General features: G+C 35.4%; 3 protein-coding genes across 3 annotated transcripts; 1 reads left to right on the top strand and 2 right to left on the bottom strand.

Moving 5' to 3' along the window:
- The first annotated feature begins 16262 nt into the window (after positions 1 to 16262).
- On the top strand, positions 16263 to 22458 carry LOC105179760 (ribulose-phosphate 3-epimerase, chloroplastic). Its single transcript, XM_011103401.3, has 10 exons — positions 16263 to 16770; positions 17522 to 17636; positions 17803 to 17943; positions 18030 to 18143; positions 19463 to 19541; positions 20274 to 20383; positions 20457 to 20513; positions 21676 to 21745; positions 21842 to 21949; positions 22163 to 22458. Exons 1-9 carry the CDS (start codon positions 16658 to 16660, stop codon positions 21889 to 21891), a joined length of 849 nt encoding a protein of 282 aa, XP_011101703.1. The 5' UTR covers positions 16263 to 16657; the 3' UTR covers positions 21892 to 21949; positions 22163 to 22458.
- Positions 22287 to 25310, bottom strand: LOC105179759 (uncharacterized). The gene has a single exon (XM_011103400.3). The coding sequence runs from the start codon at positions 25170 to 25172 to the stop codon at positions 22857 to 22859; it is 2316 nt and encodes a 771-aa protein (XP_011101702.3). The 5' UTR covers positions 25173 to 25310; the 3' UTR covers positions 22287 to 22856.
- A 29647-nt stretch (positions 25311 to 54957) lies between these two features.
- LOC148788645 (uncharacterized) lies at positions 54958 to 56563 on the bottom strand. The gene is made up of 3 exons (XM_088878074.1): positions 55899 to 56563; positions 55443 to 55548; positions 54958 to 55353 (listed from the first exon to the last, which is right to left on the bottom strand). The coding sequence occupies exons 1-3, from the start codon at positions 56561 to 56563 to the stop codon at positions 54958 to 54960; spliced, it is 1167 nt and encodes a 388-aa protein (XP_088734200.1).
- Positions 56564 to 61690: the final 5127 nt, after the last annotated feature.

Below are 61690 nucleotides of genomic sequence, written 5' to 3'. Positions count from 1 at the left end.
TACTATTTTTTCTTCCAAATTTAATGTTTTTAATTTATCTCATGGATAATATATCTCAGTCATTGAAAATGAATATATAGTTTTAAAATGCTCAATGTCAGTTAAAATAATGTGACAATTTCTAAATTTTAAATAAAAAATACAAAATGTTTCTCCCTATTAACTATCAATTTGAAGCAAAGATAATTATACTGTGTTCCCTAAAATTTAGTATAATTATATAAAAAAATTTTATGATTTAAAAAATTACGTCTATTGTTCTTATAATTTATTTTTGACTACCAAATAGATCCCTGTTAGTTAAAATTCCCAGGAACTATGGCAAAAAAATTAGAATGGAAATCATATTTACATCCAATTGACTTATTACTAACTTATTATATGTCAAATGTTTCTGACGAAACTACCCTTATACATCTCCACGCTCTAATGTAGTGAGGAGGTGTGACATTCAATAAGTTAGTAATGAGTCTATTATGAGTAAATATCGATTTTAATTTGATTTTTTTTGTTAGTATTAGGAAATTCATTGAATTTTGATCAATAAATGGATCTATTTATTAAACAAACGAACATAAAAAATACTAAATATAATTTTTAGATTATAAAAAATTTACATATAATTACACTAAACTTGAATAAAGAATGATGTAATTATCGTTTGAAAGATAATGGTGCAGACGGGATGAACATTGTCAGGAAATTTTTAGCAGGGTCAGGAGCATCTCACCCATAAATTGTGTGACAGTTTTGGGGTTGTAATTCGATTGGGAAGTCCTGGGGAAATAATAATGCAATAAAGAGTTGTTATTGTATAGTCAGGATATCTACCTAAATCAATAGTATTTTAGATTGAAGTAATTAATAAATAATAATAAAAATATTTTTTTTTGCTTTTTCTTTTTACTTTAAAAAATTGAAACTTAAATTGTACTTACAAGTACTGTACTCCTACAGCAGACAAAAAATTTTGATATCAATTTTTCAAGTAATATTGAAATAAAAGTGAGCCCATATCCATATCAACCCATTGATATTGGCCTATGTCCGTTGACATTTTCTTTATTTTCGAAATAGAAAGGTATCTGCAGAAGGGTCCGAAGGTCTCAAGAACAAGTGTTCAATTAGGTTATATGAAATGTGGTTGAATCTATAAGAGAGACACGTTAGAGCAGGTCGAAAGGGATTCCGGCAATAGCTCTCGATGGTCAAGTCAGTAAGAATTCCAAAAATTGTATGGTGAGTATATGAGTTAGATAGAGTATCCGAACCTGATTATGGAGGTAGAGAGCCATATTTATATATAAGGGTGGGTTTATAGGATGTAATATGATAAATTGGATAGTATTTTGATCTGATAGGTTGCCATGGATCTAATCATAGCAGCCGATAAAGACAAGACGTGGTCCAGGGGACCAACATTGTGCGAACGAAGTAGTGCAAGCGGCTCTGGCAGTGCTTTTCTAACACTCTGTCTTTTGTCTTCCGAGGTCTCCGATGATCTTCAGATACTTTCACTTCGTAGGTCCTCCAAGCTCCTATTTCTTGTTACGTACACCTTTAGTAATGTTCCTTGCTTTGACCTATGTAGGTCTCATCTTAAGTGACGAAGGTCTTAATAAGGGATGTAGGAAATATCCCCACATCAAAAGTTCCCCTACTTACCAAGTGTCTTTGTACTAAGGTTGGGTAAGTGGAATTTCGAGACCTTCCAACTTTCTTCTTTTCACAGTCGCGTCTCTGCATAATTCATCATCTTGAGTTCTAATGGTGGAATTCAAAAAATTTTTGTACGTCATCTATTGCGTACCTGGGTCTGCCAACCAGTCATTTGTCAACAAGTGCCACTGCGAAGGGCTACTTTTTGCAGGTCGCATCCAATAGGAATCATTGTAGGTTTTTTATTTCCGCGCCCCTTTTTTTCGTTTAAATGTTGACTCTTCCTTGTTAAGAAACCCTTTGTTTCCAAACTCTCTTGTTCGTGAGAATTCTGAGGTTTGCAACTCTCTAAAGCTAATCATTTGTCCTTTCTTCTAATAAGGTTGGTATCCCTTCGCTCTTCTCTCTGAATTTTTGGCTTGTCCGTCCATTATGTCGCAATATAGTTTTCCAAGCGAGAGAATGATCAATAGTGCTCTGTAGGTTTATTCGCCTGACCCTTTTAGAGATCATGTATGAATTTCCTGCCAAGCTGTCATAAACTTTGAAAATGGGGACCTGTTCCTTAATGAGTCCGGGGTTTTGACTATCCTTTCCTCACCTTGTCGTCTTTTTTGACTGACATAGAGGTTGATGTTCTGCATTTTGAGTTTCATGTACCTGATGGTTATATACCATTATCCATCCCATGCCCGATGATCGTATACACCTTTCTTTGCCTATTTGAAGCCGGCCTTCGTTTACCCCAACATTCATTGATTGAGGGGATTCTTGAGTTTTCACATTTATGTATAATCCAACTTACTTTGAGCTGTTTCAGAACCATCTCCGCCTTCGTAATTTTGGTGGCTCACTTAGGTATTGATCCTTTGGTTGATAAACTTTGCACTCTTCACCAAGTGAACCTCAATATAGGCGAGAAGGGTTTTGAAGGACTGAAGCTAGATATAAGAGATTTTTTACAGACTGAAAATGTCGAGGTGAGTGCCAGTCAAGCCCTGATCCTTCCCATCCAACTGCTGCAAATATTAAACCTACTTCTGAAGATGCTGGTGTTGTTGAGGAGCTTGCTTGAAATATTGATGTTGTTTGATATTGGATGGATGTGCCCTTTGAATATTTAACTTGTAATCTGGATATTTTGGGATGATGTTGGGTGCACGTTTGGCCATATAGTGCCAATGATGTTGAACTCTATTTTGGTATTATGATATTTTTCATGGTTGACCTTTTTGACATACCTCTGCATGTAGTGAATGAATGGAAATTCAATATGAGTTATATTTAATAAGTAAAGTTACCTGGTTCCTTTACTAGCTCCATGTTTTGTACGTCCTTGACTCAAAGTAGAATCTCGTTATGACTTAGGTGATTGCTTGATTCAGTTTTCTCATGCTTCGAAATTTAAAAGTCCTTGTTGGACATATAATATGGTGGTTTATAAATGGAGGTGTCTATTCAGACCTAAGCCCTTTTCAACTTAGTAGTGGAGGTCCTCTTCGGACATAAGCCTTCCTAGACTTAAAGATGAAGGTCTCTATTCAACTTACGCTTCCAAACTTAGTAACAAAATATCCATTAAGACCTAAGCCGTTTTTTACTTAGAATAAAAAGTGTCTATACAGACCTAAGCCCTTTCGGACTTAGAATAAGGTTCTCCTAGGATATTAGCCTTTTAAAGCTACAAGATAGAAAGCCTGGCAGTATAATCATAGTCTGTTTATTTATAGGAGAATTTCAAGTCAGACAACTAAACATAAAACTTCCTGAGGTTTTGTACATTGTCCATGGTCGTGGAAGATCTTTCCCTAACATTTCTTAAAGGTAGTATGCTCCATTTTTGGTTATTTTAAAGACTATGAAAGGACTTTCCCAATTTGATTCCAGTTTTTCGATATATTTTGGGGGCTTCGCATTTTTTCAAGACCAAGCCCCCTACTTGGAAGGCTCTTAGCTTCACCTTCTCGTTATGCATTTTCTTCGCTTGCCTTTTATAATTTTGTATCGTGGCATAGGCCAGCTCTATTTTTTCTATTAGCAGTATCAAGTCCATCTCACGTTGCTTGGCATTCTTCGCTTAATCATACATTTTCACTTGCGCGGATTCTGCCCTAATTGGAATTACTTCTTTTGAACCATATACTAGGGAGAAAGGGGTTTCACCTATGCCCATAACACACCAGGTAACACTTCTGCCGTAGTTCCCTTTGAGACCTTCTAGGTGTGTTTTTAGGTGCTGTAGTATGATTCTGTTCACTACCTCCACTTGCCTGTTTGCCTGCGGATTTGACATCAAGGTGAAGTTCTATTGTATTTTCATCTCCCAGCACCAATTCTGTATCTTTTTCTCTTGGAATTGGGTATCATTGTCTGATATCAGTATCCTTGGAATCCCAAATCTGCATACTATGTTTTTTCATAAGTATTTCATTACCTCATTTTCATTTATCTTTGCCATAACTTTTGCCTCTACCCACTTAGTAAAATGCTCCATTGCAACAATAGTAAATTTTCTTTGTCGTGGGGCCCCGAGTCTATCAATCCCTCACTGATCGAAAGGATATGCGACATGAATGATTACCATGTTTGTCGGGGGTATGTGAGGTATGCTAGAACGGTATTAGCAACTTTTGCATTTCATCGAGAATTCCAGTGCATCTTAGATAATGTAGGCCAGAAATATCCTTGTCTTAAAACTTTTTGGGCTATCAGTCTTCCTTCGAATGGGTTCCATAACTCCCTTTGTGTATTTTCCTGAGTATATACTCGGCTTCATCTCTATCAATGCATTTCAACAATACCCCTTGTGGTGTTCTTTTGTACAGCTCCCTTTCATACAGTGTGAATCTAGTCGACTGTATTCTCATTCGATGGTTTTGGGCTTCATTTGTGGATTTTTCTCCTTGGAGAAATCTTATGATGATGCTTTCTATTCGTCGGTAGAACCTTGAACATTTAGTAGTAGGAGACCTTCATCCTTTTGGGTTAGGTCTCTATCATCGGGGAGGTTCCTATTTTTGGGATATTTTGACACCAACAAGGTGATTTTCCTGAATTTCATCCCAGAAGCTGTGCTTGCAAATTTTGTCAGGGCATTTGCCCTTTCATTCTCCTCTTTTGGAATTAGATGCAATTCAAATATTTCAAAAGTTTGTTGGAGGTTACGTACCTTTTGAAGGTATCATACTTGCTTCTGTAGCTTCATAAGTCTTCCCAAACTGTTGCGCACCCAGTTGAGAATCCATGTAGATGATTACCTCCTTAGCCCCTAGTTGCAATGCCAACTTCATCCATGCTATTAGTGCCTTATACTCGCCTCGTTATTTGTTACATCAAAACTTAGCTTTACTGTTACCTCGAACTCAATGCCTTCAGGATCTTTGAAGACTATCCCTGCTCCCCTTTGAGTTGAGTTTGAGGATCCATGTACTTGAAGTAGCCATTTGCCCTGATCTTTCCCTCCTTCCAAGCTGTTCATTTCGACTAGAAAATCTGCTAACACCTAAGCCTTTATAGCAGTTCATGGTTGGAACTTGATGTGAAATTTGCCTAGCTTAATTGTCCATTTGACTAATCTCCCTAATGCATATGGTTTTGTAAACACTTACTTCAAGGCCTGGTTAGTCAACACTATTATAGGATGGGACTGGAAATAAGGTCTCCACTTCATGGCAGTGACTATCAGTGCAAGTGCACATTTTTCAATCAATAAATAATTTTTATCTGCTCCTTGGAGCATGCGACTCACATAGTAAACTGGTCACTGATCACGATTCAGGAGTTTTATTAAAACAGAGCTTACAACATGTTCAATCACTGCCAGATACAAGTATAATGACTCTCACAGGTTTTGGTAGTAGGGGAGGGGAAGATAGATATTCTTTCAGGTCACTAAAAGCCTTATCACACTCCGGGGTCCAGTCAAAGTTTTTCACATTGCTCAAAATCTTAAAGAATGGTAAACCTTTGTCTGCAACTTTCAAAATGAACCTGCTGAGGGATGCCATTCTACCAGCTAGCTTCTGGATATCTTTCATAGATTTAGGGGTTGGCATATCTAGGATTGCTTCAATCTTCTCTTGTTTGGCCTTTATTCCTCTCTCAGTGACCATGCATCCCAAAAATTTTTCTCCCTGACCTCGAAGGTACACTTTAATGGATTCAATTTTATTCCATATTTCCTCATAATTACAAAAGATTCCTCCAAATGCTTCAAGTGTTGTGTTTGTTCCATGCTTTTGACTAACATGTCATCAACATATGCCTCCATGGTTCTTTCAAGCAATTCTTTGAACATCCAATTTACCAACATTTGATAAATTGCTCCAGCATTCTTCAGATCGAAGGGCATAACCATGTAGCAGTATATGCCATTTTCTGTAATGAATGAAGTCTTCGCCCGATCTTCTTCTGCCAAAGTATCTGATGATATCCCTGAAAAGCATCCATCATGTTTAAGATGCATAGCCGGCAGTTGAATCCACTAGCTGATCGCTGCGAGGCGAGGAATGGGGATATCTTTGGCAAGCTTTGTTAAGGTCTATGAATCAATGCACATCCTCCATTTCCCCCAGGTTTAGGGATGATCACCACATTTGCTAATCATTCGATCTACTAAACCTATTGAATATATCTTGCAGTCAACAACTTGTTTACTTCATTCTCAATAATCAGGTTCCTTTCTAGCCTAAAGTTCATTCTTTTCTGCCTTACTAGCTTTGAGTTTGGATCCACATTCAATTGATGCTCAATGACTTCTGGGATGATACCTTGAAAGTCAGAAGTTGACCAAGCAAACATATCTATATTCTTTATCAAAAACTCAATCGACCATATCCTCAAGAAGTTGGCTTCCTATCAGAGTTGTTCTTCATCACCTAGGACCAGATCAATTATCTTGTGCCCGATAGGTTCAATCATTTCCAAATTTTTCTTCTTGCTTTCTGGTTCAATGTCAATGTTCGAGACCTTCCTTTTCTCTTTTGTTTCAGAACTTTTTGGTAGGCCAGAGCTTCCTTTAGTTGGTGTGATATAACACTTTCTTGCTTGTTCCTGGTCTCCCTTCACCATTCCAATTCCATTGCTTGTCGGAAATTTAATCTTTAGGTGGTACACTGATACTTCTGCCTGAAAGTAAATTAAAGAAGGTCTTCTCAATATAATATTATAGGAGAAATGTATGTCAGCAACTAAATACGTAACCATTATGGTCTTTCGGCATAGATCTATCCCGATGGATGTTGGCAAACTTATGGTTCCTGCAGGGACTATGTTCCCTCCTCCAAACCCCACAACCGGGTATTAAAAGGCTTTAAATCCGTCATTAGTAAGCCCATTCCATTTACCATACTTGTTAAAATGATATCAGCCGAGCTGCTACTATCCACCAATACATTCTGCACAATGAAGTTTGCTACACCAATAGTGATGTGTTGGAATAGGTGAGGAAAAGCCAATTAGATTGGCGGTTTTGAGAACCATTCAAGCAATCTTTATCTAAGCAATATTGTCTCAACAAATATGGTAAGATTTGTCTTTGGCACATATATTTGTTGTGCTTACCAAATTACGTTAAGCACGTCAAAGATGCCCACAGACCACATAATAATCCATATAGTTGGACTACGCATTGGATGACAGCTATAAAATTAATTTTTGAATATTGGTCCGAAATGTTCCAAGTCGAGCACCTCAAGACTGGGATCGAGAGTCCTACTGAGACTTGCACTGAGTATTGCATTTATTGGATGAGTGCCGCATTTCAGTGGCAACAGATGTTGGACGTCTATGCAATTTTAGTGGATTAGTTGACAAGGTGGTCAATTAACCGAACTGACTCGTGAGGATCGTCATATGGAAGTCTTAAAGATTTGTTCGGTATGACTTGAGTTCCCGACTCCAATAGTACAGGAGTAGTCCTCAAACTTGAGGAATCATGGCAGTCACGTGCATACGATGACTGTATCTTGGATCTGTATGAGAGATTTTTGTGTCACAAGCATGATCATCATAAGTCTTGTCTAGTGCAGTTGGAGTATGTAGCGAGGACAGTAAGTTCCAAGAAGAGGATCTGTCCCCTATCAGTATGTGACCTATGCACTTGGAGATGCATTCCCATTCTATGAATCTATGGCCATAGTCGTTGATCGAATAAGAAAAGAGGTTCCTATGTCGAGAAACTTGGAGTAACGCGATCTCAAGTATTAAACATAGATGCCTAGTCCAAAATGGGAACCGACACCTAATTTTATGCCCTAGACTAAGGCCGGGAGACGGTAGACAAAAGAAAATTCATTGGGCTTGTATTTTTTTAAGGGTAAAAATCGGTCAAGACGATTATTTTGAACCTATGAAAAATTCCATGGAAGGGAAATAAATGACTAGCAAATTGGGGGTCTTTTTTTTTGGAATAAAAAAAAATATACCTTGTAGATAATAGAATGTATTTAGGAATATATCAAACAAGGTATATATATGTAAAATATAATTATTTAAGAAATAATTATTGCCATTATAGCACAACACAAAAAAAAAAAAAAATCCCCTCTCTTCCAAGCTTCTCGGCCGCCCTCTCTCTTCCTTGCACAAGGTGAAATTTTTTTTCAGTTTCTCTTGTAGCAAAGAGGAAAGTAGAGATCCCGACTCTGGTGTGGTGTGGACGAATTAGAGGGCTGCTATGTTAGAGCCTCAAGTGAAGGACATTTCTAGCGACCGTGAAAAATGAAGGTATCGTTTTTCACCCTTATGCTTTTCGATTTCTATGGATTTTACATTAGCCCCATGTTTATTTTTTATTTTAGTACATTGAACGCCCAAAAACTACGCTAGCGCGTCCCCGGGCTGTACCACGCGATCCTTCACGCTGACCACAGAACCATTATGCGGGAAGAGTATGTCCGCAAGGTCTCGACCGTCAAAGGTTATGCCAATGACATCTGCAGCAATTAATAACATGGAGGCTTTGAACATCCTTCTTGACTTTGGTATGACCTCGCATACCTTCTCTAGCTCACGGAGTTGGTTAGCATCACTAAGGTCATCTCTTCTTCTGGGACTTTTATGTTACATTCTTGACTTTAAGACATACTCCTTTTTCTCCGAGGTCTGCGTTCTTCATGCTTTTTGCCTTCTTGCTTGGTGCGATGAACCCCTTCAAATAGCCTTGCCTATTAGCCTCTTGATTTCATTTTTCAACTGAAAAACAATCCTCAGTATCATCACCCTTGTCTTTGTGGAATTTGCAGTATAGCTTGCAATTCTTCTTAGCAGGGTTTAGCCTAGTTTTTGGAGGTCACTACAGAAGCTTCTTCTCAATGTTCAGCAAGGTCTCTGCTCTTGTTATTTTGAGCGGAGTATGCTCATGAAACTTTTTGTATCTTGGGGTTTGATCTTTTTCAGAATTTATCTTTCTTTTATCCCTCCCTTTCTTGCCTTTCGTATGATCATCATCATTTCATGCCTATACCTTCCATTCATTTTTCTTTAGGGTATTCATTTCTTCCTCTAAACTATATTTTCAGCAATCGCGAGAAGCATCTCATCATCAGCAGGAGGGTCAAGCTAGTTCAGATGCAAGGGCTCCTTTTTTCAACCCATTAATTAATATTGAGGTCATCATGTCACCCTTAGGTCTGGCACCTCCAGGACCTCCGTGTTAAATCTGTTGATGAAAGCCCTCAAGGTCTCATCATCTTTCTTCCCGAACAAAATATCTACATAACTTCCCATGTCTACGAAGATACGTCCTACTTCTTAGTTGGCCAACAATGTCGTGATGACCAAAGCGTCATTATGAGAGCTCTTGGGACCTGAATGTTTCGCCCTTCCAAACTTGATGAGAGGGGCATCCTCCATTGCTCGACATCCCATATTTCCTTTATAGTTGCGTCGTGTGCCTTTCTGACCTAGGCCTTTCTAGCGTGATGGGAGTCATCTCCATTTGGACCTCCTACATTCATATTTGACTCCTTTACGAGGAGGATCATTAGTTTCAATTTTTTTCTAAAAGGTATTCCTGTGTTCTTCGTTTGGTAAGGAATCAGGGCTAAAAATCTTTACCTCCTTATCTTTATCTATTTCTTGTTTACGGTACGGTTTTGTTCCATGGGCCTTTTCCCAACAGATGTACTCCTGCAGATACCAATTTTAGATGAGCCTCTCGATCTCATTTTTCAGGTGCCGACACTCTTAAGTGATATGGCCATAATTATTATGGAAACGACATAATTTTTTGGATTTAAAATGTTGGGGCTGCTCTCTCCATGATCTGGGGCGAGTTAGCAAGTCTTTTCCTTCAACCACCATGAGAGCTTGGGTGATGGGTACTGTCAAGGGGGTGCAGACTGCATTGACCCTTTGGAAGGGTGTCTTCTTATCCCAAAAATCAATCCGAAGATTCTTTAAGGGACTTCCTCCCTAACTTCTTTCCTCTTTTCCCTATGACTCTCCTTCTTGGCAACATGGGTGTCCTCCATATTAATATATTTGAATGCACAGGATAGGAGGGCATCAAATTTGGAAACAGGTTTTTTAGCCGGGGATTGAAGAAGTCTCCATCCAAGAGCCCTTGCGGGAAAGCGCTGGCCTTCACCTCTTAAGTAGCGGAGGATACCTCCAAGGCCGCAGTGTTGAATCTTTGCAGATACTCCTTCAATGGCTCATTTGTTTGGTATATGGTAAAAAGACTGAGCTCCGTCTTTCGGAACTTTCGTTTTCTAGCAAATTGGTGCAGGAAAAGAGATCAAAATTCTTAGAAACTTCTTATTGCTCCGGCGGGCAATTGGTTGAACCATTACTGTGCGGCCTTGACGAAGGTGACGAATAAAACGTGACACTTGATTTCGTCCGTGTACCTGTGCAAAAGAGCCGCATTTTCAAAACGTGAGATATGTTCATGAGGGTCAGTTATACCATCATATTCAGCAATAGTGGGGGTATGTAAATTCGCAGGGAGTTCGTCTGCTATCACCGTGTCCATCAAGGGAACACCCCGCTGCTCGTCTTCTAGCGCTCTTGCTATTTGGTGTTGTACATCCTGGAGGCCCTTTTGGAGCCGCTGGAGGGAGCCTTTGAATCCCAATTAGTGGGTCTTGGTTACAAGGATGTCATCTTCCGGTAGGCCTCATTCTACTCCTTCAGGGGTGCCTACTTCCACTTTGGGGGCTGAGCGGGCAGGGACCAACGCGGTCATTTGCTCTCGAATTGTTGTTATGACCACCTGTTGAATTACACCCGACAAGGCTGGGGAAAGCCTCTCCTGAAGTGGTGTCTAAGGAAGTGCTTCGTCTTGGAGGATCAACCATACGGGTCCACTACTTTGGGAGGTGGTATCGGCGCAGACAAAGCTGGGGCAGATCTATTGGAATAGGTGACTAAAAGCAAATTAGATTGGCGGTTTTGAGAACCACTTAAGCAATCTTTATTTAAATAATATTGTCCTAATGAATATGGTAAATATTTGTCTTTGGTACACGTGTCTGTTGTGCTTACTAAATTACGTTAAGCACTGCCTTGACGTCACAATAGATGCCCTAGACCATTTAATAACCCATGTAGTTGGGCTACGCCATTGGATTACGGCTATGAAAGCAACTTTTGAGGGTTGATTTGAAACGTTCAAAGTCGAGGATTTTGAGACTAGACATCGAGAGTCCTATTGAGACTTTCATATTGCATTCGTTGGATGAGTGTCGCATTTCATTGGCAACAAATATTGGACGTCTATGTACAATTTTAGTGGGTTAATTGACAAGATGGTCAACTAACTAAACTGACTTGTGGGGATCATCATATGGAAGTTTTGGAGGGTTGGTCGGTATGACTCGAATCCTCGGCTCTGATAGTGTGGGATTAGTACTCAAACTAGAGGACTCACGGTAGTCACGTGCATACGATGATTGTATCTTGGATCTGTCCGAGAAGTGATTGTATCGCAGACATGATCATCATAAGCCTTATCCAGTGCAGTCGGAATATGTAGCAAGGACGGTGAGCTCCAAGAAGAGGATCCATCCCTTATCAATATGTGATAGAGGTATCTCCTATGCACTTGGGGATACGTTTATGCTTTATGAATCTGTGGCCACAATAGTTGATCTAATAGGAAAAAGTGGTTCATATGTTGAGAAACTTGGCGTAACGCGATCTTTAAGCTTTAAGGATAGACGCCTAGTCCAAGATGGGAACCGAAACCTAATTTCATGCCCTAGACTAAGGCCAGAATACAGTAAATGGAAGGACTGTTCCCGTATGAACTCGAGAGCCTAAATGTTCACACGAAAACTCACCTAGTCACTAATGCCATGGACTGTTGCTAGACGGCTACCCATGGTGACGAGCTTTCTTGATTTAGGGTTAATTAAGAATTATTAACTAAATTAAATTTAATGAATAATAGTGTTAGACACTAGCCCAAGTTTAACTGAAAGGTGAACCTAATGAGTCACACATAAATCACCGTAAAAGAACAAGGAATTAATTTAGAATTAATTCCATAAGTAATTGGATTACTTATAAAGAGAGATCCATTGGATGAAAAAAGACCCAAGAATAAATTAATTTGTATTAGTTTATATTGGACTTGTCCTTATTATTTAATAAGTTTGATCTTATTAATTAATAAAGACAATTTGGGCGTATGTATTTAATTACATTAAATACAAATTAAGCTCAATTAAATAGATTTTTATTAAAATTGAATTTAAATAAAAATTCATTGGGCTTGTATTTTTATTTGATAAAAATCGGCCATCATGAATTATTTTAAACCCATGAATTCCATGGAAGGAAATAAATAACTAGCAAATTGCAGTTTTGGAAAGTGCAATTCTAGCCATTATTGGGGATCTCTTTATTTGGAATAAAGAAAAATATACCTTGTAGATAATAGAATGTATTTGAGAACATTCTTAATTATCAATACAAGATATATATATATATATATAAGATACATAATTATTTTGGAAATAATTATCATTATACACAACAAAAAAAATCCCCCCTCTCCAAGGAGCTCTCGGCCGCCCGATCTCTTTGGACACTTGGTGTATTTTTCTTCTCTTGTTCTCTTCTACAAAGAGGACATTGAGATCCCGACTCTGGTGTGGTGTGGAAGAATTAGAGGGTTACTGTGTTGGAGCCTCAAGTGAAGAGCATTTCAACCGAATGTTTTAAAAATAAAGATATCGTTTTTCACCCAATCGGGGCTAGGGAAAGTCCTGCAACAACCTGCAAAGGCTGATTGTTGCTTGGTGTCTCCATGGTCTTTTGCTTGTTAGCGGGGTTGCTGGGGGTTTCCATGGTAACTCACGCCTTTAACTCAAATTTTCCACAAACGACGCTAATTGATGCGTTGATTTTAGTACAGGTTCAATGTTCTTGAATCTTGACGATAGATCTAGGCTAATTGAGCAAAAGAATTTGAGAAATAGGACCTACAAAATATGTTAGCACTCCGACGCTCAAGTTAGTTCTGAATTTAGGAATAAATAAGTGTAGAAATAAATCATAACGAGAAATTGAGATAAAAGTAAGAATTTTGTAGGCAAAATATAGTAAAAGAACGAGTCGAGAGTTATAGCAAAATAGCAAGAGACTTTTCAGATTATTGAAGGACCTCCATGTTGAGGGATGTTGCCTGCATTTATAGAGAAGGAGTCCCTCTTCGCAGAAACTCTATAGCAACATATGTTTTCAAGAAAAAAGATGAAAATCTATGGTTAAGGCATGATCATATCTCTTACTTGACTTGAGCAGCACGTCTTTGGTTGGATGAGGATTCCTACTCTGCAAGGAGTGTCTCTAAGCCAAAGAGTGCAGCTTCTTGAGGTCGCCTCCTTTCTCCCAGGCTGGGTTTGGAAGGTAGGTTTGAGGTTCCAACAGGCCTTGTACCAAGCCTCTCTCTTGGGCTGAGCCTGGTAAGTTTTCATCAGGCTGTCCTCATCATGGGCTGATGGGCCTAGTTTGGATTTTATATCTCTTCGTGGGCCAAATGCATTTGGGTCATACACATCAATTATTATTATTATATTCAGATTAATTCATGAGAATCACCAAATTTTGGCATAAGTTTATAAGTAATAAAATAAATTGTATAGTACGTATCTTGATATAAATATATATATATATATACTATCTATAAAAGAATGAATTATAATAGTTTGTTCCCCATTTTGAAAAAACACTCATACCCTTATTTAAGTAATCTATTTTAATAATGAATCAAAATTAGTTATAAAAGAATAAAATTCTATAAAGAAAAGACTATTTAATAGTCCTAATACCTCTAAACTACTTAGACAATAATAAATATATCCGATTAAAAAAATAGATAAATTATATTTTTCACACAATTAATTTGTTAGAAAAAATCTTTAAATACAATTTACAAAATAATTTGCTTGACTGTAAATAGCATCTGAATAATATATAAAGTGCCGATCTAAACATCAAAAAATAAAATAAAAAAAGTTAAAAAACAAGTATCATAAAACTTTAAATAAAAGTTATCAATTTTTTTAAATTAGAAGTGCTTCTGAAAAATTTAACATGTGTAATTTATAACTAATTAATTTTATTTTTATATTAATATAAAATAATTATGTTCAGATTGCATTTTCACGTACTTTTGTTTTTCTCCCCATAATATACTTGAGGTAAAATAATATCAATAACTGCAACTTATGATTATCATTAAATATATAAAAGTAAGAATCTTGTTAAATGTTTATTTCTATTGTGAAAAGACATTAGTACTTAAGTACTCTTTTCAATAATAAATAAGAATTAATTATATAAAGAGTAATAATATAGTTGAATGCTGATTATATAAAGAGTAATTATATAATTATTAAGAGGCGAATGCTGATTTTCCAAGGGAGAAAAAATGTTTTAGTTGAAATGGGGTCATTTTAATACATCACATATATTATTTACTCCAACAGTTAGTTCACATACAATATTCTTTCACTATATCAAGCCACAAACATATGCCTTAACCAAAAATATTTTTGCACATTACTACTTTTTCTCCAAAAAAGAATTAATTGAATAATTTTACAAAATAAAGAACTAATGTGAAAAAAATAAACTTAAACTAACCATCTTATCCAAAATTATAATATGGTTAGAGAGGCAAATTTGAAATAAAAACTAAAGTTGCTAATATCGATAAATGAACTTAAAAAATTAAAGTAATTTCAAACGAAAATTTATAAATTATAATATTTAACTCTATCAAAGAAGAAAAATATTTGGCTTTTCTATTTTATCTTAATTACTTAGAGGGTGAATAATATAACTAACTAAAAAATAAATAGGCAAATAATATTTTAACACGCTTAATTTGACATAAGCTCTCAAATATTTATTAAAAAAATGGGTTACTACGGAACAATAAAATTTTTAAAACGAATAGAATACGATTAACATATAAACACTAAACCAAATTAAAAAATTAAAAATATAATATAGAATAAATATAAAAATTCCTCAATTTTGTTAATCTAAAATTGCACTTGAAAAATTTAAATCAAGTGACTTCCTGATTAATTGATTTTATTTTAATATTAACATTAATATTAGAAAATTATTTTTAGATTTTACTTTCTTTCATTAATGTAATGGACATAAAACAATGACATGAACAATTTTATCAAATTAAAATTTCTGTAATGAATTGAAAAATAAGGGACTTTGACTATTAATTCTATTTCAATATTGAATTTTTGTGTATTATATTTTATTTTCTCATTAATTTGGTCAAATAGAAAATCATTAAACATAATAGTTAGTAAATGCACAACGCAAAATTTCAATTTTAGGGATTACATTTTTTATTTAATAGTATTAATTAAACTTAGAGGTGAATTACATATAAGAGAACTTTCCACATCGATTAAAATAATTATTTTTAATTCTTTTATAAATATAATTGTATATAGTAATGTTCTCATGATATAAATATCAATAAAAATTTATGAACTTAATATTTTTTGTCGTTAAAAAGTAATATGCTTACCTCTAAATATATGTTTCTATATGTGAAACACGCGATACGATCTAGTACTCACAAATAGATATAAAAAATTATAAATTAATTGTTAGTACTTATTAAATTGAAAAAGTATAATAGATTACAACTGAATATTAAAATTTTTCATAAAATTTATGTGTAATATTAAATAATTATTTAAAAAATATATTAAAATTTACATGGTTGATTAAGCTTGTTTTGTTCCAGATATTAAATATATACTACCATAATTTATTATTATTTAAAAATAAAATATATGATATTGATTAATGATTATAATATATGATTTATTTTAAATATAAAATTAATATAATATTGAATTTGAAGTTGAATATGTAAAAATTTAAAAAGAATAGAAAAACACTCGCTAGCCCAATGAACATAATATTTTAATAACTGGAGTTGCAAGTTGAGTTTGAAATGAAGCCGAGTATCAAATTGTTTGCCATCACTACTTATAAATATTATAAATACAAGTACCCTTCGAGAAAAGCGACGATTATATAATTAAAGGTGATTTCAAATGGCGTGACGCATCTACCTATACTGTTTGAGCACTGTTCACTGCCCATTCGGAGGCCCACAATCGAAGAACAGAGTACGACCCAGCAGTGTGTGAGATGCACACATTCCATCGCAAATAACGATGAACGAGAAGAGGAGATGTTAAGCTGAGGCTGTCCAACCATTGAAGATAACTGATAACCCCACCCACCATAACCCTTCTGCAAGAAATTATTCCGACACGTGTCAGCCGTATATGCGGTCTCATGGTCTCCTCCTCCATACCCACCAACATCTTTTCCTTTTTCTTGCTTTATTGTTTGTCCAGGACAAGACTCTGAAGAAAGAGGGAAAAATCTACTGTTTTTTCTCTCTTCTTTTCAAGAATTCAGGTTGAGTGCCGGTAAAAGAAGAGAATTTATAAGAAAAACAGGATCTTGTAGGCAATATTATTACTAAAAAATGGCTTCTGTGGCTGCTTCTTTGGGTTCATCAACTTTAGTTCAGTCGATTGGTGGGGGGCTTAAGGGCCAGAAGCCTTCTCTTTCAACTCCCAATTCACTCACTTCTACCAGGTATGCAATCTTTCATGTAATTCTGGTGGGCAAGATTGAGCGTTTTTCTGTTTCAAAAATCTTGGAATTGTGATACAGAAGGGGGTTTTTCAGATGTTGTTTGGATAAAATGAGAGGATCACACAGTAAATGTGATTACGGGTTTGCATGAACTTGGGTTGCTTTCTAGTACATGGAGTGCTTATTATTTTGTAAATTTGCATAGGTGGAACAATTTGGCTTTTGGGAATTCAGACTCTTGGTTAATTGTTCCTCTTTATGTACTGCAGGTGATATGGAAGTTTAGTAAGCATCAAGTGCTTCCGTGTAGTAACTGAAACTGGTTGGCTGGGTTTTAGCATCACATGTTTGTGAATATGCTACCTTCAGTGATCATGGGAAAAAATTGTAATATAATATTTGGTTGGAATAGAGCAGTGGTTTCAAATTTTTGTTACGTAAACCAGATTCCTCTCCGGATGATAAGAATGATAGTGCACGTTTTTTTAAGATTGTTAGATTTTCATCAGAACAAAAAGTGATACCGTATTCAACTGCGTCGTTTCAAGAGAACTTTGCAGTTCTTTGTCACTAAAATAATATTAGGTGTTGAAAATGCTTGTTTGCTATTAGCAGTTGTGTCTTTTCGATCTGAAATTCCTGTTTCTCTGAGCCTTAAGGCAGTAAAGATGGTCTTATTCTATGGCTATTGGCATGAAAGGTTAGCTAGCTTTTCGAATTGTCTTCAGGTTTTTCTTATGTGTGAATGCAGGAGAAAATCCCGCTTTGTGGTGAAGGCAACTTCTCGGGTTGATAAGTTCTCAAAAAGCGATATCATTGTCTCTCCATCTATTCTTTCTGCCAATTTTGCCAAGTTAGGGGAGCAGGTAGGTTTTCCTTTTATGACCTTTACTTTTGTAACCTCTGCCTTTTTGCACAATCTTAAGCATCATAGTTATCTCTTGATGTAATAGTATGTTTACAACTATTGCATCCAGAGGTAATAGGATTTCTAGGTTGGTGCCTAATTTACCTTTTTTGTTATATGAATAGGTCAAAGCAGTGGAGTTGGCAGGTTGCGATTGGATTCATGTTGATGTGATGGATGGCCGGTTTGTTCCAAATATCACAATTGGGCCCCTTGTAGTAGATGCACTCCGCCCTGTAACAGATCTGCCATTGGATGTGCATTTGGTACTTTAGTATTTCAGATTTTGTATATTTAGTTCAGGAATAATTTGTGTCAGAATGCCTCTTTTTAACATTGTTAAATCATGCAGATGATTGTGGAACCTGAGCAGCGAGTCCCTGATTTCATAAAGGCTGGAGCTGACATAGTTAGTGTTCACTGTGAACAATCTTCAACCATCCATTTGCATCGAACAGTGAATCAAGTAAGATTATGAACTGTTGATTCCATAATATTATGCAACTTTGTTAAGGTTTTCTTTACCTTGTTCAAATACAGCAGGCGTTCTTGAGATTTTCTAGTGTTCCCGTTCATTGTCAGAATAGAGATATATGATTGTTTCCATCCATTACTTAATTCTTCCTCTTCCTGTTCAAATCTAGTTGGCTAAAGGATTATAACATACACCAACACTTGAAGTTTGTGAACTTTGTGTTGAAACTCAGAAGCAAACTTGTTTCCACTCTCGAGTGGGGCAGGTGGTACTGAGCTGGATTAGTTATGGCTGTCACAACCAAATTTAGTAGATAGTTGGAGCTCCCATCACATAGTGAAGTTAGTTGTCTGAACTATTGTATTATTAACCTGAATTAGCATATTCTGGATTTGATGAATGAAAGTTGACAAATTTCTATACTTCGTTTCCTCAATTCTGCCAGTTCCTAGAAGAAAATCATTTGGACTTGGAAATGTCTTTCCATTTTGATGATACAGATGAAAGTAAAAGGCACCACTTACTTTTAGTGGACACTATGATCCCATTTTCTTTTTCCTATCTGATAGTTTTTTATGTGCAGTAGTCTTTTTATTTAGTACACAACAAATAGTTTAGGTACAATACATCGACTCTACAGATCTTTGGGTTATGTTTGTGGGCTTCAAATCTGCAATATAATCTTGAAATAGCAACTTCTGACGCTTATGTTGTACAATGACCTTTTCCACTATAAAAAGTCGTACCAAACTTGATTAATTACTTCAAATCTCGTACGTACTTCTTTTAATAGTGGAAGTGTACATGAAATTCCATGTGAGGTAGTTCTTGTCTGGAATTGCTGTTGATTATGTTGAGGATGTCAGAAGCTTCTGCCATCTTACTCACACTCTTCAATTAGTCTTTTCAATGCCAATGTTTTCCTATTACTAAATCCGTTCTGCTGTCTGTATTGTTTTATATGCATAAGGGAAACTTATACGGGCTTGCTTCTTAGGCTGGATAAACAATATAATGATGTTTCATGTAAGTTATTGATCCATCCCTTTCCACAGAGTAATTATGGTAAATTACTGTAATAGTAAATCTAATGCCAATTGTTCTGATGGTTAATAAGATAAAATCACTTCTCGTTTGTATCTGCAATACAGAGTAACTGAGACAAAGTGGTGTGGTTGGCTTTAGTATTATATTTTCCAGGAGTAACTGGTTTAGATATTTATGGCCTGTGGAAATTTTGGGCTCTCCCTGTTATTTGTTACATTTGCAGACTGGTTATTGACATTCACACTCTTGGTGGTTTTCTCTAGATTAAGAGTCTGGGTGCTAAAGCTGGAGTTGTCTTGAACCCTGCAACACCATTGAGTACCATAGAGTATGTTCTTGATGGTAAGATTAACTATTTCCTTGAATCAAGATTCTGTGGACAAGTGTCGACGAGCTATGGCTTCAACAGAGACAAGCGTGCACACACACACACATGCATATATATATTTATCTATTCATTGGTTGATGTATGCTCTTCATAGTTGACAAGGAGTGAGCTGAGGCATGGTATCTTTTATGCATACCATATACAAAAGCTATAAGCAGCATGGATAATCCAAGCGAAAGTGTAACATTGAATTAATGATTGACAAGTAGAAATTCTAATCCCACTACACATACAAACATCTTAAGCATTTTTCTCTTTTTTCAGCTGGAAAATACATGATGATTATATTCAAATATGTGACTATGGATGAATTGACTCTAGGAGTACAGACTGTTACTTTTAACATTTCGTTTTTCTTCTCTACTTTGTTACTTATTTTGAAGAGATCTGAATTCCTTTATGGCCCTTGCTATTTTCTTCTGTGGCATGTCACAAGACCTAGATTCTTGTGTGGCCCGTAGGTTACAATTTGCATGCATATATATTACTTACGGGAAAAAAGAGAAGACAAAATATTTTCATCTCCATGGAGAACTTTTTAAGTAGATGCTACATATGTCCATCCGTTTTTCTACATACTTGTGCAACTTAGTTCTTATGTATCTGATAAAGATGGAATATCAATGAACATTTATTTAATCCAGTGAATTAACATTTTCTGGTGCTTTCCTTTGTTTGATTAACAGTGGTTGATCTGGTGCTAATTATGTCTGTAAACCCTGGATTTGGTGGGCAAAGTTTCATAGAGAGCCAAGTAAAGAAAATCTCTGACTTGAGAAGAATGTGTGCTGAGAAGGTAGTGTATATATTTCTGTTTGCTCCCTTGCTTGCTATGCTTGAACAATTCTCATTCTTATGTTGCTTTACAGGGAGTGAATCCATGGATTGAGGTAGATGGTGGGGTTGGTCCTAAGAATGCTTATAAGGTCGGAATCCCTCCTATCTCTTCATACAGAATGAAATTTCCCCACCCTCTCTCTGTCTCTCTCCATTATATGCTGTTGTATTGAATTAGAGCTTACTTATAACTAACATAGAATCTACAAAAAGATTATCTGTTTCTACCAATACTGTGTTGTAATGATTAAGAAAGACGACAGAGATAAAGGAAGGAGCAGATTTTGAAGATAGACAGGAGACAACAAATCTGTAATGAGGGTGTCCCTTCCTCTCAATTACTTTATTTTGACTCCTGTACCGGTCAATTGAAAGTAGGAAGCTCACTTACCCTGGCAGGCTCCAGCCACAACTTTCTTTCTCTTTTTTTCTTTTTCTTCTCCTTTTGTTTTCCTAGCTCTAAATGCTAGGCCTTAATTCTAAGGTAGCTTTTTGGTCATGACCATCACAATAGAATTTGCACCAACTCAACTTTCATGAGCTTTCCTCCCTTCACTGGTAAAGTCTCAAATAATAAACCTCATCCTCCAAGAACAGTCTGGATTGACAGTGGAATTGGATCTCAAAACCATGACCATTGAAAGAAGTTTAGACCCACTATCATGGGCCTGCTCTAAATTACTAGTCTTGTATACTTCCTGTGGCTGCAGTCTTTCTCCTGATTATCTTATATCTCTTCATGATCCTCTGAATTGGGATTTTGACGGACTGATGATGAGAGTAAAGAAACCAATCAAACTTGTTTGAGATTCGATGTATCTTTGTGTTAGTTTACTTGGTGGTGACTGCAAGTTGGTAACTTGAGTCCTCAAGCTAAGGAGTTCAGTTTGCAGTGGTTTTGGTGAATTTCCTGGTCGATTCTAATGGCATATTCTATAGCAATAGTGGCGCCGCATTTGTGGTGTTGTGATACAGAAGAATATGTTCTGTAGTTTCCATGTTCTGGTGGTACTCCAGCTTAGAGTCTTTTTGAGCGTGCAAGTGGCAACTGGAAACGGTCAAAGTATAGAAGATGTAAAAGAGAAGAAATTTCTGCTGTTCATTTATCAACCAGAGTTCCAGTACATCAGTTTTTACTTTTTCTTATTTGTTTTTAATTTTTTTTACAAACTTTATCATACTTCCTATATGTTTCTGTAAGACAGACAAGTTTGCTTTGAAGGGCTCGTCTTATTTTAGATCATCGTTCAGGTAATTGAAGCTGGGGCCAATGCATTAGTTGCTGGTTCTGCTGTATTTGGAGCTCCTGATTATAGTGAAGGCAAGGATAAAACTTCATTCTCAGTTCAATGGAATTATTTTGTACTTGGTGATGTATCTTAACTATTTTCTAGCGCATTCTATTTTGTGTTTGCAGCCATCAAAGGAATCAAAACCAGCAAAAGGCCTATCGCTGTTGCAGTATAAACTTTCACCCAATTATCTTATTTGGGTTCCCTTTGGGTTCAATAATCTGTATTTCAAGGTATTCTCCTTACCTATTATGAATATAACATTAAAGTGTTTCTTATCTTATCGCACTTCTACTTTGAACAAGTGTAGGCTTATCTATTGAAAGAAATTGTTTGCTGGACTATAAAAATATGAAGCACATTGAAGTGCTAGGCAAGTGCAACTGGTTGGTCATTTGCCTACTGCTTTTCTTCATTGTTACAATATTTCCTTTTTGCTGCTGCAGATAACATGCAGAACCATGTGGAGAGATTCGATGTTGTTGATATACCATTACAGAATTGATTGTCTGGTTAAATAAGTATTATTAGAAGACTGGTTTTACAACTGTTGTAAGAGTAATGTCTGTAGCATAATCCTCAAGTGGATTTTTTGTGTAATAAAGATCCTCATATTATTTCCACTTCTAGAAGACATCTATTCAGGTACATGTTTTAACAATTCTTTTTTCTGTTCAAATGTATTTATACCCATTGATCAAGAATTAGCCCCAGTGTGTTTATATATATACCTTCTTTTGTCCGGTTTTGGCACTTTATATGTATGGAAAACTATCACTGCGGTGCATGAATATGAACTGAAACCAGCATTCTCATATGTTCAGTATGTTTCTGGTGAGAATTTTTCAGTCAATGCAAATCCAATTCTCAGTTTTGATTGTATAGAAGTTGCATACAAGTTACAACAGAAGTTTGCAGCTTCTCTAAGTTGTAATTAGATGAGGCAGAATCTCCATTCCCAAATGCCAAAATGTCTGTCATAAAATACCTATCGTACGCAGTATAATAGAGTTAATCTGAGCTTCATCCTTTTGTCACTGTTTGATTTCACTAAATTTACCTAGGACTAGAACGATTTGAGTAGATGCATCGATTAAAATCCTCTTGCTTTACTGCATCTTTTGTCTTTAAACCAGTCTCCTAAAATTTGGGGTTAATAGCCCAAGATGTCAAGCCATCAACACCGAGATTCCTGGTTGAGCAAACAAGGACCTGATATACAGTTATTCTTTCTCCAATAAGCCTGTCTTCCACTCTTAACATAACCAAATTTCTGGGAAGAAACTCCGGACCTGAAATGATGGGCCCTGCATGATGATGCGGTATTATTTGGAATATTATTCTTGTTTTGAATTTACACTTGTATGAATCAAATTGCAATTTCTCAGAAGGTAACAACTGCTCTAGACTTGATCTGCATTCACTAATCACTGCAGAATTATCATCTACATTATACAGGGGACTGTGTTGCAGACCTAGATTCCATAAATGATCACGACACTTCTGAGCTGATGCAAAGTATGCCATCTTCTGGTAGTCTCTATCTAGAACCTTATATATAAATGCATTTGGCAGTATCCCCATCTTCACCATATCTGGTTTCGGCATCATCACAGGGAGCACATGCTTAGCTCCAAAGTGCGCTTCGATGATGGCAGCATAATCAGACTTTTCTAGCTGTAACCCACTGCTTCGTATGTTCGAGAAAAACTTACTGTACTTAAAAGTCTGACCATTTTTGCACAAACCATTGATTAGGATTGAATATGTAATGTTATTGGGGGAACGATAGACCATATGATTACTATCCACCTGACCTGTTTCAGCAGAAAATTCAGCTGTAGTTTGTTCTAAGAAAAAATTGATTGCAGTATTTATCCATCCATCTTTGCACAACCCATCAATCACAGAACTAATCGTGAAAATATTCGGAGGTATACCAGCATCCATCATTTCCTTGTGCAACTGAAGAGGTGCATCAGTGTAACCATTTTCGAATTGACCATCAATCAAAGGGCTATAAGCGACTACATCAGGCTTGTAACCTTTAATTGTCAGTTCATTATAAAGTCCCTTAGCAGCCGCCAACTTGCCTGCTTTGCAATAGCCATTTATCAGTGTACAAAATGTAAAGATATCAGGTTGCAAGCCCTTCTCTATCATTTGAGAAGAAATTTCCATAGCCTTTTCCATGCTTCCTTTCCTACAATACCCATCAATCAGCGTATTGAATAGGACATAGTTCAGCATCAATCTTTCATTGTTCATCTTGCAAAATAAATTCTCTACATTCTCAATTCTACCAATTCTACAATAGCCCTTCATAAGTATTCCATAGGTGACACCATCTGGCAAAATACCAAATATCTCCATCTCCAGATGCATGTGCATAGTAGTAGATAGATCACCGGCCTCACAGAAGCCATCCATTAAGCAATTATATATATAGATATTAGGAATGACATTCAACTTCACCATATGCACAAAATAGCTCCTAAAAGCTATAAGCTCACCTTTCTTGCAAAGCAAATATATTATGATGCTATATGTAATAACATTCGGCAACACTCCTTGATTCAACATTTCATAATAAACCCTGCGAGCTTTTTCAACACTCGCCATCTTAGCATAACCATCTATCAGAGCATTGTAAGTGTAGAGGTTAGGCACCACTCCATACTCTTGCATCCTTGTGAAATTTTTTTCTGCTTCCAACATATTATTCTCTATGCAGAGTCCATGTATAAGAGTCGTGTAAATCACAATCGTCGGTTTCAATCCCCTCTGAATCATCTCTTCAAGCAACAATCTAGCCTTCACAATATCCCCTCGATCACAAGAAGAATCTATTAGTATTCCATAAGTCATCGAGCTAGGCAATAAACCATTTAAAACCATGTCATTGTAAACCTCCCACATCGGTTCAACACGACCCGTCTTCAGAATCCCATTCAAAAGTGCATTGCATGCCTGGACTGCAGGCAATTTTCCCATTTTGTAGTACACCCAGTACCCATCATTAGCGAAACCCCTTTCGCACAAAGCATCAATCAGCACTCCAAACACGTTTGGACGACACCCCGATGTCTGAACATGCTTAAGCGCATTGAAAATCGAGGAACACACTTTGTGGGGCTTCCGGGTTCTCCTCAAAGTCTCGATCAGGCTTTCTATCAAACACCTGGCCTTCACATACAACTTCGCCTCAGTTAAAAGATGAATTATGGTTGAATGGAGTTTTAAAGTTTTCGCAGGGTTCACATTTCTCGAAGCTGAGTTGAAAATCCTGAATGCCTGTTGTAGGGTTGGGGAGTTGAGTATTGCAGCAGCCATATTTGAAAGATGTGGAGATGAAGGTGCTGAAAGAAATGATGGGGTTGCAGAAGAATATAAGAAAGCTAATGACGTCTTCCGGTTGCAAGAGGGTTTCATTCTTAGAGGAGAAAACTTCATCATTGCTCCGGCGATCCCTAGATTTCTTGCTTCCCATTAACTACAAGCTGCTTCAACTCTTCCTCCTTCCAAGAAGAGAACAACTCAGTGATTTGGCACAAGATTGGGGAAGTAGCAAAGAAGTGGGGCTTATTTATATTTATATTATTAAAAAAGAATTTGTAAGTCTACCCTAAAATTAATCGTTAGCTTGGATTTTTATTTTATTTTATTCTTTTAATTATGGGCTGGAGTCGTTCTGACGCTGGCATTCTAGTCTAGGCTTTTTTTTGCTTTAAAGCATCTAATAATTTCCAACAATGCACTTATTGACATATACTATTAGAATTTGTAATTATCACTAATTTTATGTTTTTCTTTTTTAATTTTTTTGTACACAATATAAAACTACAAGCCATTTTGAATTAATAAAAGTATTTATTAATTATAAAAAATTAATGAAAATTTTAACAATATAGATGTTAGTCATAGTTCAAAAAATAAGTGAGCCAATAGATTTGATAGATAAGAAAAGAAAAAGATCTCTACACCAATACTAACGGCACATTTGTGGAACTAACGAATATTAATAAAATTTATAATTAGCACTGATATGTACGGCCTAAGAGCAATCAACCAATGATAAAGGTAGCCCACCAAGGATTTCCATACTCAGCCCAATGAGGAAGCCCAGTAATGGCTTGCCACACCACTGGCTTGTCTTTAGAGCGCAATCCAGGATAAGGAAGGCATCCCCAAAACTCAGGACTTCTTAACCTAGAAGGACTTCCTACAGAATAGGAGTCCTCACGTGAAAGGAGTCCTCCCCAAGCAAAGAGGTGCTAATCAATTAAAGATAAAATTGAATCATACCTTATCCACATATATCTTGTCATTTTTCATAAATACAAGTAACATGTAGAGTCTTTACGAAAAGGGACTCCCCCTCTCTATAAATATAGGCACCATCCCTAATGGGGGCACCTTTCAAAATTTGAAAATTGCTCTTCTCCTCTTGTTGCAGCTCTCAACTAGCATTATAACCACATTTTTCTCATGAATTTATTATTTCTATCTCAATTTTTCATCACGATCTATTTTTTAATTATTTATTCCTAAATCTAGGACTAACTTGAACGTTGGAGCACTAACGTATTGTTTTGCAGGTCCTATTTATCATGTTCTTTTGCTTAATCAGGCCAAGTCCATCATCAAAATCCAAGATCATTGAATTCGTGCTAAAATTACACACATCAATTGGCACGTGTGTGGAAAATAGAGTTAAAGACGTGAGTTATCACGGAAACCCCCAGCAACCCAGCTAACAAACAAAAGGCCATGGAGACACTCGACAAATCTTCATTTGCAAGTCCCTGACCTCGATTGGTGGAGGATCCTCCCCAGCCTTGCCTGCATCAATACCGCCTCCCAGAGTGGTGGACTCTATGGTTGATCCTCCAAGACAAAGCACTTTCTCGGACACCACCTCAGGAGAGTTTTCTCCAGAACGTGTTTGTTTTTATATAGTTAATAAATCTCATGAGTCCTGTTATTTATGGTATCTTCAGTGGTGAGCCAACTATTTTCAAAACAAGGACAATGTAATGCCACTTACCACCAAGAAAGGGCAGGTATTTGGTATATTTATGGAATTTTTCATTTTGTTGTATGAATTGGTTAACTTGCTCCACAGAACTTTTCTGTTGCTGTCTGGCTAGGGGTTCTTTTCTCTTTGTACCTTAATTTTTTTAAAATACCAAACCAACTTTTGATGTTGTGCACTTGACTATTCTTACCACTTTCTTCTTGAAAAAGAAATTCTTAGTTGTTGGGCTAGTGATACATAGTTAGGACATTATGCAACTTGTTTCATAAGCAACGATTACAAAATGTAATAAAAAGAACAGGAGAAATTGGCGTTGATAGATTAGTTTTCTGTCTTATGTTTACAGTTTGTTGGTTATGAACTTGATTGTGTTCTTTGTCTTACGAAGGTCTATAGTATGATTAAGGGGAAAAGAGATATGAATACTGTCCTGACTATGGTATTATAGATGACGGTAGTATTATTCCACAATCGACTGGTGGTGAACACCTTTTGATGTTATCTCAATATTGTTGGTAAATGTGGTTAAATGTTAATGACAGTGTCCACCAGGATGTGTTGGTTTATCGTAACTTCTTCAATGCTCCAGATACTAGCAAAGTTGATTTGACTATGAACACTGTTGAGCGTCAAAGTGGAAGAGGAATTTATGGAGGTGGTGGAATATCAAGTGGGTACATAGAAAACATTAAGTTACACAAGCTTTGTCTATTTTGTGGCATTTTGGGGATGCAGTTTATTTGTAATTGAGGCTTGTACTATAATTTACCAGATCGTATTCTCTGTGCAGAATAACAAACGGGCTTCTAGTTGGTCTGATTAGGAGGCAATTTAGTTACAATGAGCAGTTTCTTGAGTACAATTTTCACTTGTTTGGTTTTAAGGATATTAAGATTCAACTACTGTACTATATAGTTTTCAACGATTTAGGATCCTCTTTTGTTTTTCAAGGTTGTAATGCTACCATGCTATGATTTCACTTATACAGTACTCGTCCTTATTGTGTTAGATTCATGTAACTTGTGAAGAAAATATTCAATGTTTTTGTTTGTAGCATTGTGATTTATCACAAAAACCTCTTTCAAAGAAACCATAAACTTAATCTGTCACCAGAGAGGGGGTAAATTGATTCCATACTTGGGATAAACTATATTGGTCCGTAGATTGAAGGAGATGATAAGAGGATATTAAGACAAATCATGATACAGGTGCCTAATGTCTAATTGATATTTCACTTGATATACCTATTATATAACTTTATTTTTATTTCAACTCTATCAGAATGCAAAAACCACAAAAGCCTTTGTTCATGGAAACCAGCCCTATAATAACAGCCTTACAATTGGGCACATCACAACTAAAACTGCATATAGTAGGCCATTTAGGCCAAAATGGAATGAAATAACTGGACTTATTTTTCAAGTGCATTTTTGGAATTTATGGTTTAAATTCATAGTTAGTGATCTTGTGAAGAACCGAGAGCATGTATTAGGAAGTGCAATAGATACTTTTAGATTGCCAACAGCAAAAAACAAAGTTCTATTGCTTCTGTTCATTTTGAAAGTAAGGCTAAAAGGTGGTGACAAGGATATATGGAAGGGAGGGAAATGCCTAGTTGGAGAGAGTCTATTGAAGTCATCTTTCGGAGGTTTGATGATATAAAACCTGAACGCATGGTTAGTGAGTTTAACAAACAAGATATGTTAGTGAGTAATTGGAAAATTTTGAAGAGTTAAAGTATTACATGATGATTTTCTATAGTGATTTCCCTATGTCATATTTCAGTGCAAGTTCTGTGAGTGGGTTGAAGGAGGAAATCAGAGCAAATGTGAAAGCAATAAAGCCTACTACCCTTGCAGATGCTATCTCTCTACCTAGGAAACATGAAGTATCAGTGGAGGCTATTTTAAAGAAAGCACATATACCATACAAACCATACCCCTAACCCAAACCACCTTTTAAAAACCACCAATATTCACCTACCAAACAATACCAAAATAGATACAAAACACAATCAAATTTCCTTCAAAAGCCACAGAGAAGGTTACTGACTGCTGCATAAATGAAGGCCAAGAGGGATAAGAATTTGTGCTATAATTGTGTTGAACTATACACTCCAGGACATAGGTGCCAATATGTGCAACACATCATGACTATGTATGAGGAAGAAGAACAAGAATACTTGTAAGAGAATTGAGACTGAGCCTTTAGAGGAGACTAATCCAAGTAATGAAGATATTACAGTCTCTATGAATGCAATGACTGGGAGTGTGAGCTTTAGCACCTTAAGGATTGTGGGGAAAGCCTATGGAAAGGAGGTGCAAGTGTTTATTGATAGTGGAAGTAGTAATTGTTTCCTTGATGATCATACTGCACAACAACTATGATATGTGCTAGAGTATACAACTCCTATGCAGGTGAGTGTTGTTGGAGGTGGAAAAATAATCAGTAACATGTTTTAGTCTAGGCTTCACTTGGAGAATACATGATCAAGAGTTTAAATTTCCAATCAGAGATATCAAACTGGGAGGATGCAGAATGGTTTTAGGGGTAGACTGGTTGAGAAAGCACAATCCAGTAGAATTTGATTATGAAAAAGTGAGAGTAACTATGATGAGAATTGGCAAGAGACTCACCATTTAGGCCATTACTTAACAAGCTGAGTTGAGAATGATATCCACCAAGTCAATGAGCAAACTGATTAAGAAGGGGAGTTATGGGTTTGTTGGACAACTGAATGCAGCTAATATGTTTCCATGTGATTCACATGGAGATGGAACAACAATTAAGGAGTTGTTGAGTGAGTATAACGACATATTTCAAGACCAACAAAGTTACCTCCAGTTATAGAGATTGAGATTCAAATTCACCTTGCCCCAAAAGGCAGATGCAAGGAAACGACCACCATACAGATATGCTCATTCGCAGAAAATAGAAATTGAGACATTGGTGAGAGGTATGTTGGAGAAAGGTATAATCAGACTCAGTTAGAGCTCATTCTCTTCTCCTATATTACTTGTGAAGAAGAAAGATGGATCTTGGAGAATGTGTATGGACTATAGATATATCAACAAACTAATAGTGAAGCATGATTTTCCAATTCCAGTGATAGATGTGTTACTTGATGAACTTTATGGAGCCTATTATTTCTCAAAGATAAATTTGAGGTCAAGGTATTTTCAGATTAGAATGAAGTCACAGGTCATCTATAAGACTAGTCTTGTCACTCATTAGGGCCATCATGAGTTCTTTGTTATGCCCTTTGGCCTTTGTAATGCTCTAGCCATACTCCAGTCACTTATGAATTTGGTGTTTGCAGAATATTTGAGGAGATTTGTGCTAGTCTTTTTTTTATGACATTCTCACATACAGTAGGACTGAGGAAGAACACCTCAAGCACCTGAGGGTTGTATTAGAAGTCTTGAGGAAAAACAAATTACATATGCAAAAAGAAACAAGTGTTTTGTTGGGCTGAAAAGTATCGAGTACCTTGGTATAACTATGCAAATTGTCACGATTTTATAGTGATTTAATTCTCCTTTTTGAGCTAAAAATACTCCTAATCTTGTGAATTTATTGCTTATTCAGCTAAAAGGGATAACATGAGATGAAGATGGCAAAATCAAGCCAAAAACGGATATCGAGGACACCAAAATGGGAAAAGAAGATTTCAAGGCAATTAGGGATTGGCTAAATGTGCCCACGCTTAGTGATTTGGTCAACACGGATGAAGAAAGGAAAGACGTGATTTTCGCAAGAGAAAACTAGCAATGATGTGCTTAATTTTGGAAAGGACTTCTTTAAATATGTTATTTATAATTTATTTACATTTTTAGAACTAATCATGTATTTATTCCCACCCTACGTCTAGATTCGTAGGAGATTTTTATTATAAATAGCGGGGTCTCTCCATTTTTAAGAAACAACTTTGAATTGAATAAAATATTTTAAATTCAGTAGTTTACTCTCATACTCTCTCTTTTAGTTTTAATTTGTTGCTGTGGTTAATGGAATTCTACTTCTTAGTGTGTTCTTCCATTAACATGTCCGGCTAAATTCTTTATTTTTTGGTTAAGGTTATGGTGATTGCTTTATTTGTAACTTGTTATGAGATCTAATTTTCTCCTTTTACACTTGTTAAATGAGTATTCATGTTATTCTCTGTACTTTTAATACAAAAGTATGATTTAGGAATAATTCGGCTGGTTGTTCATTATCAAGAAGGTTTGCTTAGCTAATTAAACTTTGCAAATCCGTATAATTGTTTGTTTAGTTCAATGCTTAGTAGCAACGTAGCATAATTAATTATGTCAAAATAGTTAGTTATGTTATGGGGAATGCATGATCTAACGTAGCATAATTAATTATGTCAAAATAGTTAGTTATGTTATGGGGAATGCATGATCTAATTTAAACGAATTATCCAGCGTAGGAATTTGTTGATTAGAATCAGACCTTTCTAATTCTTAATGTTGTTAATAAATTAAATCTTGTGGACGTTCCCAGGGTTGTCTGTTAATTAGGGATCTAGCCAATGGTCGTACCAACAATTATAACTGATTTATTTATTTATACAAGTGTTATTTTGCATCAATGATCAACTCACAAGAATCAATCATGATCCTGACATTAACCGAAGAAGCTCCCTCTCTTATCCTCGCCTGGTAATTTTAATTGCTTTCTAGTTTATTAGTTTTTAATTATTTCTCCGTACCATCAAACATCCCCCCAACTACTTTCTTTTTTTTTTAAAGAAATCGACTTAAACCAGTCCATGTGAAATCGACCCTACTCCCACTTTTACAAGTGTTGTAAGAATTATTTTTGGTGGTCTCGAAACCCCACGGACCCTTCCAAAGTGAAGTGTATAGTGAATTGGCCTAGACCTGAGAATACCAAGCGTTGAGGGGATTTTTGGGACCCAATGGACACGACAGAAAGTTCATACAAAATCATGGTATCATAAGTAAACCATTGACTGAGTTACTAAAGAAGGATGGCTTTTTGTGGACACCCAAGGCAACTGCAACATTTGAAGAGCTTAAGAAGGCAATGGTTTCAGCCCAGTATTGGCACTCCCTTTTTCTCTAAGACATTCATAATGGAGACTGATGCTTGTGACCGAGGCATTGGAGCAGTGTTGATGTAGAAGAGAAGACCTATAGCTTACTAGAGTAAAGTTTTAGAAATAAAAAAACCAAGGATATCTGTATATGAAAAAAATTCCTAGTACTAATGTTGGCTGTGAGTAAGTGGAAACAATATATTGAGGGGCAACATTTCACTATAAGAACTGATCAACAGAGCTTGAATTACATCTTGGAATAGAAAGTGGAGTCTTTGCTTCAGCAGAGGTGGATATCTAAGCTTTTAGGGAAGGATTATGAAGTACAATACAAGAAAGGATCAGAGAATAGAGCTGCTGATGCACTATCATGAAAAGAACATCCTAAGGCTCAATGTTCAAGCTTAACCATTATTATACCTGGAAGGATTGGACAATTATAGGAGAGTTATGTGAATGATCATGAGATACACAAAATTTTGCAAGGTAAAGCTAAAAATGAAGAGGCATATCTAGATTATTCAGAGATGAATGGGGTGTTAAAAAGGGAAATCTAATATGTGTAGGCAATCAAGGAGACCTTAGACAGAAGATAATTTAAGCTCTACAGAACTCATCTCTTGGGGGACACTCAAGAATTCAAGGTACTTACCAAATGGTTAAAGTTTTGTTTTGTTAGGCTGGATTGAAAAAAGGATGTGGTGGAATGAATGTCTAGTTGTGACAAATGTCAGAGAGACAAACATGAAGCTGATTCCTATGCAGGCTTCTTGTAGCAACTTCCACAACAAGAATGGACTCACATCACGATGGACTTCATTGAAGGTCTTCCTAATTCACAAAAGAAAAAATTGCATACTAGTGGTGGTTCACAGATTTACTAAGTCTCATCTCATTAACACACCCTTTTTCAGCAAAACGTGTGGCAAGAGTTTCCCTTGATCAAGTCTACAAACTGCATGGATTAACAATGAGTATAGTATCAGATAGGAGTAAATTTTCACTGGAAGTTTTTGGAGAGAGTTAATCAAAGTGTTGGGGGCTGAATTGAATATGTCTACTGCTTATCATCCACAAACAGATGAACAAGCTGAGAGGGTAAACCAGTGTCTAGAAAATTACTTGAGGTGCATGACTCATATGAAGTGGAGCAGGTGGTTATCTCTAGTAGAGTTATGGTATAACACACCCAAGAATTTGTGTGTTAAATTTGTTAAGCATAACAATAACTACAAATTTGTATAAAAGGGAAACAAACTTGCTTTAATAAAACCGTGAAAATAGCTAAATTTTGAACATTATCAGAATTCGACGAAACTTGACCAAACGATGGTCTAGACCCAAGAATTTATGTAGTAAATTTTCTAAGCGTAATAATAACTACAAGCTTCTATAAAAGGGACAAACTTGCTTTAGTGAAACTGTGTAAAACAGTTAAATTTTGAACATTCTCAGAATTCGATGAAACTTGACAAAAATGTTGGTCTAGACTCAAGAATTTGTGTGGTAAATTTGCTAAACATAATAATAACTACAAGTTTGCATAAAAGGGAAACAACCTTGCTTTAATAAAACCGTTCAAAACAACTAAATTTTGAACGTTCTCAGAATTCGATAAAACTTGACCTAAACGTTGGTCTAGACCCAAGAATTTGTGTTCTAAATTTGCTAAGCGTAATAATAACTACAAGTTTCTATAAAACAGAATCAAACTTGCTTTAATAAAACCGTGCAAAACAGCTAAATTTTGAACGATTCAGAATTCGACGAAACTTGACCCAAACATTGGTGTAGACCCAAGATTTTGTGTGGAAAATTTGTTAAGCGTAATAATAACTACAAGTTTGTATGAAAGGAAAACAAACATGCTTTAATAAAATCATGCAAAACAGCTAAGTTTTGAACGTTCTCAAAATTCGACGAAACTTGACCCAAACGTTGGTCTAGACCCAAAATTTGTGTGGTAAATTTGCTAAGCTTAATAATAACTACAAGTTTGTATGAAAGGGAAACAAACCTGCTTTAATAAAACCGTGCGAAACAGCTAAATTTTGACCGTTCTCAAAATTCGACGAAACTTGACCCAAACGTTGGTCTAGACCCAAGAATTTGTGTGGTAAATTTGCTAAGCATGTATAAAAGGGAAACTAACTTGCTTTGATAAAACCGTGGAAAACAGCTAAAATTTTGAACGTTCTCAGAATTCGACGAAATTTAACCCAAACGTTGGTCTAAATCCAAGAATTTGTGTGGTAAATTTGCTAAGCGTAATCATAACTTCAAATTTGCATAAAAGGGAAACAAACTTGCTTTATTAAAATGGTGCAAAACAACTAAATTTTGAACGTTCTCAGAATTCAACGAAACTTAACCCAAACATTGGTCTAGACCCAAGAATTTGTGTGGTGAATTTGTTAAGTGTAATAATAACTACAAGCTTGTATAAAAGTGAAAAACTTGCTTTAATAAAACCGTGTAAAACAACTAAATTTTGAACGTTCTCAAAATTCGACAAAAGTTGACCCAAACGTTGGTCTAGACCCAAGAATTTGTGTAGTAAATTTGCTAAGTATACTAATAACTACAAGTTTGCAAAAAAGAGAAACAAACTTTAATAAAGTCGTGCAAAACAGATAAATTTTGAAAGTTCTCAGAATTCGACTAAACTTGACCCAAACGTTGGTCTAGACCCAAGAATTTGTGTGGTAAATTTTCTAAGCATAATAAGAACTACAAGTTTGTATAAAAGGAAAACAAACTTGCTTTAATAAAACTGTGCAAAACAGCTAACTTTTGAATCTTCTCAGAATCGACGAAACATGAACCAAACGTTGGTCTAGAAACCAAGAATTTGTGTGGTAAATTTGCTAAACATAATATTAACTAGAAGTTTGTATAAAAGGAAAATAAACTTGCTTTAATAAAACCGTGCGACACAGATAAATTTTGAACGTTATCAAAATTCGACAAAACTTGACCTAAACGTTGGTCTAGATCCAATAATTTGTGTGGTAAATTTTGCTAAGTGAAATTATAATTACAAGTTTGTATAAAAGGGAAAAAAACTTGCTTTAATAAAACCGTGCAAAACAGCTAAATTTTTAACATTCTTAGAATTCGACGAAACATGACCCAGACGTCGGTCTAGACCCAAGAATTTGTGTGGTAAATTTGGTAAGCGTAATAATAACTACAAGTTTGTATAAAATGGAAACAAGCTTGCTTTAATAAAATCGTGCAAAACGGCTAAGTTTTGAACGTTTTTAGGATTCGATGAATCTTGACCCAAACTTTCGTCTAGACACAAGAATTTGTGTGGTAAATTTATTAAGCGTAATAATAACTACAAGTTTGTATAAAAGCGAAATAAATTTACTTTAATAAAACTGTGGAAAATAGCTAAATTTTGAATGTTATCAGAGTTCGACGAAACATGACCTAGATATTGGTGTAGACCCAAGAATTTATGTGGTAAATTTGATAAGCGTAATAATAACTACAAGTTTGTATAAAAGGGAAACAAACTTGCTTTAATAAAACCGTGGAAAACAGCTAAATTTTGAACATTCTCAAAACTCGACAAAACTTGACCTAAATGTTGGTCTAGACCCAAGAATTTTTGTGGTAAATTTGCTAAGCATAATAATAACCACAAGTTTGTATAAAAGGGAAACACACTTTCTTTAATAAAACCGTGGAAAACAACTAAATTTTGAATGTTTTCAGAATTCGACGAAACTCGACCCAAACGTTGGTCTAGATCCAAGAATTTGTGTGTTAAATTTGCTAAGCGAAATAATAACTACAAGTTTCTATAAAAGGGAAACAAACATGCTTTAACAAAACCGTGCAAAGCAACAAAATTTTGAACGTTTTAGAATTCGACGAAACTTGAGCCAAACTTCGGTCTAGACCCAAGAATTTGTGTGATAAATTTGACAAGCATAATAATAATTACAAGTTTGTATAAAAGGAAAACAAACTTGCTTCAATAAAACTGTGCAAAACAGCCAAATTTTGAACGTTCTCAGAATTCAACGAAACATGACTTTTCCAAACGTTGGTCTAGACACAAGAATTTATGTGATAAATTTGCTAATTGTTATAATAACTACTTGTTTGAATAAAAGTGAAACAAACTTGCTTTAATAAAATGGTGCAAGACAACTAAGTTTTGAACGTTTTCAGAATTCGACGAAACTTGACCCAAACGTTCGTCTAGACCCAAGAATTTGTGTGGTAAATTTGCTAAACATAATAATAACCACAAGTTTGCATAAAAGGGAAACAACCTTGCTATAATAAAACCGTTTAAAACAACTAAATTTTGAATGTTCTCAGAATTCGATAAAACTTGACCTAAACGTCGGTCTAGACCCAATAATTTGTGTTCTAAATTTGCTAAGCGTAATAATAACTACAAATTTCTATAAAACAGAATCAAACTTGCTTTAATAAAACCGTGCAAAACAGCTAAATTTTGAACGATTCAGAATTCGACGAAATGTGACCCAAACGTTGGTGTAGACCCAAGAATTTGTGTGGAAAATTTGCTAAGCGTAATAATAACTACAAGTTTGTACGAAAGGAAAACAAACATGCTTCAATAAAATCGTCCAAAACAGCTAAGTTTTGAACGTTCTCAAAACTCGACGAAACTTGACCCAAACGTTGGTCTAGACCCAAAATTTGTGTGGTAAATTTGCTAAGCTTAATAATAACTACAAGTTTGTATGAAAGGGAAACAAACCTGACCGTGCGAAACAGCTAAATTTTGAACTTTCTCAGAATTCGACGAAACTTGACCCAAACGTTGGTCTAGACCCAAGAATTTGTGTGGTAAATTTGCTAAGCATGTATAAAAGGAAAACTAACTTGCTTTAATAAAACCGTGGAAAACAGCTAAAATTTTGAACGTTCTCAGAATTCGACGAAACTTAACCCAAACGTTGGTCTAAATCGAAGAATTTGTGTGGTAAATTTGCTAAGCGTAATCATAACTTCAAATTTGCATAAAAGGGAAACAAACTTGCTTTATTAAAATGGTGCAAAACAACTAAATTTTGAACGTTCTCAGAATTCAACGAAATTTGACCCAAACGTTGGTCTAGACCCAAGAATTTGTGTGGTGAATTTGTTAAGTGTAATAATAACTACAAGCTTGTATAAAAGTGATAAATTTGCTTTAATAAAACTGTGTAAAACAACTAAATTTTGAACGTTCTCAAAATTCGACAAAAGTTGACCCAAACGTTGGTCTAGACCAAAGAATTTGTGTAGTAAATTTGCTAAGTATAATAATAACTACAAGTTTGCATAAAAGAGAAACAAACTTTAATAAAGTCGTGCAAAACAAATAAATTTTGAACGTTCTTAGAATTCGACAAAACTTGACCCAAACGTTGGTCTAGACCCAAGAATTTGTGTGGTAAATTTTCTAAGCATAATAAGAACTACAAGTTTGTATAAAAGGGAAACAAACATGCTTTAATAAAACCGTACAAAACAGCTAACTTTTGAATCTTCTCAGAATTCGACGAAACATGAACCAGACGTTGGTCTAGAAATCAAGAATTTGTGTGGTAAATTTGCTAAACATAATAATAATTAGAAGTTTGTATAAAAGGCAAACAAACTTGCTTTAATAAAACCGTGCGACACAGATAAATTTTGAACGTTATCAAAATTCGACAAAACTTGACCCAAACGTTGGTCTAGATCCAATAATTTGTGTGGTAAATTTTACTAAGCGAAATTATAATTACAAGTTTGTATAAAAGGGAAACAAACTTGCTTTAATAAAACCGTGCAAAACAGCTAAACTTTTAACATTTTCAGAATTCGACGAAACATGACCCAGACGTTGGTCTAGACCCAAGAATTTGTGTGGTAAATTTGATAAGCGTAATAATAACTACAAGTTTGTATAAAATGGAAACAAGCTTGCTTTAATAAAATCGTGCAACACGGCTAAGTTTTGAACGTTTTTAGAATTCGATGAATCTTGACCCAAACTTTCGTCTAGACACAAGAATTTGTGTGGTAAATTTGCTAATCGTAATAATAACTATAAGTTTATATAAAAGCGAAATAAATTTGCTTTAATAAAATTGTGGAAAATAGCTAAATTTAGAATGTTCTCAGAGTTCGACGAAACATGACCTAGATGTTGGTGTAGACCTAAGAATTTTTTATGTGGTAAATTTGATAAGCGTAATAATAACTACAAGTTTGCATAAAAGGGAAACAAACTTGCTTTAATAAAATCGTGGAAAACAGCTAAATTTTGAACATTATCAAAACTCGAGGAAACGTGACCTAAATGTTGGTCTAGACCCAAGAATTTTTGTGGTAAATTTGCTAAGCGTAATAATAACTACAAGTTTGTATAAAAGGGAAACAAACTTTCTTTAATAAAACCGTGCAAAACAACTACATTTTGAATGTTCTCAGAATTCGACGAAACTCGACCCAAACGTTGGTCTAGATCCAAGAATTTGTGTGTTAAATTTGCTAAGCGAAATAATAACTACAAGTTTCTATACAAGGGAAACAAACATGCTTTAACAAAACCGTGCAAAACAGCAAAATTTTGAACGTTTTAGAATTCGACGAAACTTGAGCCAAACTTCGGTCTAGTCCCAAGAATTTGTGTGGTAAATTTGACAACCATAATAATAATTACAAGTTTGTATAAAAGGGAAACAAACTTGCTTCAATAAAACTGTGCAAAACAGCTAAATTTTGAACGTTATCAGAATTCAACGAAACATGACTTTTCCAAACGTTGGTCTAGACACAAGAATTTATGTGGTAAATTTGCTAATTGTTAGAATAACTACTTGTTTGAATAAAAGGGAAACAAACTTGCTTTAATAAAATGGTGCAAGACAGCTAAGTTTTGAACGTTTTCAGAATTTGACGAAACTTGACCCAAACGTTCGTCTAGACCCAAGAATTTGTGAGGTAAATTTGCTAAGCGTAATATTAACAACAAATTTGTATAAAAGGGAATAAATTTGCTTTAATAAAACTGTACAAAACAACTATGTTTTGAACGTTCTCAGAATTGGAAGTAACTTGACCCAAACGTTGGTCTAGGCACAAGAATTTGTGTGGTAAATTTGCTAAACGTAATAACAACTATAAGTTTGTAACAAGGGAAACAAGCCTGCTTTAATAAACCGTGCAAAACAGCTAAATTTTGAACGTTCTCAGAATTCAACGAAGCTTGACCAAAATGCTGGTCTAGACCGAAGAATTTGTGTGGTAAATTTGCTAAGCGTAATAATAACTACAAATTTAAATAAAAGGGAAAAAAACTTGCTTTAATAAAACCATGTAAAACAACTAAATTTTGAACGTTCTTAGAATTCGACGAAACTTGACCCAAACGTTGATCTAGACCCAAGAATTTGTGTGTTAAATTTGCAAAGCGTAATAATAACTACAAGTTTGTATAAATGGGAAACAAACTTGCTTTATTAAATCCGTGCAAAACAGCTAAATTTTGAACGTTCTCAAAATTCAACAAAACTTGACGTTTAAACGTTCTTAGAATTCGACGAAACTTGACCCAAACGTTGATCTAGAAGAAAGAATTTGTGTGGTAAATTTGCTAAGCGTAATAATAAATTGAAGTTTGTACAATAGTGAAACAAACTTGCTTTAATAAAACCGTGCAAAATAGCAAAATTTTGAACGTTTTCATAATTCGACGAAACATGACCCAAACGTTGGTCCAGACGCAAGAATTTGTATGGTAAATTTCCTAAGCGTAATAATAACTACAACTTTGTATAAGAGGAAAACAATCTTGCCTTAATAAAACCGTGGAAAACAGCTAAATTTTGAACATTTTCGTAATTCGACAAATTTGACCCAAACGTTGGTCTAGACCAAAACATTTGTGTGGTAAATTTGCTAAGCGTAATAATAACTACAAGCTTGTATAAAAGGGACAAACTTGCTTTAATAAAATCGTGTAAAACAGCTAAATTTGGAACATTATCAGAATTAGACGAAAATTGACCCAATCGTTGGTCTAGACCAAAGAATTTGTGTGGTAAATTTGCTAAGCATAATAATAACTACAAGTTCGCATAGAAGGGAAACAACCTTGCTTTAATGAAACCGTTCAAAACAGCTAAATTTTGAACGTTCTCAGAATTCGACGAAAGATGACCCAAACGTTGGTCTAGACCTAAGAATTTGTGTGGTAAATTTGCTAAGCGTAATAATAACTACAAGCTTGTGTAAAAGGGAAACAAAATTGCTTCAATAAATCTGTGCAAAACAGCTAAATTTTGAACGTTTTCATAATTCGACGAAACTTGACACAATCGTTGGTCTACACCCAAGAATTTGGTGGTAAATTTTGTAAGCATAATAATAACTACAAGTTTGTATAAAAGGAAAACAAATTTGCTTTAATAAAACCGTGGAAAACAACTATGTTTTGAACGTTCTCAGAATTCGACGTTTGACCCAAATGTTGCTCTAGACACAAGAATTTGTGTGGTAAATTTGTTAAACGTAATAACAACTACAAGTTTGTAAAAAGGAAAACAAACTTGCTTTAATAAACTGTGCAAAACTGCTAAATTTTGAACGTTCTCATAATTCAACGAAGCTTTACCAAAATGTTGGTCTAGACCAAAGAATTTGTGTGGTAAATTTGCTAAGCGTAATAATAATTACAAGTTTGTATACAAGGAAACGAACTTGCTTTAATAAAAATCGTGCAAAACTACTAAATTTTTAACGTTCTCAAAATTCGACGAAACTTGACCCAAACGTTGGTCTAGACCAAAGAATTTGTGTGGTAAATTTGCTAAACGTAAAAATAACTACAAGTTTGAATAAAAGGGAAACAAACTTGGTTTAATAAAACCGTGGAAAACAACTATATTTTTAACGTTCTCAGAATTCGACGAAACTTGAACCAAACGTTGGTCTAGACACAAGAATTTCTGTGGTAAATTTGCTAATCGTATAATAACTAGAAGTTTGTATAAAAGGGAAACAAACTTGTTTTAATGAAATCACGTAAAACAACTAAATTTTGAACGTTTTCAGAATTCGACGAAACTTGACCCAAACGTTGGTCTAGACAAAAGAATTTCTGTGGTAGTTTTGCTAATTGTAATAATAACTATAAGTTTGAATAAAAGGGACACAAACTTGGTTCAATAAAACCGTGCAAAACAGCTAAATTTTGAACGTTCTCAAAATTCGACGAAATTTGACCCAAACGTTGGTCTAGAAGCAAGAATTTGTATGGTAAATTTGCTAAGCGTAATAATAACTATAAATTTGTACAAAAGTGAAACAAACTTGCTTTAATAAAACCGTGCAAAATAGCTAAATTTTGAACGTTTTCAGAATTCGACGAAAAATGACCCAAACGTTGGTCCAACCCGCAAGAATTTGTATGGTAAATTTGCTAAGCGTAATAAGAACTACAAGTTTGCATAAAAGGGAAACAATCTTGCATTAATAAAACCGTGGAAAATAGCTAAATTTTTAACATTTTTAGAATTCGACAAAATTTGACCCAAACGTTGGTCTAGAAGAAAAAATTTGTGTGGTAAATTTGCTAAGCGTAATAATAACTACAAGCTTGTATAAAAGGGAAACAATCTTGCTTTAATAAAACTGTTCAAAACAGCAAAATTTTGAACGTTCTCAGAATTCGACGTAACATGACCCAAACGTTGGTCAAGAACCAAGAATTTGTGTGGTAAATTTGCGAAGCGTAATAATAACTACAAGCTTGTATAAAACGAAAACAAACTTGCTTTAATAAATCCTTGAAAACAACTAAATTTTAAATATTTTCATAATTCGATGAAATGTGACCCAAACGTTGGTCTGGACCCAAGAATTTGGTGGTTAATTTGCTAAGCATAATAATAACTACAAGTTTGTATAAAAGGAAAACAAATTTGCTTTAATAAAACCGTGCAAAACAACTAAGTTTTGAACGTTTTCAGAATTCGACGAAACATGAGCCAAACGTTTGTCTAATCACAAGAATTTGTGTGGTAAATTTGCTAAGCGTAATAAGATCTGTAAGCTTGTATAAAAGGGACAAACTTGCTTTAATAAAATCGTGTAAAACAACTAAATTTTAACGCAATCAGAATTCGGCAAAAATTGACCCAAACATTGGTATAAACCCAATAATTTGTGTAGTAAATTTGCTAAGCATAATAATAATTACAAGTTTTCATCAAAGGGAAACAAACTTGCTTGAATAAAACCTTTCAAAACAGCTAAATTTTGAACGTTCTCATAATTCGACAAAACTTGATCCAAACGTTGGTCTTGACCCAAGAATGTTTTTGGTAAATTTGCTAAGCCTAATAATAACTATAAGTATGTATAAAACGAAAACAAACTTACTTTAATAAAACAGTGCAAAACAGCTAAATTTGGAAGGTTTCTAAATTCGACAAAACTCGACCCAAACGTTGGTCTAGACCCAAGAATTTATATGCTAAACTTGCTAAGCGTAATAATAACTACATGTTTGTATGAAAGGAAAACGATTTAATAAAATCGTGCAAAATAGATAAATTTTGTACGTTTTCAGAATTCGACAAAACTTGAGCAAAATGTTGGTCTAGACCCAAGAATTTGTGTGGTAAATTTGCTGAGCGTAATAATAACTACAAGTTTGTATCAAATGAAAACAAACTTGCTTTAATAAAATCGTGCAAAATAGATAAATTTTCAACATTTTTAGAATTCGACAAAACTTGACCCAAACGTTGGTCTAGAGCCAAGAATTTGTGTGGTAAATTTGCTAAGCGTAATAATAATTACAAGTTTGCATAAAAGGGAAACAAACATGGTTTAATAAAACCGTGCAAAACAGCTAACTTTTGAATGTTCTCAGAATTCGACGAAACCTTGACGTTGGTCTAGACCAAAGAATTTGTGTGGTAAATTTGCTAAGTATAATAATAACTGCAAGTTTGTATAAAAGGAAAAAAAACTTGCTTTAATTAAACCGTGCAAAACAACTGAATTTTGAACATTCTTAGAATTCGACAAAACTTGACCCAAACGTTGGTGTGGACCAAAGAATTTGTCTGGTAAATTTGCTAAGCGTAATAATAACTACAAGTTTGTATAACATGAAAACAAACTTGCATTAATAAAAACCGTGCAAAACAGCTAAATTTTTAACGTTCTCAGAATTCAACGAAATATGACCCAAACGTTGGTCTAGACCTAAGAATTTGTATGGTAAATTTGCTAAGCGTAATAATAACAACAAGCTTGTATAAAAACGAAACAAAATTGCTTTAATAAATCCGTGCAAAACAGCTAAATTTTGGACATTTTCAGAATTCGACGAAACTTGACCCAAACGTTGGTCTAGACCCAAGAATTTGATGGTAAATTTGCTAAGCGTAATAATAACTACAAGTTTGTATAAAAGAAAAAAAAATTTGCTTTAATAAAACCGTGCAAAACAGCTAAGTTTTGAACGTACTCAAAATTTGACGAAACATGACCCAAACGTTGGTCTAATCACAAGAATTTGTGTGGTAAATTTGCTAAGCGTAATAATAAATACAAGTTTGTATAAAAGAGAAACAAAATTACTTTAATAAAACCGTGCAAAACAACTAAATTTTGAACGTTCTCAGAATTCGACGAAACATGACCCAGACAATTGTCTATACCCAAGAATTTACGTGGTAAATTTGTTAAGCGTAATAATAACTAAAAGTTTGTATAAAAGGGAAGCAAACATGTTTTAATAAAACCGTGCAGAATAACTAAATTTTGAGCGTTACCAGAATTCGACGAAAGTTGACCCAAAATCGGACAAGACAGAAGAATTTGTGTGGTAAATTGCTAAGCGTAATAATAATTACAAGTTTCCATAAAAAGAAAACCAACTTGCTTTAATAATACCGTGCAAAACAGCTAAATTCTGGACGTTACCAGAATTCGACGAAACTTGATCAAAACGTTGGTCCGGACCCAAGAATTTGTGTGGTAAATTTGCTAAGCATAATAATAACTACAGGCTTGTACAAAAGGAAAACAAATTTGGTTTAATAAAACCATGCAAAACAGCTAAATTTTTAAGCATTATCAGAATTCGACGAAACTTGACCCAAACGTTGGTCCAGACGCAAGAATTTGTATGGTAAATTTACTAAGCTTAAAAATAACTACAAGCTTGTATCAAAAGGAAACTAACTTGCTTTAATAAAACTGTGCAGAACGGCTAAATGTTGAACGTTCTCAGAATTCGATGAAACATGACCCAAACGTTGGTATAGACCGAAGAATCTGTGCAGTAAATTTGCTAAACATAATAATAACTATAAGTTTGCATAAAAGGGAGACAAACTTGCTTTAATAAAACCGTGCAAAACAACTAAATTTTGAACATTTCAGTATTCTACGAAACTTGACCCAAACGTTGGTCTGGACCTAAGAATTTGTGTGGTAAATTTGCTAACCGTAATAATAACTACAAGTTGTATGAAAGAAAAACAAAGTTGCTTTAATAAAACCGTGCAAAACAACTAAGTTATGAACGTTCTCAGAATTCGACAAAACTTGACCCAAAGGTCGATCTAGACCCAAAATTTGTATGGTAAATTTGCTTAGCTTAATAATAACTAAAAGTTTGTATGGAAGGGAAACAAACTTGCTTTAATAAAACCATGCAAAACAACTAAATTTTGAACGTTCTCAGAATTCGACGAAACTTGACCCAAATGTTAGTCTATACCCAAGAGTTTGTATGCTAAATTTGCTAAGCGTAATAATAACTACAAGTTTGTATGAAAGAAAAACAAACTTGCTTTAATAAAGTCGTGCAAAACAACTAAGTTATGAACGGTCTCAAAATTCGACGAAAGTAGACCCAAAGGTTGGTCTAGACCCAAAATTTTTGTGTTAAATTTGCTAACCTTAATAAGAACTACAAGCTTGTACAAAAGGAAAACAAACTTGCTTTAATAAAACCGTGCAAAACAGCTAAGTTTTGAACGTTCTCATAATTCGATGAAAATTGACCAAGAATTTGTATGGTAAATTTGCTAAGAATAATAATAACTACAAATTTATATAAAATGGAAACAAACTTGCTTTAATAAAACTGTGCAAAACAGCTAAATTTTGAACGTTCTCAGAATTCGACGAAACTTCACTTTGGAACGTTCTTAGAATTCGATGAAACTTCACCCAAACGTTGGTCTAGACCCAAGAATTTGCATGGTAAATTTGCTAAGCGTAATAATAACTACAAGTTTGTAAAAAGGGAAACACACTTGCTTTAACAAACCGTGCATAACAGTTAAATTTTGAACGTTCTCAGAATTCAACGAAACTTGACCCAAACGTGTGTCTAGACCACAGATTTTGTGTTGTAAATTTGCTAAGTGTAATAATAACTACAAGTTTGTATAAAAGGAAGACAAACTTACTTTAATAAAGCCATACAAAACAGCTAAATTTTGAACATTCTTAGAACTCGACGAAACTTGACCCAAATGTTGGTCTAGACCCAAGAATTTGTGTGGTAAATTTGCTAAGCGTAATAATAACTACAGGCTTGTATAAAAGGGAAACAAACTTGGTTTAATAAAACTGTGCAAAACAACTAAGTTTTGAACGTTGTCAGAATTCGACGAAACTTAACTGAAACATTGGTCTAGACACAAGAATATTTGTTTTAAATTTGATAAGCGTAATAATAACTACAAATTTGTAAAAAGAGAAACAATCTTGCTTTAATAAACCGTGCAAAACAGCTCAATTTCGAACATTCTCAGAATTCAACTAAACTTGACCCAAACGTTGGTCTAGACCCAAGAATTTGAGTGGTAAATTTGCTACGCGTAATAAAAACTACAAATTTGTATAAAAGAAAAACAAACTTGGTTTAATAAAACCGTGCAAAACAACTAAATTTTTAGCGTTGTCAGAATTCGATGAAACTTGACCCAAACATTCATTTAGAGGCAAGAATTTTGTGTGGTAAATTTGGTAAGCGTAATGATAACTACTAGTTTGAATAAAAGGGAAATAAACTTTCTTTAATAAAATCGTGCAAAACAGCTAAGTTTTGAATGTTTTCAGAATTCGACGAATGTTGACCCATACGTTCGTTTAGACCCAAGCATTTGTATGGTAAATTTGCTAAGCGTAATAATAACTACAAGTTTGTATGAAAGAGAATTAAATTTGCATTAATAAAACTGTGCAAAACAGCTATAATTTGAACGTTCTCATAATTCGACGAAACTTGACCCAAACGTTGGTCTAGACACAAGAATTTGTGTGGTAAATTTGCTAAGCGTAATAATACCTACAAGTTTGTAAAAAGAAAAACAAACTTGCTTTAATAAACCGTGCAAAACAGCTAAATTTTGAACGTTCTAAGAATTCGATGAAACTTGACCCAAACGTTGGTCTAAATCCAAGAATTTGTGTTGTAAATTTGCCAAGCGTAATAATAACAACAAGCTTGTATAAAAGGGACAAATCTGCTTTAATAAAATCGTGTAAAATATCTAATTTTTGAACGTTCTGAGAACTCGACGAAAATTGACCCAAACGTTTGTCTTACCCAAGAATTTGTATAATAAATTTGCTAAGCATAATAACAAGTACAAGTTTGCATAAAAGGGAAATAAACTTTCTTTAATTAAACCGTTCAAAACAGCTAAATTTTGAACGTTCTCAGAATTCGACGAAACATGACCCAAAAGTTGCTCTATTCCCAAGAATTTGTGTTGTAAATTTGCTAAGCGTAACAATAACTACAAGTTTCTATAAAAGGGAAACAAACTTGCTTTAATAAAACCGTGCAAAATACCAAAATTTTGAACGTTTCAGAATTTAACGAAACTTGAATCAAACGTTGGTCTCGACCCAAGAATTTGTGTGGTAAATTTGCTAAGCGTAATAATAACTACAAGTTTGTATGAAAGAAAAACATACTTGCTTTAATAAAACCATGCAAAACAGATAAATTTTGAATGTTCTCAGAATTTGATGAAATTTGACCCAGACGTTGGTCTAGACCCAAGAATTTATGTGGTAAATTTGTTAAGCGTAATTATAACTACAAGTTTGTATAAAAGGGAAGCAAACATGTTTTAATAAAACCGTGCTGAATAACTAAATTTTGAACGTTATCAGAATTCGACGAAAGTTGACCCAAACATTGGACCAGACGCAAGAATTTGTGGGTAAATTTGTTAAGCGTAATAATAACTACAAGTTTCCATGAAAAGGAAATGAACTTGGTTTAATAAAATTGTGCAAAACATCTAAATTCTGAATGTTCTCAGAATTCGACGAAACTTGACCCAAACGTTGGTCTAGACCCAAGGATTTGTTTGGTTAATTTGCTAAGCGTAATAATAACTACAAGTTTTAATAAAAGGGGAACATACTTGCTTTAATAAAACCGTGCAAAACAGTTAAATTTTGAACGTTCTCAAAATTCAACGAAACTTGACCCAAACGTTGGTCTAGACCACAGAATTTGTATGGTAAATTTGCTAAGCGTAATAATAATTACAAATTTGTATAAAAGGAAACAAACTTGCTTTAATAAAACCGTGGAAAACAGCTAAATTTTGAACATTCTCAGAACTCGAAGAAACTTGACCCAAATGTTGGTCTAGACCAAAGAATTTGTGTGGTAAATTTGCTAAGCGTAACAATAACTATAGGCTTGTATAAAAGGTAAACGAACTTGCTTTACTAAAACTGTGCAAAACAGATACGTTTTGAACGTTATCAGAATTCGACGAAATTTGACCGAAACGTAGGTCTAGAAACTAGAATATTTGTGTTAAATTTGATAAGCGTAATAATAACTATAATTTTATAAAAAGGGAAACAAACTTGCTATAATAAACCTTGCAAAACAGCTAAATTTTGAACGTTCTCAGAATTCAACTAAACTTGACCCAAGCGTTGGTCTAGACCCAAGAATTTGTGTGGTAAATTTGATAAGCGTAAAATTAACTACAAGTTTCAATAAAAGGGAAACAAACTTGGTTTAATAAAACCGTGGAAAACAACTATATTTTAAACGCTCTCATAATTCGACAAAACATGAACCAAACGTTGGTCTAGACACAAGAATTTCTGTGGTAAATTTGCTAAGTGTAATAATAACTACACGTTTGTATGAAAGAAAAACAAACTTGCTTTAATAAAACCATGCAAAACAGATAAATTTTGAATGTTCTCAGAATTCGACGAAATTTGACCCAGACGTTGTTCTAGACCCAAGAATTTATGTGGTAAATTTGTTAAGCGTAATTATAACTACAAGTTTGTATAAAAGGGAAGCAAACATGTTTTTAATAAAACCGTGCTGTATAACTAAATTTTGAACGTTATCAGAATTCGACGAAAGTTGACCCAAATATTGGACCAGACGCAAGAATTTGTGGGTAAATTTGTTAAGCGTAATAATAACTACAAGTTTCCATGAAAAGGAAATGAACTTGCTTTAATAAAATTGTGCAAAACATCTAAATTCTGAATGTTCTCAGAATTCGACGAAACTTGACCCAAACGTTGGTCTAGACCCAAGGATTTGTTTGGTTAATTTGCTAAGCGTAATAATAACTACAAGTTTTAATAAAAGGGGAACATACTTGCTTTAATAAAACCGTGCAAAACAGTTAAATTTTGAACGTTCTCAAAATTCAACGAAACTTGACCCAAACGTTGGTCTAGACCACATAATTTGTATGGTAAATTTGCTAAGCGTAATAATAATTACAAGTTTGTATAAAAGGAAACAAACTTGCTTTAATAAAACCGTGGAAAACAGCTAAATTTTGAACATTCTCAGAACTCGAAGAAACTTGACCCAAATGTTGGTCTAGACCAAAGAATTTGTGTGGTAAATTTGCTAAGCGTAACAATAACTACAGGCTTGTATAAAAGGTAAACGAACTTGCTTTACTAAAACTGTGCAAAACAGATACGTTTTGAACGTTATCAGAATTCGACGAAATTTGGCCGAAACGTAGGTCTAGAAACTAGAATATTTGTGTTAAATTTGATAAGCGTAATAATAACTATAATTTTATAAAAAGGGAAACAAACTTGCTTTAATAAACCTTGCAAAACAGCTAAGTTTTGAACGTTCTCAGAATTCAACTAAACTTGACCCAAGCGTTGGTCTAGACCCAAGAATTTGTGTGGTAAATTTGCTAAGCGTAAAATTAACTACAAGTTTCAATAAAAGGGAAACAAACTTGGTTTAATAAAACCGTGGAAAACAACTATATTTTAAACGCTCTCATAATTCGACAAAACTTGAACCAAACGTTGGTCTAGACACAAGAATTTCTGTGGTAAATTTGCTAAGTGTAATAATAGCTACAAGTTTGTATAAAAGGGAAACAAACTTGCTTTAATAAAACCGTGAAGAACAACTAAATTTTGAACGTTCTCAGAATTCGACGAAACTTGACCCAAACGTTGGTCTAGACGCAAGAATTTTTGTGTTAAATTTGCAAAGCATAATAATAACTACAAGTTTGTATAAATGGGAAACAAACTTGCTTTAATAAAAGCGTACATAACAACTAAATTTTGAACGTTCTTAGAATTCGACGAAACTTGACCCAAACGTTGATCTAGAAGAAAGAATTTGTGTGGTAAATTTGGTAAGCGTAATAATAACGACAAGTTTGTACAAAAGTGAAACAATTTTGATTTAATAAAACCATGCAAACTAGCTACATTTTGAACGTTTTCAGAATACGACGAAACATGACCCAAACATTGGTCCAGACGCAAGAATTTGTGTGGTAAATTTGCTAAACGTAATAATAACTACAAGTTTTTATAAAAGGGAAACAATCTTGCATTAATAAAACCGTGGAAAATAGCTAAATTTTTAACATTCTCAGAATTCGACAAAACTTGACCCAAACGTTAGTCCAGACCAAAGAATTTGTGTGGTAAATTTGCTAATCGTAATAATAACTACAAGTTTGAATAAAAGGGAAACAAACTTGGTTCAATAAAACCGTGCCAAAATCGCTAAATTTTGAACGTTCTCAGAATTCGACGAAACTTGACCTAAACGTTGGTCTAGAAGCAAGAATTTGTGTGGTAAATTTGCTAAGCGTAATAATAACTACAAGTTTGTACAAAAGTGAAACAAATTTGGTTTAATAAAACCGTGCAAAATAGCTAAATTTTGAACGTTTTCAGAATTCGACGAAACTTGACCCAAACGTTGGTCCAGACGCAAGAATTTGTATGGTAAATTTGTTAAGCGTAATAATAACTACAGGTTTGTATAAAAGGAAAACAAACCTGCTTTAATAAAATCGTGCAAAACAGCTAAATTTTGAACATTCTCAGAACTCGACGAAACTTGACCCAAATGTTGGTCTAGATCCAAGAATTTGTGTGAAAAATTTGCTAAGCGTAATAATAGCTACATGCTTGTATAAAAGGTAAACGAACTTGCTTTAACAAAACTGTGCAAAACAGCTAAGTTTTAAACGTTCTCAGAATTCGACGAAACGTGACCGAAAAGTAGGTCTAGACACAAGAATATTTTTGTTAAATTTGATAACCGTAATAATAACTATAAGTTTGTAAAAAGGAAAACAAACTTCCTTTAATAAACCGTGCAAAACAACTAAATTTTGAATGTTCTCAGAGTTCAAATAAACTTGACACAAACATTGGTCTAGACGCAAGAATTTGTGTGGTATATTTGCTAAGCGTAATAATAACTACAAGTTCGTATAAAAGAAAAACAAACTTACTTTAATAAAACCGTACAAAATAACTAAATTTTTAACGTTTTCATAATTCGACGAAACTTGATCCAAACGTTGGTCTAGACCCAAGAATTTGTGAACTAAATTTGCAAAGCGTAATAATAACTACAAGTTTGTATAAAAGGGAAATAAACTTGCTTTAATAAAACTGTGCAAAACAGCTAAAATTTGAACGCTCTTAGAATTCGACGAAACTTGACTTTTGAACGTTCTCAGAATTCGATGGAACTTCACCCAAACGTTGGTCTAGACCTAAGAATTTGTGTTGTAAATTTGCTAAGAGTAATAATAACTATTAGTTTGAATAAAAGGAAAACAAACTTGCTTTATTAAAATCGTGCAAAACAACTAAGTTTTCAACGTTTTGAGAATTCGAAGAAACTTGGCCCAAACGTTCGTCTAGATTCAAGAATTTTTGTGGTAAATTAGCTAAGCGTAATAATAACTACAAGTTTGTAAAAAGGAAAACAAACTTGCTTTAATAAAACCGTGCAAAACAACTAAATTTTGAACATTCTCAGAACTTGACGAAACTTGACCCAAATATTGGTCTAGATCCAAGAATTTCTGTGGTAAATTTGCTAAGCGTAATAATAACTACAGGCTTGTATATATGGGAAACAAACCTGCTTTAATAAAATTGTGCAAAACAGCTAAGTTTTGAACGTTCTCAGAATTCGACGACACTTGACCGAAACGTTGGTCTAGACACAAGAATATCTGTGTTAAATTTGATAAGCGTAATAATAACTACAAGTCTGTAAAAAGGAAACAAACTTGTTTTAATAAACTGTGCAAAACAGCTAAATTTTGAACGTTCTCAGAATTCAACTAAACTTGACCCAAACGTTGGTCGAGACCCAAGAATTTGTGTGGTAAATTTGCTAAGCTTAATAATAACTACAAGTTTGAATAAAAGGAAAACAAACTTGCTTTAATAAAACCGTGCAAAACAGCTAAGTTTTTAACATTCTCAGAATTCGATAAAACTTGACCCAAACCTTCATTTAGATGCAAGAATTTTGTGTGGTAAATTTGCTAAGCGTAATGATAGCTACTAGTTTGAATAAAAGGGAAACAAACTTTCTTTAATAAAATTGTGCGGAACAGCTAAGTTTTGAACGTTTTCAGAATTTGACGAATCTTGACCCAGATATTCGTTTAGACCCAAGAATTTGTGTGGTAAATTTGCTAAGCATAATAATAACTACAAGTTTGTATAAAAGGGAATTAAATTTACTTTAATAAAGCTGTGCAAACAACTATGTTTTGAACGTTTCTCATAATTCGACGAAACTTGACCCAAACATTGGTCTAGACACAAGAATTTGTGTGGTAAATTTGCTAAGCGTAATAATACCTACAAGTTTGTAAAAAGGGAAACAAACTTGCTTTAATAAACCGTGCAAAATAGCTAAATTTTGAACGTTCTAAGAATTCAACGAAACTTGACCCAAACGTTGGTCTAGACCATAGAATTTGTATGGTAAATTTGCTAAGCGTAATAATAATTACAAGTTTGTATAAAAGGAAAACAAACTTGCTTTAATAAAACCGTGGAAAAAAACTAAATTTTGAACATTCTCAGAACTCAAAGAAACTTGACCCAAATGTTGGTCTAGACCAAAGAATTTTTGTGGTAAATTTGCTAAGCTTAACAAACGAGGCAATGAACATTTTGTTCTGAAAGAACATGATGCCATTTAAGGCAATCCTTGTAAATCTCACACCCCACCCTCTAGGTCCCCTCTCCTCCTCCACCCACCCACCCCACCCCATCCTTAAAAAAAAAAAAAGGGTAAATTACTACAAGCTCCCTAGGGGAGCTTTGATATAAGTATGGATACCCCCTCCTTGTTTGAAAAATTAATATACTACCTTGGATGGAGCTTTTTTAATTATCAAGTTTGCCCTTACGGTATTTTTTTTCTTCTAAAAAAAATTGAAATTTTGTGAAAAAGTGGACAAGGTGGATGGAAAAATTTGAAAAATTGTAAAAAGTTTATTTACTTAGTCTATAAAAAGATTTCAGGAAATTTTTAAGAATAATTAAAAAGATTTACTTAGTCACGAATTAGCCCCCGCAAAGTCAGCAAGGAGAAGAAACATCTTGAGGAGTCAAGTCTGCGTCCGACCATTCCAGACTGTAAGGAGGGAATGGAGTAAGACTATTTTCGGTATGAAACCTACCTTTCCGGAGAATGAAAGAAAGATGAGGAGGTTTTTTCTTCTTCATTTGATGCGCCTGAAAGTCGGTGTTATACAAGGGCATTTTTGTCAATTCACCACAAAAATGGATCAAAACCTAGCAGAGACTAACAAATTCATACATTAAGAGCTGGTAGTTTGGGGTCTGGGCTAGTTGTTAAACAACCCTCAAATTTGGGAAGATATCAGTAATTTCCCAAACAATGAGACGATATTTATAACTATGTCAAACTTCAGGGAGCTCGTTAGAATTTAGCCAACATGAAAAGAAAAAAACATCAAATGAGAGTAGTAGAGCAGAGCGGAGAGACCAACAGAATCAAAGAGAAGCAGGGACACTTTACTATTCTAAGAGGACAAGAAACATGATTGAAACCTGAAACTGCAAAGCAATCCATTCTTTAACATTCTACTTCTCACTACAAAGGCTGGTCAGCACCTCCAGAGTGGAAAGCAAATTTTCTTGGGATTTATTCATAAAATTTAAATTACTTTTGCACCTAAATCAGCCAGCTCAAAATCATCTAGTTTCCTCTGGGTTTCGTGAATGTCAGCTCTCAGCAAGTGCCCTACTATCCCTACTCTTCTCAGCATTATCAAAACAGGTAGTCCACTTGCGAAAATAATCCAAGAGATATAGTATATAGCAGCGCGTAACCAAAAAAATTCTAAACAACCCAAATTTTAGGAAATAAAAGAACTGAATTGCTTTCAAAAGCTTCTTAGAATTAATGCCAATTAGACGAAAACAACATTTTATGCAATGTCAATGGTAGGTAATTAAAATAACTATACTATCATAAAGAGTTATCAAGCTTTCAAAATTAGACTGCATCCATCTTATGCTTGCTGGGCTTGAAGATTAACTATTTCATGCCCAACAAAGTGAAAGTGTAGACTAATTTTCCAAAACTTGGTCATGGATAGCCCTTGACTGAAAGGGGTATCTCGCATACCGTGCATTAGAGGTAGATTTGACAATAGGAGAAATTTATAGTATGCATTAAGACATCTGGGTACTTTACTAGTTATCTGTCCTATATTGGTTCCTAGGGATTCACTGCTGCCAAACAGCACTGGATTCTGAGAAGCTCAGACACAAATCACGTGTGTGTCAGGCATACGTGGTGTTGAGACGCCAAGAGTTTCCATAACCAGTACAAACAGATAAGGAGACATGGGATCCCCTTTCCTTTGCCCTCGAGCCCCTGCAAAGAATCCATGGATGCCTCCGTTTAAAGCAATAGTAAATGTTGTGGTTGTAACGCACGTATCCATCCAATAAAAAGGTCTGGGAAATTGTAAAGTCGAAGAACCGCAAATAGAAAATCCCATTCCACCGTATCATAAGCTTTATGCAAATCAACCTTCAACGCACATCGCGGGGGCTTCTGTTGTTGGTTGTAGACTAAAAATAATTCCTGCACCAGTAAAATATTGTCCCCAATACTACGACCCGGGACAAAAACATTTTGTGCAGGGCTAACTAATTTGTCAAGCACCAATTGAATTCTCTTGAAATAGGCCTGAAATCACTAACAAATAAGGGATTATGTACCTTGGAGATAAGAGAAATCTCTATGGAGTTAATTTGCTTCAACAGCCGGCCATTATGAAAAAACTCCAATATTGCATTAGTAACCTCCTCACTAACAATAGGCCATGCGGCTTTATAAAACCCATCCGAAAACCCATCAGGCCCCGATGCCATGTCCTCCTCAATGTCAAAGAATGCCTCTTTAACTTCATCACTGGTGATTGGGGTTACCGGCATGTCCCCTTCATCTTCAGTTAACATATGTATGACCCTCGATCTCAAATATTCTAAGTTCAGCCCTCTTTCTCGGCGTTCACCTCCAAATAAGGTCTGAAAATACCGTATAAATTCCGCAACAATCGCCTCCTGGTCGGTGATCATATTATCATTAGGCCCATTAATATGGAAGATCTTTTTTTATGCTTGTCTGGTGGCCACTTTGCGGAAGAAGATTCTCAAGCATTGGTCTCCCTCCTTTAACCATTGCATTTTCGCCCGTTGCCGAAGCATGCTTTGCTCTAACTTCACAGCTTTCATGAGCACAAATCTACAACAGTGCTCCAATAACAACAAAGTCACATCGTCTGCAAGGAGTTCCTGGCTGTAGCGAGGAATTCCTTGGCTTGCTGTACATTAAGAGAAAGGTCTCCTTTTTGTTGTCGCATCAACCTAAAAATAGGCTTAAGAGCACGTAACTTTCTAGTAACCGCATACGTACAAGTGTCCTCAATATGATGCAACCACACCGACTTAACAACATCCAAAAAATGGGAAGATAAAGCCAAGTAGTTATCAAAACGGAACAGACTTACATAATTAAGTCGGGAACCACCTTGCAACAATAATGGAGAATGATCAGAGGTAGCAGTCGGCCACATTTGTAACACCACATCGTTGGCCAAGACTCTATCAAGTCGTTTCCACAAGCTTCTACCATCTCTACTACAATTACGCCAGGTAAATCTCTCTCCCTGCATAGGCAGTGTAATGAGACCTATCTCCATAACACACGTTGGAACTCCTCCATTGCCTGCCTAATATCGCCTGAGGTACCACATACCTTACTCATATCAAGTACCGCATTGAAGTCCCCCATCACAAACCACGCTTCCTCCGCGATATCTACCCCTAGGTCGCATAGATCGTGCCACAACGTTCTCCTGCTGCTAACATCATTCATACCATATATAATAGTAATCAAGTGTTGAGTATGCATCAGACGGTTAGTGACTCGGCAATAAATTAATTGGTCACCAACATTAAGAATATCAATTCCCACCTCAGCATCATTCCACATAAGCCAGATACGATTGCCTACCGTATTATAGTCAGTAAACTAGCTCCATTCTGGGCATATATTATTTTGAATAGGTGCAATATTATGAGCAGCTACACGAGTTTCAACAATGCCAAGAAATAATAATCTGTTTACCCGAATAAGCTCCTGAACCGCTAGTTGATGGTCCCTACGGTTAAGGCCCTGTACATTCCATACCGCGGTAGGTATCATGAGTACCCCATAGAAGGGCTGCATCCATTAGGGCCCTCGGGATGAGTAGCTGCACACATCTCCTCATCAATTAGTAGCGAAAACGTATTGTACAAGACAATCTCCTTACCCTTCATATTCGGAGGTGTCTTACTGGACACATCGCCCCTTAAATCCCCACCATCATTTAAACCCCCATCACGGGAAATAATATGCCTTATATCTCCTCTTCCATGTGGTTCAGCTTCTCGAGCAGGAGGTGGTTCCACTTCATCAATTTCTTTTCCAATGACTTTTTCTTTCAGGGGTCTTTGCACAAATATCTTAACGTTCTGCGTCAGTTTCTTGATGGTTGGGCATGTTTTGCTATCATGATCTAAACTCATGCATGTACGACATTTCAGCGGGAGCCATTCATACTCCACATCCACCTTGTATGGTATCTCAGCTCCTTCCTCCATTGGCATCAATAAGACCACATGTTTTGGTAATTTGGAGGATATATCTAGCATCACACATACACGAGCAAAATTTAATCTCGTGCATGCTCTTGTGATAGCATCCGGGTATAAGGGTTTACCCACGCCACTAGTGACCGCACTAAGTCCCTCGCTAGTCCAGCATTCCACAGGTAAGTGTCGCAATCGGATCCACACTGGAATCTGCGTGTGTTTATGCTTGCGCAGAGCCATCCCTGGTTCCCATCGTTGCAATACAATTAGTTGGCCCTGGAATAGCTAGGGACCTCCCTCAATGACTTCTTCCATCGCCGCCAAAGTGTGAAATCAAAAAAAGTAAAACCATTAGATGTAGCAATAACATCCTTCACGGCAGGCTATATAGATCGAACAAACTCATTTAGATGATGAAAATATGGTTTCTTCCCTAGAAAGTAACCTACCCGTCGTGTGTTTCCATAGTTTAGAGCCATCTTGTACCATGGTCAACGATGGGCGAATAACCACTTCTCCGTTTTGCATGCAAGGTTCAATGAATTTCAACGTCCGACGACTTGAATTATTATACGCATCCGCAATTTTATCCGTAAATATGTCATGAGGATTCACAGAGTGAAGAGGGATCGTACCAATGAAAATTCCCGTGCCATGTGCATCTCCACCCATGGTCCGGCTGCTAATATTTGGACTAGAAATAAGCTCCGCATTCCGCCCAATCGTCGGTAAGGACATCGGCGGGTTAGGGGCTGCATCTTGTTGATTTTTAGCACCAAATTCCGGCAATGAAGAACCAGCAATATTAGTTGTGACTTTCGTACAATCATCCTCGACCTGTTTCAGTGAATTTCCGCCCAAGTTTTCCATTGACTCGCTACCTTCGGTCGCCATCAATGAAATCTGCAGCAAGTCAGATTGCTTTAATAGCTTGCTCAATACAGATTCAGGATTCAGTTCAGGCATCATCTCCATCAAGTCCGTCACCGGCACTGGAATCTGCTGCAAATGAGTCTACAGCGAATTAACATCTGCAACCTGTCTCCCCACCTGATTTTGTTCCATTCCTGTCGAATTACTTGTAGAAAGCAATCGACGACAGACTCATCTTAAGCCTCTCACTAACGGATGCGCTGCACTTGGAGTATTCTCCGTTGGCACCGGCACTCGTCCAATCTTGGATTCCCATCGTTTTTTCAGCTCATCTAACGCTGCTATGGCTGCCTCATCTCCTTCATCGATGACTCTATGTGCAAGATGAAGAAATTCCCGCATATTGAAGTCCTTAACACGCTGGAGCGTATCATTAGGTTTATTGTTTTCCGCCATTGAAGGACCTTCATGTCCAACAATGGCAGCTTTCGATTTTAACGTCCGATTGTCCATATTTTCATCAGCACCGATAGCTAACCTCATAGCCATGTCTGCCTCTCCAATCTGAACATCAGATTCCCCTTCGTTCACTCTATGCATCGCCTCTTCTCCATCGGCGCCGCCAAACCCTACGGATTTAGGGTTTTCGAATCCACCTACAACAGCTATTGTCAGCGAATTTTCACAACTTCTCGCGTTTTTGCCTAAAAAGCCCTCGCGGCTGCCCTCCTCATGGCTGCCTCCCTCATCCCCGATATCTTCCTCGTCGGCCGGAACACTGCCACCATCGCCAGCCTTGCGTGGAGAGTGTGTGTGTGTTTGTTGAGGTGTTTTAGTGTGTGTGGGATTGTAGAGAGAGATTTGAGAGTCCATCCAAACTTATTAACTACTTTTGACATTACACAGATACTCTTACTAATTAATTTTTACATTATTCAGATTTATTCCGACTAATTACTTTTCACATTATATTTATTTAATCATATAATTTTTTTTGTATATTATATTCATAATATATTGCATTTACTAGGTTTCCCTCTATCATATAACACCTACAAAAAATCACAAAAAATTGAAATGATTTAATGTTGAAAAATTGAGTATCATACATATAATTGAGAATTAATTAAATGAATTAACAAATCAAAATAGGTTAGATGATGAATGAAAATCAATTAAATGAATGGTCATGTAAGAAAATAATTTGAAGTGTAAAATACAAATGCTAAAAGAATTAATGAGAATAAATTAAATCACTTATTATGTAAAGTGAACACTTTTTGTTGCAAGATAGATTAGAATGTAAATTGAGATTTGACATGTAATTACTATGTACGTTATAGAACATTTTTATTATCTCTAATATAATGGAATAAAATATAAGTGTACAAGTTTTGATCTTTTCAATAATGTACGATAGAAATTATCAGTCCTTGTAAAAAAATATAAAAATGTGTAAATGCTACTCCTTAACCATCACCACACATATCCATTTTCCAAAAGAAAAAGTAGTAAAAAATGGCATGAAACCATAGATAAACACTGTCTATAGTATTATAGTTATCTATGATGCGTGGCTACGGAAACGGTGACAGGGACAAGATATGAACAGACATGGCCACATGGAAAATTAAAAAGTATTAGAACAGAAAATGGCACTCAGACTGCTATAAAAGGTGGAGAAGGTCCTTAAGATCCTTCCCGATCTGCAGATGGATCTTACAGATCTAAACATAAACCAAAGGGAGAACCCTGAGACATCTAAATCCAGACAAGAGAGAATTAGGGGACGCCTTTTGAACAGTACCTTTTCTACACTAGAAGGGGAAGACCACGGAGATACCAAAGTCAAAATCAAGAAAAGATCTGATTATCTCATCTATCAGATCTATAAAATAATGGAAGTAACAAGAGCACAAAACTATAAGAATTAGCGGAATCCTTTCCCAACTTGGGATTGTGGATTTTGTCAATATCCAAACAAATGAAATCACTCCAGCACTACCACCTCCTGAGGGGAGTACATGTTCTAATGATCCTTCACTGGATCAACCGATGAGAGAAAGTGCGGATTTTCACACTAATGCCACTCCAACGTTTGTGGGACCCGGCTAAAGGAAAATCTAGAAAAAAATCCAAAGAAAGTGCTTGAAAATACACCTTGGATAAGGACCATGCTCCAGCCCTTACATCCATACGGCGCTATACTTAACCTGGATATTATCGATTTTCAAAATACCGAGAAGTTGATAGACGAATGGGTTGCAGCTATCAAGATAGCAGCAACTACACTAGAGCTCGACAAGGAAAACTTCATAAAAACTTTTGAGTTAAGCTTGGCGGAATCTATAAAGATTTGATGGGACAATACCCCAGAAGATACAAAAACCAGCATCCTTGCTGGAGATTCAAAGGGCACGATAGTATACAAGATAGGAAGGCTCATCAAGATACACTTAATTGGAGATGGTTGCTTTGAAGGAAGTCGAGCAGAAAAGGCTAAAGAAAATACACAAGCTCTCTTTAGCCTTGAACTAAGAAGTAATTGGACAGTAGATGAATATATCTATTGCGCAGTAGATGAATGCCAGTATTATTGTTATAATATTGTCGTTATAAAATCACATGAAAATATTCTTGCAGATCTCCTGACAAGAGATGGAGGCATCTGAAGCAATCTCCATCATGTTGAGGCTCAGGCACCTCCGGTAAAACCTTGAGGAGTTTGATAGAAACTTCGGGTAGCTAGCGATGGATGCCCAAGTTGCCGAACAAATCCAAAGAGCTGATCTAGACACAGTCCAGGTCGCAATAAGGACTTCCTTATTAGCATCCACATCGCTATGGAACGACTTACGAGAACCAATTCGGAAGGCATCACCTTCAGGGATGACTCACGAGTTGAGGGAGCTTGACCTTAAACATGCCTTTAGAGTACAGAGCACTAGGCTTGTAGCGTCGGATTCAAGTGCCAATTGCATAAGGCCATCACCAGACTCTTGTGAAATGGCAACAATTCAGTCATAGTAGATGCAAACTCCTATTGATTCAAGTCAACCCAGCACCTCTGGGGTCAAAAAGGGAGAAATTAGCCTTAGGCCAATGATAGACACTTCTAAGCTTACTACTAACAAATTGATATCTTCTTCTGCTTAGCAGGACTATCAACGCATGTGAGAAAAATTAATTTCTCGCAAAAGAGTAAACACATGCAAGTCCATTATCAAAACATACGGAAAATATAATAGGACCTTGATGTTAGAAGGGTCAAAAAAAGATGATGTCCGGGAATGGTATGATTTTGGAGCACTTGCTTCAGTTCATACTCTGTCACCAAGTTTTTCGAAAGTTTCACAACTTCCGGAATGGATAGTGGTGGTTTTCTTTGATTCGTGACAAACCAACCCCAACTTAAAGAGAGGCGACGTTCTGGAGATAAAATTCGTATCAGTAACTCTAGAAACTGCATGAAATGGGTCTCATCGAGCATTTCATTTCATAAAGTTGTAAAGGCCAGAGATGGAGGATTTCAATAAAATCAAAGCTGCCTCAAGAGAAGCTCCCCTGGTATCAGCCATCAGTGAAGATAGCATCTCTACCAGAAGAGCTTAGGGATTATGGGCCTGTCTTATTGAGATGGAAAAAGTTAAGTATTCATTTAAAATCTTTTCAAACAAAGTGAATGGATTGTTTCTGTTAAATTCCATGACAGGAAAAAGCACTGATTCCGTAGAGAGCTTATTTGAGAAGAAGAAAATGTTAATCTGGGAGAATAGCTGCTAGCGAGCGAAGCTACAAGGATGAAGATGTGCAACATGTCGCATGTTGGGCAATCGCATAACCATTTAGGCCCTTGCTATGAAAAACAAAAGAAGTCCCTGTTTGGGACAAAAATTCGGGTCACACAAAATAAATCCGAACCAAAGCAGGACAAGGAAAAAAGAAAAATTTTTACAAAAGAAGTAAAATTAAAGAATGTAAAAGATTGAGGATAAGTCTGTCAGCAGAAAATGATAAAGGCCAACAGTCAGCAAAGCAGGAAAGCCAGCTGGAAATCACATGGCTGACAAGCCATTATGACCAACAGTTGAAAAAGACGAAGCAATGACGAACGTAGTGATATCATTTGAAAGAGACAACGGGATGACGAATGCAATGACATCATCAAAAAACAAGTTTGGAGTCCGAGTTTGAAGTCCACAGACGACTATAAATAAGATGCAATGAAGCAGATGAAGATCATCATAAAACTTCTCCTACTCTTCAAAGCATTAGAGTTCTGAGTCTTTTCAATCTTTTGTGGTATTTTTAATCTTTCATTGTATGGGGGTTTCCCCAACAAGTCAAGTCCTCTATAATATGAGAGGTTGAATAGTTGTCTCCTCCAAGGGAGGAATAATATCTATGTAATATTCTCTATATTTCTTCAATAAAAACAAGGTTTCTATCCAATTTATTTATCCAAAATTCTATTAAGTCCCTATTTTAGAGTCT

This window comes from Sesamum indicum, linkage group LG3, assembly GCF_026168435.1.
Source record: "Sesamum indicum cultivar Baizhima isolate 11 linkage group LG3, ASM2616843v1, whole genome shotgun sequence".
In the NCBI taxonomy this organism is placed as follows: domain Eukaryota; kingdom Viridiplantae; phylum Streptophyta; class Magnoliopsida; order Lamiales; family Pedaliaceae; genus Sesamum; species Sesamum indicum.
The sequence above is the reverse complement of the archived record's forward strand: the minus strand, read 5'-3'. Positions and strand labels throughout refer to the sequence as shown.

Bases quoted from the DNA above. Each gene is read 5' to 3' on its own strand.
- LOC105179759 (XM_011103400.3), bottom strand. From the start codon at position 25,172: ATGATGAAGTTTTCTCCTCTAAGAATGAAACCCTCTTGCAACCGGAAG.
- LOC105179760 (XM_011103401.3), top strand. From the start codon at position 16,658: ATGGCTTCTGTGGCTGCTTCTTTGGGTTCATCAACTTTAGTTCAGTCG. The intron at 17,944-18,029 runs GTACTTTAGTAT...TAAATCATGCAG, and splicing joins TGCCATTGGATGTGCATTTG to ATGATTGTGGAACCTGAGCA. The intron at 18,144-19,462 runs GTAAGATTATGA...GGTTTTCTCTAG, and splicing joins TGCATCGAACAGTGAATCAA to ATTAAGAGTCTGGGTGCTAA.
- LOC148788645 (XM_088878074.1), bottom strand. From the start codon at position 56,563: ATGGCTCTGCGCAAGCATAAACACACGCAGATTCCAGTGTGGATCCGA. The intron at 55,549-55,898 runs GTACTCATGATA...GAATGATGTTAG, and splicing joins GGATGCAGCCCTTCTATGGG to CAGCAGGAGAACGTTGTGGC. The intron at 55,354-55,442 runs GTATGTGGTACC...CTGCCTATGCAG, and splicing joins CGGTACTTGATATGAGTAAG to GGAGAGAGATTTACCTGGCG.